Raw genomic sequence first — 72,089 nt, 5'->3', positions numbered from 1 at the left:
TTCTATGCCACAGGCAGAGCTCTGGTCTGCCACCCTTTGACTCTTTACCGCACTGCTCTCATCTTGCTTTCTTTATTTCGCCATAAATGCTTTTTTTCTCTGCCCAGTACTTTATTACTCTGGCTATTTTACTTACCTACTTTACAGTATATTATTCTCAGTAATGTGAAATTATATTGTATGTGTACTTATGTAAACACGTCTGATGATGAAGTAGCTCTGCTTGCATAAGTATCCAGATGCAGTACTGTTTTAACTCTACAACTTATGCCAAAACTCAATAAACAAGGAAAAAGTTTAATTTTTATTAGTTGAAAAGTAAAAAAAAATGCATCCATTAATTTTTAGTATATTTTTGTATACTTTTATTTGCTTACCCAAATAAATCTTGTGAAACCAAGAACAATAAACTGAGCAGAACTACCACATTTATTCTCCTACTCCAATTGGCAAAATATTATATTATTATTATTATTATTATTATGTTATAGTTCATTATCTCATTACTCCATCACTAAAATGAACTGACACTTATTTTACGTTTTGGCCAAACTTCAGAAAAGTGATAAGAAGATATTCTTTTAATAGGATGATATTTTTGACCTCCAATCCTCAGAACCTGCCACTATCAGTAGATGCCAGCATAGGGAAGCTACCCTGTTTCGACACAAATTAGACCTACCACAAAAAAAGGCCTTGCAGGATTATGGAAGCTTTTTTGAGTATGATTAAAATATAAGCCCTATTCCAAAAATAAACCCTAGTTGCGGTTCTATAAAGAAGTGTCCAAGAAGTTAAAAAAGTTATAGAATTCAGCAGGACTCTTCATCAACGAAGCCAGACACCTCGAAAAGACAGCAGACACCTACCCCCAAAAAATAAATAGCACTCACCAGACCACAAACAATTACAGTTTGCAAGTGCCGAAAGTGGATGGGCTCTCACACAGAGATCTGCATCGCTGTCAGGTCCCTCGCTGTTCCAGCTACATTGCACTGCAGCTCTCTAACAGATCAGGTACCAGTATCACTCTGCGCATGTTACATTGCTTCCAGTCACCAGGAGGAGCCAACCACCATAGAACACAGGGGGACCTGACAGTGAAGCAGATGTGTATGTAAGAGACCATTCTGTCATGGTTCATTTATGGCTCTGCTGCCTCCGAGCCGCTGCATGCATCCTCTCCCTGGAGTTTTAGGTCTCATGGGAGGGGCTTGTTCCATTCTGCCTCGTTCCGGAGGTTGTGCCGCCCTATTGGGGTGCTACCTCCGGGACGCCACCAGTAATAGTTCCTGCTCTGCAGCATGCACAACTGGTTCCTGTGAGTCTGACTCTGATCTGTCCCATCGCCCACCTACTCTTCCTGACCTGTGTTCTCTCTGTACCACTTGTCCTTTCCATCCTCCTGACCCCGGTACCATTTTGTGTCTCCTTAGTCCTGTCTGTCTGCCCCCCAAGTCCAGGCCCGTGTTTCTACCTCCTCTGTATGTACTTTGATCTCCCGGATACGGACCTTGGTTACTATCCCCGACTTCGGCTTTGTTTTGCCCTTCTGCCTCTGACGTAAGTTCCTGGCTTCCGACTCCTTGCTTCCACCTGTAAACGGCTTGTTTACTCCACGGTACTGACGAGACACCCCGGTATTATCTTTTGCTTGCTCATTATTCTTTTCTGTGCACTATTGCCCTCTTGTGGGTTTTTTGCTAACTGCTCCTTGGAGCTGCCTCTCCAACTTGCTTCAGGGTTCCCCACAAGCGGAGCGTGACACATTCACTTGCCAACTTTAATTGTTTGGGGTCTGGCAAGTGTGACTCCTTTAGGAGGTATCTGCTTTCTTTTGGGGTAATCTTAGCACTATATAGAGTACAATACATTTAAGCAGGTAATTTTAAATCTTTGTAAATATCGTATGTACCCACCACTATAGGAGTTGTTCTGCACCACGCAAATAGCAGATCAAATAAGAAAATGTGCATCTGAACCCATAATAGGATTAAATGTTGATGTTCCTGAATGTGATGACATGATTATATTTGAATAAATGTTGATTTTTTTTTGTTGTTGTTATTAAAGAATAACGGGATTGTTGTTGAAAATATCTTTCAGAGCAAAAAATAATATAACACCCTGTCTTATTTTCAGGAAAACGCGGATAAGTAGCAATCCTTGTTCTATCCCTGTCCTTTTTCCTTCCTGCATGTGCCTATATTGCTGGGCATACAAGACATGGCAGGATGAGGGCAGTAGTTCTTGCCACCAGTGCTGAACTACATGTTTGTTGATGGGGGCTGTTTCACCCTTCTATTTTCCCTGCTCCCTGTGACTTTTTGTAAAGCTGGTGGAAATGTACTGAAGGTCATGTTCTCATGTTGCGCATAGACTGTGGATTTTCCTATTGGATTTCCTGGTGAATAATCCGCAACATATTATAGTAGCAACAAAGCAGGGGAGATTTCTAGCAATCTCAAGGTTTTTGATGCAGTTTTTAGAGCCAAAGTCATAATTGGATTACAAAGAAATAAAGGAAAAGTAAAGAACTGGCCTTTACTACTCCTGCTCTATTAAAATAACAGAAATGTTTACCGTATATATTTATAAGCCAAGTTTTTCAGCTCATTTTTTTATGCTGCGAACGCCCCCTCAACTTATACTCGAGTAAGGAAAAAAAAAAACCACCACACAATTCTCACCTGTCCTCCGTTCCTGTGCTGTCCCTTACCGGCTTCTTTCTGACCGCAGGCACACAGACCCACTCCGTGATCGTTGCACGAGGCCGCCGCATCATACCAGGAAGGAGCCCATACATTCTAGCATCTATCCTGCCGTCATCGCTTTACTGCAGTTGACTCCTTTGCGGGCGCAAAGCATTCAACTGCAGCAAAGCGATGACGTCAGACGCCAACGACGGTTTTGTGCACCCGCAGCGATCACAGAGGGGGTCTGTGTTCCAACAGTCAGCAAGAACAGGTAAGGCCGGAGTCTCTCATGACATCACCCCATCATCCTTGCATGACATCACAAGGGGGCATGAAAGGATGGGACACATTGCTACAAGGGGGCAAGCAAGGATGAGGCACATTTCTACAAGGGGGCAAGCAAGGATGGGGCACATTGCTACAAGGGGGCAAGCAAGGATGGGGAACATTGCTACAAGGGGGCAAGCAAGGATGGGACACATTGCTAGAAGGGGGCAAGCAAGGATGGGGCACATTGCTGCAAGGGGGCAAGCAAGAATGGGGCACATTGCTAGAAGGGGGCAAGCAAGGATGGGGCACATTGCTACAAGGGGGCAAGCAAGGATGGGGCACATTGCTACAAGGGGGCACATTGCTACAAGGGGGCACAAGGATGGGACACATTGCTACAAGGGGGCAAGCAAGGATGGGGCACATTGCTACAATAGGGCAAGCAAGGATGGGGCACATTGCTACAAGGGGGCAAGCAACGATGGGGCACATTGCTACAAGGGGGCAAGCAAGGATGGGGCACATTGCTACAAGGGGGCAAGCAAGGATGGGGCACATTGCTACAAGGGGGCAAGCAAGGATGGGGCACATTGCTACAAGGGGGCAAGCAAGGATGGGGCACATCGCTACAAGGGGGTAAGCAAGAATGGGGAGATTACATTTTATTAGTATCTATTTTTATTTTTTAAATTTACCCATAGCTGCTGTATTTCCCACCCTAGGCTTATACTTGAGTCAATACGTTTTCCCATTTTTTTGTGGTAAAATTAGGTGCCTCGGCTTATACTTGGGTCGGCTTATACTCGAGTATATACGGTACTTTAATTTGTTTAAAACTGCATATTTATCTATTTATTTATTTTAGACAAAAAAGTCTTTGTTTCCGTTTAACAATGAGCTACTAGAATTACAAAAACGATATTAAATGAAGAAGATTGTATTCAGAATATGGGGAGGTACATATCCATGTACTGTATGTCTAACTAACCAGATGTGTATAATTTACAATTCAAAGGTTGTTACAATCTGTCCTCTGATTGTAAAGTTAAATGTTGTCATGAATCAGAACAGGAGAATATTATAGGAATTGCAATTTAGCCATAAATATATGCATTTTAGCAATAAAACCGCAACCCAAAAGGTACCCAAGTAATTTCTAACAAAAGGGAGGCGAATAAGCTTATTACATTTACAGAAAAAAAGGGACTACCTATATTAATAAAATTTCTGTTTTCCTTTAACAGTGAGGAAGAGAAGGCTGGCCGACCTGGATGGCCCAATATTTCCAAAATGCCGAAGTGGAGTGTAAAACGAAGGTGAAGAGAGCACCACACAGCAGGACCCTTTCATTGAGAGTTTGTGCCAGGGTGCAGAATGCCAATAACAGAGTGAAAGCCCAACATCTGTATTTCATACCTCAGTACTCCATAATGTCAGACTTTATGCACTCAAATAGTGCAACATGATGTCACCAAGGAGAAGAAATACACAACCCTAACTTCTGGAGATTCTTAATTGCAGACCAACCTAATATTGTTATACCTACTTTTCTGTTGGTGTTTCCTGCATATTTGGGATCAACACATTGGTTATTCACATATATACAGTTCAACACATGACATACTATGATTAAGCAATTAATAAATTCTGCTATTCATAAAGATACAGAAAATACATTGTAAGAAAGAAGAAAATACATTGTGTATCACTAACAAAACTACAATAAATTACAATAAACAGCCTATATTAAAGGAAACCTGTCATGGGATTTGTGTTGCTCGAACCACGGGCAGCATAGAGCGCGTTCAGGTATATTATTCTGTAAAAAGCTCCAGTGTTCCTGAGAAAATATAATTTAAAGATTTGACTAGTCTGGTGCCACCCTCGGCCAGCTCTTCCCAGCGCAGCAAGAGGAGTTTGATGGGTTTCTCTATATGGACACGCAAGGGAGAGAATTGACAATCGAATGCAATAGAGTTGGGAAGAGTTGGCTAGAAGTGGAGCTAGATTAATCTGTTTTTTGGCTATGGTCTTTGACCGGATCTTTAATCCCTTCACCATGGATATTTTCCGTTTTTGTTTTTTTCTACCCCTTGTTCTATAAGTTTTTTATTTTTCTGTTCACAGCCGACATTCACAGGAGGAACGTAATGAGAGACACAGGGGTTATCATTTGACCCCTGGCTGTTATAACAACCCATCGGCGCCCTTGAGATGATATAACGTCATCGGAGCAAAGAATTAACAGATCCACCCTCGGCTGTTAGAGGCACATGACGGCTGAACAGATCAGACATCATGTGCAGAAAAAGATGCGGGCTCAACTTGTGAGCCCGCATCAAAAGCAGGGAGACGACATATGACGTAAATACACGTTAAATGTCATGAAGGGGTTAAAGTATATTTTCTCTAATAAGATACCTGGCTACAATTGCTGTCTCCCGTTTGTGTAGAATGCACGGCCTGACAGGTTCCCTTTAACTTACACCAAACTACAGGAAACCACATTCTTTTGTGATTGGTAAGCCAGGGTTTTTTTTTTTTTTTTTGCTACTTGTAAAATATAATTTGTTTACACTATTTTATCTTTCTATAGTAATATCGCCCAACCCAATCTCCCTTTACCACATTCACATTTTTAGAAAAAACCCTCTAAATTGTCACTATTATACCACGTATAAAAATTATACTTGTGTGGCATTAAAGTTCTTTAGATGTATATCTAAGCACACACTCATCTGTACATTCAATCTATCACTGACAATTAAGCCTATGGTAGGTATGTTAAGATGGGTTCACACTAAACGACAGCGACAACGACGTCGCTGTTACGTCACCATTTTCGGTGACGTAACAGCGACCTTGTAAGTCGCTGTTATGATCGCTGCTTAGCTGTCAAACACAGCAGAAGCAGCGATCATAACGTCGCTGTGCTACATGTGCAGAGAGCAGGGAGCCGCGCTTAGCGCTGGCTCTTTGCTCTCCTGCAGCACACATCGGGTTAATTAACCCGATGTGTGCTGCAGCTACATGTCACAGTTCAGAGAGCAGGGAGCCGCGCTTAGCGCTGGCTCCTTGCTCTCCTGCAGCACACATCGGGTTAATTAACCCGATGTGTGCTGCAGCTACATGTCACAGTTCAGAGAGCAGGGAGCCGCGCGCACTGCTTAGCGCTGGCTCCTTGCTCTCCTTGCTACAGTATGCATCGGGTTAATTACCCGATGCATACTGCAGCCACATGTCACAGAGCAGGAGCCGGCACTGGCAGCAAGAGCGGAGGCTGGTAACCAGCGTAAACATCGGGTAACCAGGGAAAGGTCTTCCCTTGGTTACCCGATGTTTACGCTGGTTACAGCTTACCGCAGCTGCCAGTGCCGGCTCCTGCTCGCTTCATTTCGTCGCTCTCTCGCTGTCACACACAGCGATGTGTGTGTCACAGCGGGAGAGTGACGACCAAAAAATGAAGCTGGACATTCAGCAACGACCGGCGACCTCACAGCAGGGGCCAGGTCGTTGCTGGATGTCACACACAGCGACAGCGACGGGACGTCGCTGCAACGTCACAGAAAATGGTGACGTAGCAGCGACGTCGTTGTCGTTGTCGCTGTGTGTGACACCAGCTTTAGAATCACAGCTTTACCATTATCACCTAAGGCTATGTTGACATGTCCAGTAATCATCCGTTGGAATGGATCCAGCAGCAATCTGGTGGCAAAAAGGTTGTGCAGAAAAAAAACTCATGTCAGTTTTTAAAACATTGATTTCAGATGGATTCACATAATACACAGCACACGATATTTACTTTTAAGACAAAGGGAAGCTTTTAGGATTTTGCTCCTTTGTTGAATGCTTTTGCTGGCTGCCCTGTGCCTGTTATGAGAAATAATAGGGAGTAATTCATTAAAGTTGTACTGTAGGATTAAGAAAAGTGATCTGATCATGACAGCACATGAGTGTCCGTTTCCTCTCTACAGGAATTAGCATAACAATTTGTATTGTAAAATATGTGGCTCACTGTAACTTTTCGTAAGGGTACGCTCACACGAGCGTGAAAAATGGATGAGTGCAATGCGAGAAAATCTTGCATTGCACTCTGACCACTGTTAGTCAGTGAGTCAGAGCAGTTGGTCAGCTTTTCCCGCATCCAGATTCTGGATGCGATAAGAGTCGCAACGTGCTGCGATTTTCTGTGAGAGCCGTATCACTCGCACCCATTCAAGTGTGGGTGCAAGAGAAACATCGGACTGCAGTCGGATGCTATCCCAGTGCAGTACGATAGACGCACAGGCTGACAATGGAGGAGATGGAGGGATTAACCCCTCCCTCTCCTCTGCAGCACCCACCCTCAGCTTCACAGCTGTGACCCAAGATCGGATCACAGTCGCATGACACTCGGCTCACGCTTGCAGCAGAGCCTGAGTCGGGGGTCATTAGCATATTGCACCCTATACTCTCGCATCGGATGCCATACGCTAGTGTGACTCCAGCCTAAGGATGGGGGTTCCACTTTCCAATACCTATGCTTACATAAATTAGTATACAACAGCACCACAAGAGGGTGTTCCACAGACAACATGTATCTATACTATTATCAATATGGTTAGTATCAAAGTCATAAGCCAGTATTGCCAGCCAATGTGCTGTTTCCATGCATATCATATTTTTGGTTACAACTTGTTGAGGTTTTCCTTTATGGGTTGAATATGAACTAAATCAGATTTTCAAGTCAAACTGTATTTAATAATTGTTACATCCAAGAATGAAAAATATCATTGCTGAGCAATGCCTTATTACTGCTAAGTATTTTAATTTGCCATACATTTTTTGTGAAGTTTCTTCTTTTGCATACAAGTTTGATTCAACCACTGTTTGTAATGTATACTAGAATATATGAAATAGAAGAAAAATGATCACAGGGTGTAATACTAAGGGGTGCTTCACACATAGCGACAACGACGTCGCTGTTACGTCACCATTTTCTGTGACGTAACAGCGACCTGGTAAGTCGCTGTTATGATCGCTGCTTAGCTGTCAAACACAGCGACGCAGCAGCGATCATCACATCGCTACATGTCCAGAGAGCAGGGAGCCGCGCACACTGCTTAGCGCTGGCTCCTTGCTCTCCTAGCTACAGTACACATCGGGTTAATTAACCCGATGTGTACTGCAGCTACATGTGCAGAGAGCAGGGAGCCGCGCACACTGCTTAGCGCTGGCTCCTTGCTCTCCTAGCTACAGTACACATCGGGTTAATTAACCCGATGTGTACTGCAGCTACATGTGCAGAGAGCAGGGAGCCGCGCACACTGCTTAGCGCTGGCTCCTTGCTCTCCTAGCTACAGTACACATCGGGTTAATTAACCCGATGTGTACTGCAGCTACATGTGCAGAGAGCCGGAGCCGGCAGCACAGGCAGCGTGAGAGCTGCGGAGGCTGGTAACTAAGGTAAATATCGGGTAACCACCTTGGTTACCCGATGTTTACCCTGGTTACAGCTTACCGCAGCTGCCAGATGCCGGCTCCTGCTCCCTGCTCGCTTCATTCCGTCGCTCTCTCGCTGTCACACACAGCGATCTGTGTGTCAGAGCGGGAGAGCGCCTTTGAAGAAAACGAACCAGGGCTGTGTGTAACGAGCAGCGATCTCGCAGCAGGGGCCAGATCGCTGCTCAGTGTCACACACAGCGAGATCGCTAATGAGGTCACTGTTGCGTCACCAAAACCGTGCCGTAGCAGCGATTTCGGTAGCGATCTCGCTATGTGTGAAGCACCCCTAAATCTCACTCGTAACAAGATTGCTGATAAGTACTATCAATTTGTTGATGTTAAGAGCCTCAGTCTTTAAAGGGGTTGTTCGGTCTTGTGATAGTCTGCAGAAAAAGAAAGATGACAGCATGCTTGACAAAGACGAATTGGTCGAAACGTTGCTTTTCTGTGCACTGATGGAATAAAGAAAAGAGAAAGTTTTTTCACACAAAGGACGCTGTCATCCTTCTTTTTCTGCGGTATGTGCAATCAAGTGATCCCTTGATACTGCATCCAAATGCTGCTATTTTGTGCGATGTGCATGAGCGGCTACTGACTTGAGGTGCTGCAGTTGTTGCTTTTTGTACGACTTGTGAAAGTGTGCAGTCACAACATGTGATCATAAGTATGCAATTTGCATACATGCAGTGTGCCACATGTGCCAACTAAACGTTTTTAACCTCAATCAAACAAGTGAATTGAATAAGGCCAAACACGTCTAGTCAGAATGTGTCTGAAAGTATGAAAATCACATACTTGCGGTCTTGTGACTGTCAACCCCAGAGACTCCTACAAGCATGCAATGCGAATGCTGTAAAAATTCTGAGGTAGCATAAAGTGACTGCAGACTTTCACAAGACCAGACAACTCCTTTATGACTTCACCAGGCAATTATGATTATAGGAGTATTTTAATCAAAGCAATTTATCACCCATCCACTGGATAGGTGATAACTGTTAGATAAATGGGGGCTTCTTGAACCCCATCAATTGCCTGAACGGGTAACTCAAGCATCTAGTCTCAAGACCACAGCTGGGGTAGGTTGAATAGAGCATTAGGTCGCACTTACGCCCTGCTGCTCCATTTAAGTCTATGACTGAAGAAGATAGGTAGGCGCATCGCAATACTCAGCTATCTTCAGGTATAGCTGCTGCTCTACGCCACTCCTAGTCATGGTCTGGAAGGCTTTGATAAAAAAAATTGTAGTAAAAGCTTGACTTTTTTGGCACCAGTAATAATAATTCTCCTTCATGTTTTACAGTGCATGACAAATCAGAGAAACCATGCATATTTTTGCCATATGTAAAAATGAAGATGTTTTGTGCTGTGTTTGAGTATTGAACTATTTACATGTACCAAAACTTCAATATTCTTTCATTATATAATAAATCATATGTCTGTGTAGTTTGTTTCATCTTTTACTTACCTGATTAGTACACAGGGTATGTGAACATGACATCTTTTGGACTTTGGCTTACTGATCGATTTTGCCATGTAGAAATCCACTGGTGATGTTTATCCTAAAGCGTCTTTTTTTGGCATATGAAAAAACAGTGTGGAAAAAATGACATAAAAAATATAGATATAATATTATTGTCATATTGTATGATTACATGGTATATGTATCATACCATACTATACAATTACAATCAACATAATCATAGAGAAGACTACACAATCATGTGGAAGACTGCTGACTTGACAGAAGTCCAGAAGGCAGTCACTGACACACTCCACAAGGAGGGTAAGCCACAAAAGGTCATTGCTAAAAAAAACCTGGCTGTTCACAGTGCTGTATCCAAGCATATTAATGGAAAGTTGAGTGGAAGGAAAAAGTGTGGTATAAAAAGGTGCACAAGCAACCGGGATAACTGCAGCCTTGAAAGGATTGTTAAGAAATTGTCATTCAAAAATTTGGGGGAGATTCACAAGGAGCAGACTGCTGCTCAAGTCAGTGCTTCAAGAGCAACCACACACAGACGTATCCAGGACATGGGCAACAACTGTCACATTCATTGTTTCAAGCCAATCATGACAGATAGACAACAGCAGAAGTGTATTACATGGGCCAAGGAGAAAAAGAACTGGACTGTTGCTCAGTGGTCCCAGGGATTTTCAGATGAAAGTAAATTTTGCATTTCATTTGGAAATTAAGGTCTCAGAGTCTGGAGGAAGAGTGGAGAGGCCACAATCCAAGCTGCTTGAGGTCTAGGTCTAGTTTCCACAATCAGTGATGGTTTGGGGAGTCATGTCATATGTTGGTGTAGGTCCAATGTGTTTTATCAGGGGCAAAGTCAGTGCAGCCGCCTGTGAAGAAATGGGGGTCAGTGGGTGCTCTCGTCCGCTGGCCCGGCCGCCTTTAGAAAGACAGCATGGCCCAGGGCTCATCCCAACTGAACACCCGACCTCCGTAACCGTGGGCGGAACACTACTCAGACAACACACGGTGAGAGAATCACAACAGTAAGACTTTATTAAATCCCCAAACAATTAACGGCACATAGCACATAACCAGCAAAACACACAAATGTAAGAAGCAACAGAGGCTCACCCTTTCGCTGGCTCACCAGGGATTTAGAATGTCCGTGCTTCAGAGCTTCCAGAGCTACTTACTCCAATCCAGCAGCACCCCGCTTTCGGCGGGCACCCACCGAGACTGGAATAACGCCAGATTTAGGAAGCTGGCTGATGTCTGCAAAGTCTGTAGCCAGGTGACCAAATTGTCCCAACCTAGGTTTCTTCCTTAACCCCTTCACCCCCGGCCACTAAAACACCCTAATGACCGGGCCATTTTTTGCAATTCTGACCAGTGTCACTTTGACAGGTTATAACTCTGGAACGCTTCAACGGATCCTGGCGATTCTGACATTGTTTTTTCGTGACATATTGTACTTCATGTCAGTTGTAAATTTAGGCCGATACTTTTTGCGTTTATTTGTGAAAATTTAGGAAATTGTGCGAAAACTTTGAAAATTTCACAATTTTCAAACTTTGAAAATTTATGCCCATAAATCTGAGAGATATGTCACACAAAATAGTTACGAAATAACATTTCCCACTTGTTTACTTTACATCAGCGCAATTTTCGAAAGAAAATTTTTTTTCGTTAGGAAGTTAGAAGGGGTCAAAGTTCATCAGCAATTTCTAATTTTTCCAACAAAATTTACAAAATAATTTTTTTAGGGACCACATCACATTTGAAGTGACTTTGAGAGGCCTAAGTGACAGAAAATACCCAAAAGTGACCCCATTCTAAAAACTGCACCCCTCACACTGCTCAAAACCACATCCAAGAAGTTTATTAACCCTTTAGGTGCTTCACAGGAACCAAAGCAATGTGGAAGGAAAAAATGAAAATTTTACTTTTTAACACAAAAATGTTACTTTAGCCATAACATTTTCATTTCACAAAGGAGAAAAGAGAAAGTGCACCCTACAATTTATTGTGCATTTTCTCCCGAGTACGCTGATATGGGGTAAAAATCAATTGTTTGGGTGCACTGCAGAGGTCTAAAGGGAAGGAGCGCCATTTGAATTTTTGAACGCAAAATTAGCTGCACTTATTAGCGGATGCCACGTCAGGTTTGAAGACCCCCTGAGGTGCCTAAACAATGGAGCTCCCCCACAAGTGACCCCATTTTGGAAACTAGAGCCCTCAAATATTTTTTTTAGATGTTTGGTGAGCACTTTGAACACCTGGGGGCTTCACAGAAGTTTATAACGTTGAGCCGTGAAAAGAAAAAAATTTTTTTTTTACCACAAAACTGTTGCTTCAACTAGGTAGCTTTTTTTTCACAAGGGTATCGGGAAAAAATGCAACATAAAATGTATTGTCCATTTTCTCCTGAGTACGCAGATACCTCATATATGGTGGAAATCAAATATTTGGGCACACGGCAGAGCTCGAAAGGGAAGGAGCGCCATTTGAATTTTTGAACGCAAAATTAGCTGCACTCATTAGCGGATGCCATGTCAGGTTTGAAGACCCCCTGAGGTGCCTAAACAATAGAGCTCCCCCACAAGTGACCCCATTTTGGAAACTAGAGCCCTCAAATAATTTTTCTAGATGTTTGGTGAGCACTTTGAACACCTGGGGGCTTCACAGAAGTTTATAAAGTTGAGCTGTGAAAAGAATTTTTTTTTTTACCACAAAACTGTTGCTTCAACTAAGTAGCTTTTTTTTCCACAAGGGTATCAGGAAAAAATACACCATGATATTTATAGTGCATTTTTTCCTGAGTACGACGATACCTCATATGTGATGGAAAGTAATTGTTTGGGCGCATGGCGGGGCTCAGAAGAGAAGGAGCACCATTTGACAGCAAAGTTTGTTTGAATCATTAGCGGATACCATGTCACGTTTGGAGACCCCCTGAGGTGCCTAAACAGTGGAGCTCTCCACAAGTGACCCCATTTTGGAAACTAGACTATCAAGGAGTTTATCTAGATGTTTAGTGAGCCCCAAGGGGCTCCACAGAAGTTGATAATGTTGAGCCATGAATACAATTTTCTTTTGTTTTACCACAGAACTGTTACTTGAACCAGGTAGTTTTTTTTTTCACAAGGGTATCAGGAAAAAATGCACCATAAAACGTATTGTGCAATTTCTCCTGAGTACGCAGATACCTCACATGTGGTGCAAAGTAATTGTTGGGCGCATGGCGTGGCTCAGAAGAGAAGGGCACCATTTGACAGCAAAATTGGTTGGAATCATTAGCGGACGCCATGTCACGTTTTTAGACCCCCCCTATGGTGCCTAAACAGTGGAGCTCCCCCACAAATTACCCCATTTTGGAACTAGACCCCTCAAGGAATTTATCTAGATGTTTAGTGAGCCCCTTGTACCCCCCGGGGCTCCACTGAAAGTTGATAACGTTGAACAGTGAAAATTATTTATTTTTTTTTTAATTTTTTTTTTAAATTTTTGCAGCAACAAGGTAGCTTTTTTTTTTCTTTTTACAACGGTATCAGGAAAAAATGCACCATAAAACGTATTGTGCAATTTTTCCCGAGTACGCAGATACCTCATATGTGGTGGAAATCAATTGTTTGGGCGCATGGCGGGGCTCAGAAGACAAGGAACGCCATTTGACTTTTCAAACGCACAGACGCAGTGCACTGATCGGCCGCTGCAGGAGGCACGGTCGGATGAGATCCAAAAAGCGCTGGGGATACGGAAAAAAAAAAAAAGTCACGCCAAAAATTGAGCAGGGATGCTGATCCGCGCTCAGCAGGACGCACGGACAGATGCGATACTTTTTTTTCCGTATCCCCGGCGCTTTTTGTATCGCATCAGTCCGTGCGTCCCGCCGAGCGCTGATCAGGGATGCACATAACGGATCGGCATCCCTGCTCAATTTTTGGCGTGACTTTTTTTTCCGTATCCCCGATGCTTTTTGTCACGCCAAAAATTGAGCAGGGATGCTGATCCGTTATGTGTATCCCTGATCAGCGCTCGGCCGGACGCACGGACTGATGCGATACAAAAAGCATCGGGGATACGGGAAAAAAAAAAAAGTCACGCCAAAAATTGAGCAGGGATGCTGATCCGCACTCAGCAGGACGCACGGACAGATGCGATACTTTTTTTTCCGTATCCCCGGCGCTTTTTGTATCGCATCAGTCCGTGCGTCCCGCCGAGCGCTGATCAGGGATGCACATAACGGATCGGCATCCCTGCTCAATTTTTGGCGTGACTTTTTTTTCCGTATCCCCGATGCTTTTTGTCACGCCGAAAACTGACCACGGATGCAGATACGTTATCTGCATCCCTGATCAGCGCTCAGCGGGACGCACGGACGCATGAGGTGTAAAAATGGACAGGGGATAGAGGAAAAAAAAAGAAAAAAAAGTTATACTCACAGTTTTCAGAGGATTAGCAGGAGGAACAGCTTTACAGGATCAGCAGGCAGGAAGTTGGACAGCTCAGCAGAAGACCCAGGAAGAAGGACCCAGCGATGGAGGCAGATGTGATCGGGCCAGTGAAGACCTCGGAGGACCCGGTGAAGACAGGTAAGAGGACGTCGGGGGGACAGCAGAGGGGGAGGGGGAGAGCAGAGGGGGAGAGCAGAGGAGGAGGGAGATACCAGAGGAGCTGCAGAATAGAGATCATGGGGGAGGCCAGCAGATTGGGATGTCTGGGGGCAGATCAGGATGTCGGGGGGCAGATCGCAGGGGGGCACGGGCAGGGGCCATTACGGGAGCGCGCAGGAGCAATCACAGGAGCGCGCAGGGGCTGCAAGGTGAGCACAATACTCACCGCTCCTGCTCCACGTGACAGCAGCAGCGGTGGCGTGGTACCACTAGTACCAGCCAGTGCCGCACGCTGCAAACATGTTGGGGGAGGGTCCCCAGACCAGCACAGGCCTGGGGAGGGTGGCCACCAGCAAATCAAACCGCCCCACTGCACACTGATTGGAGCGATTGCGCGGCATAGCACGATCGCTCCAATCAGTGCTGCAGGGGCTGGGGGCGGCATGTTTGAGGTCCACCTATGATTTGCTGAAGCTGCTACGGCATCTCATAGCCGGATCTCACAGTATCGCACTATTGCCGGCATTATTTTTACCGAAATCAGTGCGAAAGATGTGGTTGGCGGTTCAGATTTGAACAGCCAATCACATCGATCGTCGATGGGGGGTGGCGATGCCACCCCCCCTGGGGTGAAGCAAAGGTCCCCTGCTGTAAGAAACAGCAGGGGACATAATTTGAAAGCCGTTGCTATGGCCACGGCAATCAAATGAACTTTAGGCCGTAAAATTACGTCCCTGGTGGTTAAGTCACGTTAAAATAGGACGTAATTTTACTGCCCGCGGTCGTGAAGGGGTTAAGTAGTCTCTGGTATGATGAAATGATATAATCCAGGCAGCCGGAGCCAAAATCCCTAGACTGTGGTTATGGTCTCCAATAGGATTCGAAGTCCCTAGATTGAAGCCATGTAGCCAAGTGATCCTCTAGTCGGAGCCAAAGTCCCTAGACCGAGTCCACAAGGCATCCTGGTTCTGATCCCCTAGCCAGCTCCTAAGAGCTTAGACTGGATCATGCAACATTCATCAACCACTTGGTGACTCCAGGAAGTCACCTTTCATAGCCATAACCTTCCCTTAGGATAAACTGTGCCCTTATAGGATTGGTTGTACAAGGTTGCTTCTCTTATTGGATGAATTTCAAGCTATATTCAAATATCCAGAGACAAGGGTGAGACAGGTACATTACATCACATCTAGCAATTCACTTAGTAATACAATGGGAAGTTCGCATAATTGAGTTATCTGGGTGTCTGGCCTTCAGTGGCCAAAACAATTACATGTGTCAACAAAAACTTCAATACTAAACTCCCAAGAGTCTTGTAGAATAATGAGGGCTTATCCCCCGTCTACAAACAAACTATCTTCATGTCTGGCTGAATTTTAAGAAATTTAACCCCTGCTAAACATTGACAGAGTCCAGGTCGTCACATTCTTCCCCCCTTCTTAATATTAGCCAGACAGGATGGGCTTCCGATCACCCTTCTCCTCTTGACGGCATTGTCCTTTTTAATGGTGAGGTCAATAGCAGAGGCTCGCATCTCTACACCTCCCCCTGATTACCTCCCCCAGCTTGAGCAGCCATATTGTGGACAAGCACTAAGGTGGGGTCCATGAGTTGGGCTTGCATACATTTCTTACTATCAATCTTCCCCCAGTCAATAGCCACAGTCTGGTTAGGCTTACTCACGGTTGTTGGCTCAGAAATGGATGATGGAGACTGAGAATGTGAATTATCCTTGGAAAAGATGTTAGAAAGATCCACATCAGGGTCCTGCTTGGCTTGGAGGTGGGTGATGGCTGCTACAAACTGGCTGGATAGTTCTTGTCCTAGGTCATACTCCAAAATAACTGGTGTGAGCAGGTAATCCCCAAGCCCCACTTTCACTTCCCTCTGGGTGGTATCCGAAACAACAGGCTTGGTGGGGCCATCCATGAACTTCACTTCAACTTCCTCCTGGCTAGTTCCCAAAACAACAGAAGTGGGGAGACCATCCATGAGCCCTACATCAACTTCCTCCTGGTTAATCCCCGAAACAACAGGTGTTGGGAGGCTGTCCATAAGCGCCATATGGACCTCTTCCTGGTCAGACCCCAAAATAACAGGGGTAGGGATGCTGTTCATAAGCTTCAGACAAAATTTCTCACAAAAAAAGTAATACAAGGAGAGCTCAAAACTGGTTCACAGACTAAAAACTCCTTAATATAAAAATTATCAATTTTATTAACAGAAGCAATTAAAAACACTTCCACATTATATAGAAAATATTCATTGGTGCCATACAAAAATTTCAAACATATATCCCCCTTATTTTTATAGTGCTATGTGTTACCCCAATTTAGGAGCAAGAACAAATGTCAGTAAGGCGCAATATAAAAATATATCCCTAAACAGTCCAATAGTCAAGGGTCCTACAGTCAAGATCCCTAAAGGCAGCACTTTTTACCCTAAATTAGTCGGTTCTGCACTGAGATATAATTCCATATATACTGCCACTTCCTATATTATATATATATAATTGGCAATTGATTTACCCACATGATTGCTATTAATTCATGTTATCCTAGGCTAATACCTATAATAGTACATATGTGGATATCAATGGACAATCTAAGGACAGTCGTAATTATTACGTACAAGAGGGGGAGAAAGAACGACCAAGGTCCTATTTATTGCAAACACAATTTTATTCATTGACAAGAGACAGGAGATAGACACCACAGTGTTCGATTAAAAACAATGAAAAAGAGGATTGTGATTGACCATACATATAATAACTAGTGATGAGCGAGTACTAAAAAGCTCGGGTGCTCGAAGCTCGGGCCGAGCCTCCCAAGATACTCGTGTACTCGGCCCGAGCAACGAGCCCAATGTTATCCTATGGGAGACCCGAGTATTTTTGTGAAATGACCTCCCGGCAGCATGGAGAAACCCTAAAAATGTCACAAAAGTCTCAGAAGAGTGCTCAAATGACATGGCAACAGCATGGGGAAGACCCCTTGAAGCATTTATCACTCAAAAGTCACAGCTGTGAACAATTTTGTCCGCGTTTTACGCCATTTTTACGGACTCACCAGAAAACCTTCCAAAATGACCCCAAAATGATTTTTCATGGCGGAAATGTTAAGGGCACATACCCAATAGTGAGATAGATCTGGTGTATGTTACTTTTTGAGATCAATACATGAAAGATTTTACGTGAAAACATTGTGTGGCACTCCGATGTCCCTGAGAAGAGACGTACATGAAGGCCTCTTGAGTCTAATGTGCCCATTTTGAGGAAGTGAGTCTTTGTAGTATTTTCCTTTGCCAGGGCAGTCCTAAATTGTGAGGTTCACCAATGCCCCTGCATACAGACGTGCATGAGGGCCTCAAAACATTAAGTGTCCATTGTCAGGAAGTGGGTGTATTATAGTATAGCCCTTAGGCAGGGCAGCCAAAAATTGGGAGGCTCCACATTGTCCCTGGGTAGAGACGTGCATGATGGCCTTTAAACCTGAAGTGCCCATTGTAAGGAAGTGGGTCTATTTCAGTATAGCCCTTTGCCAGGGCAGCCAAAAATTGGGAGGCTCCACATTGTCCCTGGGTAGAGACGTGCATGAGGGCCTCAAAACATTAAGTGTCCATTGTCAGGAAGTGGGTGTATTATAGTATAGCCCTTAGGCAGGGCAGCCAAAAATTGGGAGGCTCCACATTGTCCCTGGGTAGAGACGTGCATGATGGCCTTTAAACCTGAAGTGCCCATTGTAAGGAAGTGGGTCTATTTCAGTATAGCCCTTTGCCAGGGCAGCCAAAAATTGGGAGGCTCCACATTGTCCCTGGGTAGAGACGTGCATGAGGGCCTCAAAACATTAAGTGTCCATTGTCAGGAAGTGGGTGTATTATAGTATAGCCCTTAGGCAGGGCAGCCAAAAATTGGGAGGCTCCACATTGTCCCTGGGTAGAGACGTGCATGATGGCCTTTAAACCTGAAGTGCCCATTGTAAGGAAGTGGGTCTATTTCAGTATAGCCCTTTGCCAGGGCAGCCAAAAATTGGGAGGCTCCACATTGTCCCTGGGTAGAGACGTGCATGAGGGCCTCAAAACATTAAGTGTCCATTTTAAGGAAGTGGGTGTATTTCAGTATAGCCCTTAGGCAGGGCAGCCAAAAATTGGGAGGCTCCACGTTGTCCCTGGGTAGAGACGTGCATGAGGGCCTCAAAACATTGTTCCCATTGCAAAGGAGCGGGTCTCCTGTCGTTGTAATGTCCATTCTGCAAAGAATGGGCGAAAAAATTTACCACTGGGGGTATACCTGAAACAAAGACCTAACTATTGTAACGGTCATCATGATGGCGCATGAGGAGAAGGAGGAGCAGTCCAGCGATTATCCAAAGTCGAGAAGTGTACCCATGGGTGAGTGGAGGTACATGGCAAACTTTAAATTCCGCTCTCATTTGCTGGTGGTGTGGTGAAGTCTGGCCCAATCCAACCCTTGTTCATCTTTATCAGAGTCAGCCTGTCAGCATTTTCAGTTGACAGGCGGGTGCGTTTATCTGTAATGATTCCACCTGCGGCACTAAAAACACGCTCTGACAAAACGCTAGCAGCAGGGCAGGCCAGGACTTCCAAGGCGTAGAGAGCCAATTCATGCCACGTGTCCAGCTTGGATACCCAATAATTGTAAGGCACAGAGGAATGTCGGAGTACAGTTGTTCGATCTGCAAGGTACTCCTTCAGCATCTGGGCAAACTTAGGATTTCTTGTGGCACTACCCCGCACCTCAGGGGCTGTGGTACGTGAGGGGCTGAGAAAACTGTCCCACATCTTAAAGACTGTTCCCCTACCTCTGGCGGATTGGACTTGTGCCTCTCTCGGCTGTACGCCTCGGTTGTCCACTGATTCCTGACCTATGCCGCTAGCGTTTTGTGAGGGGAATGCTTTGCCTACTTCCGTGAGTATGGCCTTCCGAAACTGCTGCATTTTGGTTGACCTCTCATCCACGGGAATAAGAGACAAAAAGTTCTCCTTGTAGCGTGGGTCTAACAGTGTTACCAACCAGTAATGATTGTCGGCCAAGATGTTCTTAACGCGAGGGTCACGAGACAGGCAGCTTACCATAAAGTCAGCCATGTGCGCCAGACTCTTAACAGCCAGGACTTCAGTAGCCTGACCAACAAGATGACTGAACATGCTGTCCTCCTCCTCCTCCTCCTCCTCCTCCTCCTCATCTACCCTGTCCTCTGGCCAGCCACGCTGAATCGAGGATATGACTGGTGTGCATGTCATATCCTCAATTTGGCCGGAGAGTTGCTCCATGTCTTCATCCTCCTCCTCGTCATAGTCCTCCACTGCACGTTGTGATGAGACGAGGCTGGGCTGTGTGTTATCACCCACACCCACTACTGTTTCTTGCTGCAACTCATCGCGCTCCGCCTGCAATGCATCATGTTTGTTTTTCAAAAGGGACCGTTTTAGAAGGCAGAGTAGCGGTATGGTGACGCTAATAATGGCGTCATCACCACTCACCATCTTGGTGGAGTCCTCAAAGTTTTGGAGGATGGTACATAGGTCTGACATCCATCTCCACTCCTCAGGTGTTATGTGTGGAGTTTGACCCATTTCCCGACGGCTTAGGTGATGCAGGTACTCAACAACTGCCCTCTTCTGCTCACATATCCTGACCAACATGTGCAGAGTTGAATTCCAACGCGTGGGGACATCACACACCAGTCTGTGAGCCGGAAGATGCAAACGGCGCTGAAAGCCGGCAAGGCCGGCTGAAGCAGTAGGTGACTTTCGAAAATGTGCAGACAGGCGGCGAACTTTTACCAGCAGATCAGACAGCTCTGGGTATGACTTTATAAACCGCTGAACCACGAGGTTGAGCACATGGGCCACGCATGGAACATGTGTCAGCTGGCCTCGCCTCAAAGCCGCCACCAGGTTCCGGCCATTGTCACAAACGACCTTTCCTGGCTTTAGGTTCAGAGGTGTGAGCCAGTGATCTGCCTGCTGTTTCAGAGCTGTCCACAGCTCTTCTGCATTGTGGGGTTTGTCACCTATGCAGATTAGCTTCAGCACAGCCTGTTGCCGCTTCGCCGAGGCAGTGCTGCAGTGCTTCCAGCTTGTGACTGGTGTGGAGGGCACAGTGGATGAGGATGCGCAGGAGGAGGAGGAGGCTGAAGAGCATGACATTCCGGAGCTGTAGAGTGTGGGTGAAACACTGACTGAGGTAGGGCCTGCAAACCTTGGTGTGGGAAGGACGTGTTCCGTCCCTCGCTCAGACTGGGTCCCAGCTTCCACAATATTAACCCAGTGTGCCGTCAACGAGATGTAGCGGCCTTGCCCACAAGCACTTGTCCACGTGTCTGTGGTTAGGTGGACTTTGGGTGAAACAGCGTTGTTCAGGGCACGTGTGATGTTTTGTGACACGTGGTTATGCAACGCGGGGACGGCACACCGGGAGAAATAGTGGCGGCTGGGGACCGAGTAACGTGGGACAGCTGCCGCCATCAGGTCACGGAATGCTTCTGTCTCCACCAGCCTAAAAGGCAACATTTCCAGCGCAAGCAGTCGCGAAATGTTAGCATTTAGAACTGTGGCATGTGGGGTGTTGGCAGTGTATTTGCGCCTGCGTTCAAAGGTTTGCTGAATGGATAACTGAACGCTGCGCTGGGACAAGGACGTGCTTGATGATGGTGTTCTTTCTGCGTAGGCAACTGCAGGTGCAGGAGTGGAGGAGGCTTGTTCGCAGGCAGCATGGACAGAGGATTGGCTCGCATGCACAACCAGCGAAGACGTAGCAGTGACATCAGCAAGCACTGCTCCTCGACTCTGTTGTACTTCCCACAAAGTCGGGTGCTTGGCTGACATGTGCCTGATCATGCTGGTGGTGGTCAGGCTGCTAGTTTTGGTACCCCTGCTGATGCTGGCACGGCAGGTGTTGCAAATGGCCTTTTTTGAATCATCTGGATCCAACTTAAAAAACTGCCAGACTCGTGAAGACCTAACATTTGTACAGGCACCTTGTGTCGTCGTGTTGTTACGGGGAACGGTTGCCTGACTTCTGCCTGGGACCACCACCCTGCTTCTTACTGCCTGTTGTGATGCTACGCCTCCCTCCCCCTGTGCACTGCTGTCCTCGCTCTGCATATCCTCCTGCCAGGTTGGGTCAGTTACTGGATCATCCACCACGTCGTCTTCCTCTTCCGCACCCTGCTCCTCCTCCTGACTTGCTGACAATTGTGTCTCATCATCGTCCACCACTTGTTGAGACACGTTGCCAACTTCGTGAGAACGTGGCTGCTCAAATATTTGGCTATCTGTACAGACGATCTCCTCATGACCCACTTCAATATGAGCTGGCGAGAGGCCAGAATGTGTGAATGGAAACGTGAACAGCTCTTCCGAGTGTCCAAGTGTGGGATCATTAATGTCCGAGGAGGACGTGTACTCAGCCTGGTGGTAGGAAGGAGGATCAGGTTCAGAAATGTGCGGTGCAGTATCACGGCTACTGACACTTGACCGTGTGGAAGACAGAGTGTTTGTGGTGGTGCCAATCTGACTGGAAGCATTATCCGCTATCCAACTAACAACCTGTTGACACTGGTCTTGGTTCAAGAGCGGTGTACTGCTGCGGTCCCCAAGAATTTGGGACAGGACGTGCGAGCGACTAGATGTGGCCCTTTGTTGTGGCGAAATTAGAGCTTGCCCACGACCTCGGCCTCTGCCTGCACCACCATCACGTCCACTTCCTTGTTCCTTGCCAATGCCCTTGCGCATTTTGCAATGCTGTGCACTGCTGACGTGTATATTCACTACTTGTGCGTTATATCAAAGTTTCTGGAAATTGCACACCAGTGCACCTGTACGCTGCCACCAACAGGCACACACGTGCGGTTTTAAAAACCAAGCACGGACGCAATAATAACCTAACACAGGTTTTAGGAGCAAAAATTAAGAACTCTGACACTATCAGCCACTGCTGACTGACGTGTATTATACACTACACTTGTGCGTTATATAATAGTTTGGTAAACGCACACCAGTGCACCTGTACGCTGCCACCAACAGGCACACACGTGCGGTTTTAAAAACCAAGCACGGACGCAATAATAACCTAACACAGGTTTTAGGAGCAAAAATTAAGAACTCTGACACTATCAGCCACTGCTGACTGACGTGTATTATACACTACACTTGTGCGTTATATAATAGTTTGGTAAACGCACACCAGTGCACCTGTACGCTGCCACCAACAGGCACACACGTGCGGTTTTAAAAACCAAGCACGGACGCAATAATAACCTAACACAGGTTTTAGGAGCAAAAATTAAGAACTCTGACACTATCAGCCACTGCTGACTGACGTGTATTATACACTACACTTGTGCGTTATATAATAGTTTGGTAAACGCACACCAGTGCACCTGTACGCTGCCACCAACAGGCACACACGTGCGGTTTTAAAAACCAAGCACGGACGCAATAATAACCTAACACAGGTTTTAGGAGCAAAAATTAAGAACTCTGACACTATCAGCCACTGCTGACTGACGTGTATTATACACTACACTTGTGCGTTATATAATAGTTTGGTAAACGCACACCAGTGCACCTGTACGCTGCCACCAACAGGCACACACGTGCGGTTTTAAAAACCAAGCACGGACGCAATAATAACCTAACACAGGTTTTAGGAGCAAAAATTAAGAACTCTGACACTATCAGCCACTGCTGACTGACGTGTATTATACACTACACTTGTGCGTTATATAATAGTTTGGTAAACGCACACCAGTGCACCTGTACGCTGCCACCAACAGGCACACACGTGCGGTTTTAAAAACCAAGCACGGACGCAATAATAACCTAACACAGGTTTTAGGAGCAAAAATTAAGAACTCTGACACTATCAGCCACTGCTGACTGACGTGTATTATACACTACACTTGTGCGTTATATAATAGTTTGGTAAACGCACACCAGTGCACCTGTACGCTGCCACCAACAGGCACACACGTGCGGTTTTAAAAACCAAGCACGGACGCAATAATAACCTAACACAGGTTTTAGGAGCAAAAATTAAGAACTCTGACACTATCAGCCACTGCTGACTGACGTGTATTATACACTACACTTGTGCGTTATATAATAGTTTGGTAAACGCACACCAGTGCACCTGTACGCTGCCACCAACAGGCACACACGTGCGGTTTTAAAAACCAAGCACGGACGCAATAATAACCTAACACAGGTTTTAGGAGCAAAAATTAAGAACTCTGACACTATCAGCCACTGCTGACTGACGTGTATTATACACTACACTTGTGCGTTATATAATAGTTTGGTAAACGCACACCAGTGCACCTGTACGCTGCCACCAACAGGCACACACGTGCGGTTTTAAAAACCAAGCACGGACGCAATAATAACCTAACACAGGTTTTAGGAGCAAAAATTAAGAACTCTGACACTATCAGCCACTGCTGACTGACGTGTATTATACACTACACTTGTGCGTTATATAATAGTTTGGTAAACGCACACCAGTGCACCTGTACGCTGCCACCAACAGGCACACACGTGCGGTTTTAAAAACCAAGCACGGACGCAATAATAACCTAACACAGGTTTTAGGAGCAAAAATTAAGAACTCTGACACTATCAGCCACTGCTGACTGACGTGTATTATACACTACACTTGTGCGTTATATAATAGTTTGGTAAACGCACACCAGTGCACCTGTACGCTGCCACCAACAGGCACACACGTGCGGTTTTAAAAACCAAGCACGGACGCAATAATAACCTACTAACAGGTTTTTTTGGGGAGCGACAATTACAGTACAGACAAGTCAGACACTATCTGGACTGTTTTACACTGTGTACACCAGCCCCAGATATGAAGGCTGGTATACGGTCACCACTACCCTGCCTGCCTGCCTGCCTGTATACTGCTACAATAGTCCTGACAAGGACTCTTTTGGTCACTAGCCTGTATTCAGACCTGGCTATACCCTGCCTGTATATAGCAACAATAGTCCTGAGAAGGACTCTGCTACTGTACTCCGACCTGGCTATACCCTGCCTGCCTGTATACAACTAGAATAGTCCTGAGAAGGACTTTTGGTCACACTGTTTGCAGCCCTGCAACTGAAAAAGCTATAAAGGGCCGCAAAGCTTTCCCTGAATCAGCGACACTCTCCCTACACTCACTGTCAGAATAGCTGTGAGCAGAGCACAGCGCGCCGGCCGATATAAAGGCTCGGTGACGCTGTGCAGGCCGGCCAATCACTGCAATTCCACAACTAACAGGGCTGTGGCATTGCAGTGGTCTGCCAGCCAATCCCTGCATGAGGGCTGGCTCTCAAAAGAGCGCCAACATGCAGAAATGAAGACCACGAGTAAAGCACGAGTATCGCGAGATTACTCGGTCCCCGCCGAGCAGCCCGAGTACAGTGATACTCGTGCGAGTACCGAGTAGTGACAAGCATGCTCGCTCATCACTAATAATAACCATATAGACAGATTTCCGTCATTGGCAGGTAGTAATTATAGCCTCATTACACATCACCGGGTCATATTAGGACTGTCTGTATAACACTACCATAGCCAGTCATTTACATATACAATGATCTTAGAGGGGTGGTCCACTTCCTATATTAGTGAGGAGGCTGTTAACCTTCTACCCCTTATCGACCCGACACGTTTCCCCTTCTAATAGAAGGTTCTTCAGGGGTCATCAAAAAGTTTTCTAATTGAGTTATCTGGGTGTCTGCCCTTCAGTGGCCAAAACAATTACATGCATCAACAAAAACTTCAATACTAAACTCCCAAGAGTCTTGTAGAACAATGAGAGCTTATCCCCAGTCTATAAACAAACTATCTTCATATCTGGCTGAATTTTAAGAAATTTAACCCCTGCTAAGCATTGACAGAGTCCAGGTCCTCACACCGTCTAACAGGAAATTTTAGAGCACTTAATTCTTCCCTCTGCAGACAAGATTTTTGGTGGTGGAAATTATTTGGAGCAGGACCTGGTACTTGTCCACACTGCCAAAAGTACCAAATACCTGGTTTAAATAACCATAGTATCTTCTAATTTTCTGAGATAATGACTTTTGGATTTTCATTGGCTGTAAGCCATAATCATCAACATTAAGAGAAATAAACATTTGATATAGATCACTCTGTGTGTAATGATTCTATATAATGTATGTGTTTCCCTTTTTGTATTGAATTACTGAAATAAATTAACTTTTTAATGATATTCTAATTTATTGAGAAGCACTTGTACAAGTGCCATCGTCCAAAGCATGCAGATGTGTACTTCATTGTAACCTAGTACAAATAATGGTTAGCATGAATAGGATCTCACACTAGTTTTCGCTTTTATTCATTCAGGCATACAGTTTTTTTACATACAAAAACAAACAAACCCCAAACTGCTCATAGATTTCCTTCAAAGAGGATCTGTCATCAGATTTCACAATACAAACTGCATACATTAGTAAACAGATCTTATAATGTGTTGATGTTGATGTACTGTGTTAAAGGGGACCTGTCACCAGATACAGTCATATTAAAAAGTTTGGGCACCCCTATTAATATTAACCTTTTTTCTTTATAACAATTTGGATTTTTGCAACAGCTATTTCAGTTTCATATATCTAATAACTGATGGACTCAGTAATATTTCTGGATTGAAATGAGGTTTATTGTACTAACAGAAAATGTGCAATCTGCATTTAAACAAAATGTGACCGGTGCAAAAGTATCAATTTCTTGATTTGAACACTACTAACTACTTTTTAAGACTTACTAAAGCACTAAATTGGTTTTGTAACCTCATTGAGCTTTGAACTTCATAGGCAGGTGTATCCAATCATGAGAAAAGGTATTTAAGGTGGCCACTTGCAAGTTGAGACGGGTGGACAAACAAAAACCAACAAATTCTGGCAAAATGCAAGCTTATGCAATAATGGACAGCTATCAGTCAGGATTTGATCCAGAAGTTGATTGAGAGCATGCCAGGGAGAATTGCAGAAGTCCTGAAGAAGAAGTGTCAACACTGCAAATATTGACTTGCTGCATTAACTCATTCTGTCAATATAACCTTTTGGTACTCATAATATGATTGCAATTATATTTCTGTATGTGATGTAAACATCAGACAAACACAATTAAAAACCAGAGGGCAACAGATCATGTGAAAATATAATTTTGGTGTCATTCTCAAAACGTTTGGCCATGACTGTAGGTTAAAAACATCCGTATCTGGGCAAAATGCCACTATTTGGACTACAAACCTCCATGTATGGGCAGCTAGGCTCCTGCTACAATGGTTATGAACACAGCCAGGTCTTAGGGCAGAGTGCTCAGTCAGAAAAAGACTCACTAGAAATATCAAAAAAAATGACCCGCACATCCAACAAATGTGAACAGGTGCTAACTGAAAAAACATAGTAACTATAAATGCACACAGTTGCACACTGAAAAAAACAAAAATGTACAAGGGAAAAAAATGGCACTGCATTACTTCAAAAGAGAGATATTTAGTTTATGTATTGGCCAATGCATGTAAGCTCGGAAACCAACGGCAAGGTATATCTCTGTAATCCGGGAACGTAACTTAAATGCCACTATCTAGGTTAAATACATCCGTATCTGGGCAAAATGCCACTATTTAAACTACAAACCTCCATGTATGGGCAGCTAGGCTCCTGCTACAATGGTTATGAACACAGCCAAGTCTTAGGGCGGAGTGCTCAGTCAGAAAAAGACTCACTAGAAATATCAGAAAACTACCACACATCCAACAAATGTGAACAGGTGCTAACTGAAAAAACATAGTAACTATAAATGCATACAGTTGCACACTGAAAAAGCCAAAAATGTACAAGGGAAAAAAATGGCACTGTATTACTGCAAAAGAGAGATATTTAGTTTATGTATTGACCAATGCATGTAAGCCCGGAAACCAATGGCAAGGTATATCTCTGTAATCCGGGAACCTAACTTAAATGCCACTATCTAGGTTAAAAACATCCGTATCTGGGCAAAATGCCACTATTTGGACTACATTGGCTGTGTGCAGTGCTTGGTGCTGTACTGCTATTGACACTGATGTTATAGATGTGGATAATTATGTAACTGAAACAGAATCGAAGAAGCAGCGCTGAACCTGGAGAAGGGAGAAAACTAGAACTGGAAAATATTTTTTTTTAAAAATTACATACTGAACAAAAATATAAATGCAACAATTTTGGTGTTGCTCCCTTTATTCTTTAGCTGAACTCAAACATCTAAAGACTTTTACATGTACACAAAGGGCCTTTTCTCTCAAATTATGTTCACAAATTTGTCTAAATCTGTGTTAGTGATCACTTCTCCTTTGCTGAAATAATCCATCTACCTCACCGGTGTGGCATATCAAGATGCTGATTAGACAGCATGATTATTGCACAGGTGTGCCTTAGGCTGGCCACAATAAAAGGCCACCCTAAAATGTGCAGTTTCATCACACGGCACAATGCCACAGCTGTCAAAAGTTTTGAGGGAGCGTGAGATTGGCATGCTGACTTCAGGAATGTCCACCAGAGTTGTTGACCATGTATTGAATGTTCATTACCATAAGACGTCTCCAAAGGCATTTCAGAAAATTTGGCAGTACATCCAACTGGCCTCACAACCGCAAACCATGTCTACCAACATCAGCCCAGCACCTCAACATCCAGCATCTTCACCTCCAAGATCGTCTAAGACCAGCCACTCAGACAGCTGCTGCAACAATCAGTTTGCATAAATCAAAGAACTTCTGCACAAGCTGCCAAAAAACATCTCAGGGAAGCTCATCTTATGCTTGTCGTCCTCATCAGGGTCTCCACCTGACTGCAGTTCTTCATCGTAACCAACTTGAGTGGGCTAATGCTGACATTCGATGGCATCGAGAACGTTGAGAGGTGTTCTCTTCATGGATGAAGCATGGTTTTCACTGTACAGAGCAGATGGCAGACTGGCAAATTGTGGTCACACCAGATACTGACTGATTTTCTGACACCTCACCCTGCCACAATACTGTAAAACTGCACATTTATTGTGGCCAGCCTACAGCACACCTGTGCAATAATCATGCTGCCTAATCAGCATCTTGTATGGCACACCTGTGAGGTGGATGGATTCTGTCCGCAAAGGAGAAGTGATCACTAACACAGATTTAGACAAATTTGTGAACAATATTTGAAAGAAAAAGGCTTTTTGTGTACATAGAAAAAAAATGTAGCTCTTTGAGTTCAGCTCAAGAAAAATCGGGAGCAAAAAAAAGTGTTTTGTTTATATTTTTCTTCAAATATCCTGCACCTGGGCTGTTCAGCCACTTAGAGCCCTATATTCTCTGCCAGTTCTAAGACATTATATAAAAATAAGACATCATTTTAATGGGAGCACCTGAGAGCATCCAAAAGCAGCGCTCAGCTATCTCCGAGACTCTAATAAGAATGAATGGAATTGCAATGTGCAAAATCGACCACTGCTCCAGTCACACCGGCTCTTCAAAGGTTCAGCTCTCAGGATCAAACTCTCAGCAACTGGAAGTTATCTCCTATGCCAATCTAAATTTGAGAAAATCATGATTACCTACTGGTAATTTAATTTTCCAGACCCATGACAGCACCCAGGAGAGAGAGGATCCACCCCAAAGGACAGGAAACCTACAGTTTTAAAAGGTGGAGCCTCTCTATCTGCTTTGGTGGTTTACAGAGCATGAGTGGAACTCCGATTAGTTAGTATGACACATATTATTATATTACATATTATTATACACATTTAAGCAATGTGTACATCACTTTCATTATATGCACACCTGACATATGTCACCAATCCCCCTTTTTTTTTTCGCCACCTTGTGAAAAAGAAAAAACTCCAAACTAGTGAAAAAAGATATCACTGAGTGCCAAACAAGAACTGAAAAGATGGACGTGTAAATAGAGGGTGCTGTTGTGGGTCTGGAAAATCCAATAACCAGTAATCATGATTTGTCCCTTCCCCAGGACAGCACCCAGGAGAGATTTAAAAGGAATCTCTAGGAAGGGACCACCGCTTGTAAAACTTTCCTACCAATGGAAAAGTCATTAGCACCCAAATCCAACCTATAGTATCTGAAGAAGGCGGAAGGTGAGGATCATGTGGCAGCTCTACAGATCTGTTCAAGAGAGGCATCAGCCCTTTCTGACCAAGATGCGGATATGGCACTGTTGGAGTGTGCCCTCAAGCCCAAAGGAGGATCCTGATCCCCCGACTTGTGTGTCAGAGAGATCCCTGATGACCCATCTGGCCAGATACCACCTTGATGCCGCTTGGCCTCTACCGGGACCCTGTAAGAGAATAAAAAGGAGATAGATTTCCTAAAATTTTTAGTGGAGTCTAGGTATTGCAAAAGGCATCTTCTAACAACCTGTGTGTGAAACTCCTTTTTGCTGCATTCTTGGGGTTCTCACAGAAGGAATGAAGTATAATCTCCTTCGACCTGTGGACATAGAAACTACCTTCAGCAATACAGCTGAGTCGGGCCTAAGAAAAACCCTATCTGAGAGAATTTCTGTAAAGGGCTAACTTAGTGAAAGTGCTTGCATCTCTCCTATCCTCCTAGCTGATGTTAGAGCTACTAACAGTGAGATTTTGAAGGTCAATGTCCTAATTGTGCATTCAGATAGGGGTATAAACAGAGATATAGGTCATGCTTTTAACACTAGGTTCACATTCTAGCGCTAAAACCGCACAGAAACGCAGCGTCTTTAAAAACGCATGCAAAAAACGCATGCGTTTGTACTGCGTTTTGGTGCGTTTTTGGCTGAGTTTTGCTGCATTTTTTTTGCCCCAAACAAAAAAAATGACGTGGGCTTCGCCATATTTTTGTATGCTAGCCAGGTACAGCAGGCAGGTACGGGCTGCCCCCAACCCCCAGCTGCCTATTTGTACCTGGCTGGGAACCAAAAATATAGGGAAGCCCCTTTTTTTTTTAATTATTTCATGAATTTCATGAAATAATTTAAAAAAAAAATTACGTGAGCTTCGCCTAATTTTTGTGTCCAGACGGGTACAACTAGGCAGCTGGGGATTGGAATCCACAGTGCAGGGTGCCCATGCTTTCTGGGCACCCCCGCTGCGAATTGCAGTCCGCAGCCACCCCAGAAAATGGCGCTTTCATAGAAGCGCCATCTTCTGGCACTGTATCCAACTCTTCCAGCTGCCCTGGTGACGGTGGCTCGCTGGGTAATAATGGGGTTAGGGCTAGCTTTATATTATCAGCTGGCCCTAAGCGCGAAATTCATGGTGTCACGCCAATATTAGACATTGCCACCATGAATTTCTAGTAAAGATAAAAAAAACCACAACACACAGAAAAATATTTTTATTAGAAATAAAACACAACACAATTAGTGACTCCATCTTTATTGAAATAAAGAACCCCCCTCCGCAGTAATCCTGGGTCAAGGGTCCCGCGCCGTCCAATCCGGATCCAATATCATGTGATCGGTTTGCTGGAAGGCAAAGTGATCAGATGATGTGTCAGGATCAAGGATGTGAATCACATGAGACAGCAGCTGATTGTATAAAAGCCGTTTATACAATCAGCTGAAGCATCAGTGCAAAAAAAAAAAAACAAAAAAAAAACCAACTCACTTATGTGCTGATTACCGGCAGCTCCTGGAGCGAGTCTGATCCTGTCTGATCGCTGCAGGAGCTGCCGGTAATCAGGGATGAAGTCTCCTAACGGCATCAGCTGATAGGTGAAGCCGGCCGGGCGCCAGTGTCACCCCGAGACTTACGATCAGCTGACACGTCAGGTGACTGCATCAGGTGATCCATCGCCAGGTCCTGCAGGCATACGTACCCGGGGAGACTGCACACAGCCGGAGCGGCAATACCGGGACAGGAGCTGGGAGCGGGCATGGCACCGGGAGTCTGCAGACAGGTGAGTATGACATTTTTTTTTTCTACTGTTCACTTTTGATTTCGCAGCTGCCTCAACCTCCCGCCCAGACATGGCGCCGCATGGGAGCAGACAAGCATAGGACTGGAGGTGGATGCAGCGGTGACAGTACCGGGAGGATTCACGCTTCTGTATTTACTGACAGAAGGAAGCCTCTTCCTGTACATGTCACTTTACTACCCACCTCCTGCGTTTATAGCTGCGTTTTTGGTCTTAGAAACGCAACAAAACGCACCACAACGCAACTATAATAACAATTTGCGTTTCTCATTGCGTCTTTCAACATCCCATTGCACTCAATGGATGAAAAACGCGATGAAAAACGCGGGAATAATTGACATGCTGCGTTTTTGTGGTCACCACAAAAACATAGCTGGAAAAAAACGCTGTGTGCAGACAGCAAAAATGAAAACTCAGACTTTTCTGTGGGAAGCAAAGTCATGCAGTTTTCTGGGCAAAAACGCACCCGAAAACCGTGCAAAAACGCCGCGAAAAACGCACTGTGTGAACTTACCCTAATGCTTAAACTTAACCCGATCTCCCAACCCTGCTGTAGGAATTCTGAGGCGGCTGTCCAGGGTACCGACTCAATCCCCGGAGGATTGTTTCCTGAAAATGTAAAATATTTTCTCCACAATCTACCATACATGTTAGTAGTCAACTTTTTTCTACTTCCCATCAATGTGGCTACCAAGTTTTCTGAAAACCCCTTGGCCCTTAAGAGCTGCCGGTCATATGCCATGCTATCAGATGCAAGTTCTTCAGATTGGGATGCCAGAAAGGACCCTGGGATAAGAAATCCGGGATTTCTAGAATGACCCATGATTTCTAACGTCATCAGGCGGAGGCAAGTGAACCATGTTCTTCTCAGCCAGAAGGGTGCATGAACCGTCCGAATCTTCCTGAGAACTATTGGGATTAGCGTAATGGGCGGGAAGGCATAGCCTAACCCTTTTCAAAACAGATGGAGACTTCCAAAAGTAACCTCTTGCTATAAATAGTGTTCAATTTTGTTTTGCGTAGCAAACACTCCTTATGGTTAGACTTGGACTGAGCCTTCCAAGGCTTGTCCTAGAAAATACAAAAAGCAGAAACACAGAATTCTATACTAGTGTATCAGGGAACCCCCTGGACTCACCAAACCGAGGAACCAGAATACCAAGGCCAAGGGTGCCATTTCCGCCACGATCTCTGGAGGCTGACCTTCATCCATCATGTTGAAAAACAGCACAAGCCCTCTACAGGGTTTGAATTTGTGCTGTTTCCCGCCCTGTGACGTCACCGGTAACCCGGAAGTATCTCCTTTTGGTCTGGGTCACAGGGGCACTTGCAGATAGCGCCAGGATGCTGCCCACCCAGCACAATTACATCCCAGGCGTGCTTCTTTCTGTCCGCTGGCCCAATTCACTAGGAGGCAATGATGCCGAACCAGGCCATGCTCCTCTTTCCGGTTGCCGCTAGGGTCTGCTCTGGGAACGCACTGATGCCGAATCAGGCCGTGCTCCCATCCCTCCCCAGAGATGGCCGCTTAGGTGAACTACAAACTGTCAATCCTCTCCAGGCAGCGCCGAGCTCTGTAGGTCTCCCTTCAAAGGACAGGATACCACTGAGGCGTATAGAGAGGCTCCCCCTTTAAAGCTGTAGGTTCCTATCCTTTCGGGTGGATCCTCTCGCTCTGCTGGGTGCTTTTATGGGGAAGGTAAAGTTAACAGAGCAGTATAGATATGTGTGTATTACTTCTAGAACTGCACTATTCAGATGTAGCAGAGCTGATATAAAATGTGAGCTGTAGAACAGACGACTTTCCATATGTAGCAGAACTCTACTGATCAGGGCAGCAGAACTGAGATTGTCATTGCAGAAGAGGTGAATTTGACAAATTCAACTCTGCTTCAACTGTATTGTCTATGGGGCTAGTTCTGTTGGTGGTGTCAGTGGCAACAGGTCAGCTACCTCCCCCTGTCCCCTTATCCTATAAACACTGATTATATCTCTTTCCTCAGCTCTTCAGGTGTGGATTTTCTCCCTCTCCTCTATCTCTTCTTGCTGTGCAGTAGCTGCAGGAGATCCAGGGCAGTAGTATGGTGGAGGGGCAGTGAGTCAGGGCAGATACTGGAGCTACCAGAGGACAAAGCAGGGCAGGGTTTGATGAGAGGAATGTGCAGGTCATCCTAAGTGACAGACAGCGCCCAGAGTAAATCATGCCTGCCTCATTCCCTTCACCCTCAAGTGTCAGTGAGCGATTCACTCCTGGGTAACGTCATGTCAACATCCAGTACACGGAACAAGTCTGGAGTTGACGTGACGTCACAAGAAGGTGGATTATTTCAGCTTCAATATCAGCTGACCGGGAGATTTTTTACTAATTAAAAGGTAATTATGAAAGTGCTCATCTCAGGCAGATATATAGCATGGAATCACAGGTTAGGTAGAGCACAACCCCTTTAAAACACAGACAGCACATAGATGCCTTACATGTGCTGTCCGTGCTGCTGGAAAAACATGGACATGTGAGCAGCCCCATAGGTTACAATGGGTGGTATCAATGAAAAAAAAAAAATGGATGTCAGGGTACCGGAAACAGACATGTAAAGGAGGCCTAAATGACAGAATCGTATATTCTTTAATGGTCATATAGGAAACATTATATTATATCCACAGTCAGCTACAACCTGAGCTTAATTGTTTTCATTATATTTAATCAGATAATAGAAAAGAGCTCCGATTACAGAAAAGGTACTATCAAAAGGACGTTGGTAGTGACATTTCTGTCTGTATTAAAGACATGCATATTCCAGATACAGTCCTTTTACCGTCTCGGCTATTTGCTGGTGAAATTAAATGGCCATGTTTCAAGCTGTCATCAGTGCCACTCATACAACTTTCCTTTTCTGCTGGATCTCATGGAATCCAACAAAGAATTGCAGCAATGACCTCCTTTTTTGGGAAGATGGAAAGAAAAATCACATTATACACATTATATGCTTTCCTGAGTATAGAGGCACCAACCAGATCCAGATCCATTACAGGAGATTGACTGAGGCCGATTCTCTAATGTCTGGAGGTAATGCACGATTTTCATAATGTAATAAATCGGATTCTCGGATTATGGCTTTTTAGACATTGTTTTTTGTTGTTATATCCTAAAAATTTAGAAAATTGTGCAAACTTGTAAAAGCACTTATGTTCATTCTTAACTCCCCCAAGAGCATAAAATCAACAAATCATATATTTTTTTTGTTCATATTAAGAGTTCAAAAAAGTTTTGTGACTATGTATGCAATGGAGAACCACTTAATGCCACAGTAAAAGAATAACGAGGCTCTGCATATTGCCCTTAAATCCGAGTAATCAAAGTTAACCAGTTAGACCGTTTTGATTGGAATTTTAGGTCTCATGTCTGTACATTCACATTCTTCTTTAAACTGCTGTTGGCATAAATCAGTCTGCGTTGTGAGACCCTTCTCTTGACAGGTAGCACAGCATGCTGTAAGGCCTTCCTTAAGACACGTCAGACACGTCAGGACCAGCTGGCAGCACCGAGGAGTGGAACATAACTTGTACTTGTCCCATGCAATGCCACAGTAACGACAAGCTAAGCAAACAAAAAGGACAAAGAAGGTTCAAAGTTAATCAAAGAGTGAATATAAATTAAATTTAGCTTTATTTTGAAGAATATGCCATAAACAACTGACAGATGAGAGACCCACTTGCTTGCATTTGGAGAATACACAAATTATAGTACAAACCAATACCACAGCAATCTATAAAGACAAGAGCTTTATGCATAAATTGAATAAAACCTGGTGGCCCATGATGCCCACTGAACTCTTAGCTAGGCCATCAACAACTGATAAAAAAAAAAACAAGTCACACAAACAATTAGCAAACATTCATCCAGCTTTACAATCAAAGGAGCAGTTCTTTTTTACAAAGTCTAAGGCGGGCTTTGCACACTACGATATCGCAGGTGCGATGTCGGTGGGGTCAAATCGAAAGAGACGCACATCCGGCGTTGCTGTCGACATTGTAGTATGTAAAGCCTTTTACATACGATTAACGAGCGCAAAAGCGTCGTTATCGTATGATCGGTGTAGGGTCCGACATTTCCATAATGCCGCTGCTGTAACGGTACGATGTTGTTCTCATTCCAGCAGGCAGCACACATCGCTGTGTGTGAAGCCGCTGGAGCGAGGAACATCTCCTACCTGCGTCCCGGCCGGCTATGCAGAAGGAAGGAGGTGGGCGGGATGTTTACGTCCCACTCATCTCCGCCCCTCCGCTTCTATTGGCTGCCTGCCGTGTGACGTCGCTATGACGCCGCACGACCCGCCCCCTTAGTAAGGAGGCGGTTTGCCGGCCAGAGCGACGTCGCAGGGCAGGTGAGTGAATGTGAAGCTGCCGTAGCGATAATGTTCGCTACAGCAGCTATCACAAGATATCGCACCTGCGACGGGGGCGGGGACTATTTCTGCAGCGTCGGTAACACATTGTTACCGATGTCGCAACGTGCAAAGTCCGCCTTAGTCCCTGGGTGTTGTTTGTTATACAGATTCACGGCTACTGCCCCAGCATTGGCTGCAGCACTGATGTCCCGTCCACAGCGCTGTAGCCAATCAGTCAGCTCACCAAAAGAAAATACATCAGCTCACCAAGTTCGGGAATGCCATAAAGAAAAAAAGTGATGCACGGAACACCAGTCCTGGATAGAAATGACCACATAAAAAGAAGGATACATAGTCCAGCAACCGCAAAGAGAAAGGATCCAAAATGTAAAACATAATTTTTTATTGGAAATGTTTAAAATAGAAAAAAAAAACAGATGCAGAGCCGATCAATGCGTTTTGGGCTCTATAAGTGCTATATCATGACCAATAAAAAAAAATTGGCGAATGATTCCCCCTATATTGTGATACCCAGCACAGATAAAGCATACGGCTACAGGCTACAGCCATATACTTATATTGGCTGAGTATCAAATTAAGAGGAACCCTATGTGGCTTTTTAAATAAATAAATTAAAAAAAAAATTAAATAAATAATTTAGAAAACCGTCATGCGGTCCCCCCAATTTTGATGCCCAGCCAAGATAAAGCAAACAGCTGGGGGCTGGTATTTACAGGCTGGGGACGCCCATGGTTATTGCCCCCCCAGCCTAAAAATAGCATCCTGCATCCACCCAGAATTGTTACATCCATTAAATGCAACAATCCCGGCACATCCCGATTTCCCTGGTGCGATAGCAATTGGGGTAATATAAGGGGTTAATGAAAGTGACAGGTCCAAGCTGCCACTAAGCCTTAGATTAGCCATGGGTAGGGGGTCTATGAGACACCCCCCCTATTACTAATCCCGTGAGTGGAAAATAAACACAATACCGAAATATCCTTTATTTGAAATAAAATACACAAAAAACACACCCTTTTTTTTCCAAATTTATTAACCCACCAAACACCCTGGTCCAGATGAGGTCCCATGATGATCCCAGCTCTGCTACATCCTGAAGTTGCAGCATTTGGGCACATTACAGAACATGACCGCCTGCTGAGCCACAGCTGTGACGTCACTGAGTTTACCTGCAGTCACAGGTTGGGTAGCGTGGGAAAGTTTAGCTTCATACCCAGGGCAGATAAAGCATATGGCTACAGGCTGCTTATCTTTGCTGTGTATTAAAACAAGCGAATTTTTATCTTAACTTATTTAAATATATAATTTAAAAAACTGTGTGTGATTACCTTCCCCCCCTACTTTTGATACCCAGCCATGATAAAGCTGACAGCTGGTGGCTGGTACTCTCAGGATGGGGAGATCCATGATTACTGGGCCCCAGCCTTTTAAATAGCAGTGTGCAGCCGCCCAGGACTGTTGCTTCCATTCCGGGGGAGGGTGGTCGGGGTTCTTCAAATTTTTTATTTTTTTTGGTTTGTGTTAGTACACTGCATCTGATCACACTGATTTTACCCCAAGTGCCATCCGTTCAAACACTGCAAGTGGTTCGCACAGGACTGAGCATCACTCATATTCAAGCACAGCACTGCTCACTTGAGTGGTTTGCACTCGTAACTCACTCTAACTTTGAACCCGAATTTGTTTTTTGGTAGTCAGTTTCCAAACCCGAACTCTGAACCGCAGGTTCGCTCATCTCTAATCCCGACTGCCCTGGTGCGGTGGCAATTGGGGTAATAAGAGGCTAATAAGGTCTATGAGACGCCCCCCCACCACCACCATTACTAACTTGTAAGTGAAAAGAAATCAACACAAAAACCAAAAAAATCCTTTACTTGAAAGAAAATACAAAAAACCCTCTTTCTCCAATCTATTAACCCCCAAAACACCCAGTTCTGATGCAATCCACATGAGGCCCCACAAAGACTCCAGTTCTGCACAGAACATGTCCGGAACACTGTGGGCTTCAAGCAGGGAATGACTGAGCCACAGCGATTAGCAGTGATGTCACTTAGTTTATTTGCAGTCACAGCTGGAGGTTCCCATGGTACCCCAGTTTTGACCACAGGTAACTCGACCTCAGGTGACCTCATTAAACTCAGTGACCTCACCTCAGGTGAGCTAACAGAGTTCACAGACCTGCGACCTGCATCCCCTAGCAGAAAAACATGGTGTTTTTGCAAAGGAATACAGATTTGGTACTAAAATAAATAATAAATGGGTGAAAGAGTGGGGGTGTTTGTATTTTATTTAAAAAAAAATATTTTCTGTGTTTTGTAGTTATTTTTTTTCACTTACAGATTAGTAATAGAGGGTTTGTGGTATCTGTGAGCTGTCATTAACCCCTTATTAACCAGATTGCCACTGCACCAGGACAATTGGGATAAGCAGGGTAAAGATCCAGAATTTTCGCATCTAAAGGATGCAACAATTCTGGGTGGCCGCAGGCTGCTATTTTTAGGCTCGGGAACACTCCAGCCTGGTAATACCAGCCCCCAACTGTCGGCTTTATCGAGGCTGGATATCAAAATTAAGGGGGACCACACACTTCGTTTTTTTTTATTATTTATTTAAATAATTTAAAAAAAAAAATGTGCATGGGGTCCATCTTATTTTGTTACACCAAGATAAGCTCACGGGTTGGGGCTGCGTCCTGAAGCCGTATGCTTAATCTGTGCTGGGTATCATAATGTGGGGGGACCCTACGGCAATTTTTTTATTTGCTTATTTATTTTCACACCATGATAGGGACACACATAACGCTTGCGATTGCAAGCAGTCAGACAAGCTGTCTCACAGAGGGCGTGGTCTGGCTTCAACCAATCAGACACCAGGACTGATGGTGGGCGGGTAAGCAGTGCATATGCATGAAGGATAATGAGCAGTCCCGGAAGTAGTATGGGCTCAGAAGTAGTGTTACAGCTGTGCGGGAGATTGCCAAGTACTGTATAATGCGTCTGCTTTACCCCATTTTCTTTCTTTTTCCTTTCTTTTTGTTAATTATCCAAGTTTTTGCATAATTAGCTGGAGTTACCTTAGAAGCCTGGGGTCAGCGTATGAGTACTTGTGAACCCAGGCGGGTCTGGACTTTTACAGTCCGGGTCCACCCATCACTACTCATGGCAAATAATTCTCTGAGGAAATGAAAAAAAAAAAAAGAATTGTGGCTGTACATAAACATGGCCAAGGCTATAGAAAGATTGCCAACACCCTGAAACTGAGCTGCAGCACGGTGGCCAAGACCATACAGCAGTTTAACAAGACAGGTTCCATTTAGAACAGGCCTTGCCATGGTCAACCAAAGCACTTGATCAGCATCATATTCATAGGATGGCTTTTCAAAATAGACATATAAATGCTGCCATCATTGCTGCAAAGATTAAAGAAGTGGGGGGTCAGCCTGTCAGTGCTAAGACCATATGCTGCACACTGCATCAAATTGGTCTGCATGACCGCTGTCTCAGAAGGAAGTCTCTTCTAAAGATGAAGCACAAGAAAGCCAGCACACAGTTTGCTTAAGACAAGCAGACTAAGGACAAGGATTACTGGAACCATGTCCTGTGGTCTGATGAGAACAAGATAAACTTATTTGGTTCAGATGTTGTCAAGTATGTATGTCAACAACCAGGTTGAGGAGTATAAAGACAAGTTTGTCTTGCCTACAGTCAAGCATGGTGGTGGGAGTGTCATGACTTGGGGTTCCATGAGTGCTGCATGCTGTGGGAAACTACAGTTAATTAAGGGAATCATGAATGCCAACATGTACTGTGACATGGTGAAGCAGAGCATGATCCCCTCCCTTCGTATTCTGACATCATGACAACCCCAAACACAACTTCAAGATGAACACTGCCTTGCTAAAGAAATTGAGGGTAAAGGTCCTGGACTGGCCAAGCATGTCTCCAGAGCTAAACCTATTGAGCATCTGTGGGGCTTCCTCAAATGGAAGGTGGAGGAGCACAATATCTCTAACATTCCATCAGCTATCTGATGTTGTCATGGAAGAGGATTCCTGTGTTAATCTGTGAAGCTCTAGTGAACGCCAAAAGAGTTAATGCAGTGCTTGAAAATAATGGTGTCCATACAAAAATTGACACTTTGGGCACTTTCACTTAGGGATGTTCTTACCTTTGTTGCGAGCAGTTTAAACATTAATTGCTGTGGGTTGAGATATTTAGAGGGCACACCAAATTTACACCATTATATAAGCTGTACACTGACTACTTTACATTATATCAAAGTGTCAAATCTTCAGCGTTGTCCCATGAAAAGATAGAATAAATTATTTACAAAACTGTGAGGGGTGTAATCACTTTTGTGATATTCCCCACTGCTTTCTGAAATAAGCAAGATACACTATGTACATGTGAATGAGCTGTGTTTTCCCATTACAAAGCCAAAGCTGTAAAGATGTCAGCTGGAAATAGGATATAAATGTGTATGATCAAAAATGTTCTTTTATATTGAGTTGTGTCTCAGTGCCATAAACCCTATATATACTGCTCTTTGATCAAAGACTACAAGAGGTTAATACTTACTAGATATGATATCATCATTACTTGATATTGTGAAGCGTCCATCAAACACAAACAGTTTTCCCCGGAAATAGCCATCTGGGAATTGTTCAAGATATTTATGGATGCCTCCCTTGAGTTGGTATATTTCTTTGCACAAAGTCTATGATAAAAATAAAATACATATGCTTAAAAGTAGCCTGTTGTAAATGAATACCGCCATTAAAAAAAATAAATAAAAAAACAATAATGGGATACAAAATTAAAAGTTGCTGTCAGTTTGGTGCCACTAAATTCCAGAATGGCATTATAAGGAATTTTATCATGTAAAGTGTGTACCATAATCACTGTCTTGACTAGAAGGTGCATGCTTTCAGCTACTTCCATTCATGGCAATACAAGTGTAATCTGGATTGTGTGAACGGGGTTCAGCCAAGTGCTAGTGAGGTGTCCCTCAACACATGGGAAATTTCTATCACCTCTTTTGCTAAACCTTATTTGCCTTTTTAGAAAAATGATGGGATGGTGCACAAGGGCAAAAAGTTGCTATACTTTTGTGCAAATGTCCCTTGCATCTAGTTTTACAACTGACAACTTAAAAGGGGTATTCACATCTCCAAGATCCTATCCCAATCTGTAGTAGGTGTAATAATAATGATATTAGCAAATACCTCCAATTAGAAATGTAGCATAGTTCTCCAGATATAGCTATGTCTCTTACCTCATGTGTAGGGCATTACAGCTTAGATGTCCATGGTTAAGATCACACATATAGTTACAGATAGTCAGTTGCTAATGGTCGTAACCATGGATACCTAAAGCTACTGTAATGCACAGCACGAGGTAAGTGACATATCTAATCAGGAGAACTATACCACATTTCTAATATGAGGCATTTGTTTTTATTTATTTATAAAACTGTTACACAACAATAATACATGAATTCCAAAAGACTTCTTCAGAAGTAGGAAACAAAAGTATAACAATATGCATTGTACTTCAAAAAATATATATGTAATGGAGCTGCTCAAGTACAACGTATCATTACATAGTTTGAATATTAGAAACAAAAAACAGAACAGGCGCTGCAGACCAATACGGGTTGGGAGGATGATTAAACTTGATTGTGTGTTCTAGAAACGTGATCAACTGACACCCAGCCTACACACCGAGTAGAGGAATTGACGTCGCTGGGAACAGGCTGTTCGGAGATCCATTCTACGTCCCAACAGACATCTGATCCAACAGACCCAGTGTACTCTACATCTGCGCTGTTACCGGGCTGTGCGGGGGTGCACAACCATCACAGTGGAGTGTATTCATCGAGCAACTGCTCTGGTCTTTTCTTAGTAGACTCACGCAAGAGAGCTCCTTCCTCTCTCTTTTCTTGCATAGTTTGAGATTAGCAAGTCAACTAAATCCCACACTGTGTTGAAACATAGAAACAACATACATGTCCCAGTAAACAGCTAGTGTTTGCCGTTTCCGCTAAGTCACTCTCCGAATTTGGTAGCGGAGAATGTCCCTGTGTCCAGAAAATAGCACCTGTTCACTTTATGAGGGATGGGCCTATTGCAAACTCATTCACTCATGGCTTCCACCAGTTATAGGTCTCAGAGAGTCCCACTTTAGGTACATAAAGCAGTATCACTAGCCCCTGTCTGATTACTGTGCAGAGGACTCATGTTTCAGGGGTTAGAAAGATAGTGGCAAAAGTTGTAGCAACCTGATGGCACTATTATCCAGCGGCAGCCTTTCAACCCAGCAGGTCTTAACCAGAGTTAATGGAGATCTGGACGTCTGCAGCACTTTATCATGAGGCCGTTTCCAGAGCACGCGGGTATAATCAGCTGGTAAAAAGCAGCGTGGAGAAGCCTCACCAGTAATTCCCTCTGCAACACACATGCATTATTTCCCCTCAGCTCCGAGACGAGACACTAAGATAACCACCTCTTCCTCTCCCACATGGGCCCAAACTTCTTGGGTGTCAAGTAGGTCGGTGCCTGAAAATTGATGACCTGCAATCACCCAGCTGTGTCCACCTTTTTTAAGGAGCATTTTAGTCCACAGAAGTCAGGAAAAGGATAAAACCCTGAGGATGGCATTCAGGATAGAAGGAGCTCCACTCTAACATGTTTGCGCAGTGAATGAGCATAACCACGCCTCATTTGCTAATTTTATTATTAAACCTACTACATATTGAGATATGATATTGGAGATGGGAATACCCCTTTAAAGAAGAACTGAAAAACACGTTTTAGCAGCTAAACCTTGTGTAAATGTTTGTCTAATGTAGAGTAAACGTGCTAATACACTCACTGATCGCCATATTCCTTAATTTCCTGCGTCACTCAGGTCCTCTTCTTACTCATCTGATTACAATTCTTTGGATTACTCTGGGGTTTATGTGTGAGCCGGAAGTTGTATTTGCAATATAAGTCTATAGAGCCTCGTTCTGACGCTGCATAGGCTTACATTGTAAAAGCAACTTCCAGATCACACATAGAACCCAGCGAGAGACAGAATTTCAGTTATGTGAGTGAGAAGTCAACTGAAGTAACGCTGAAAACCAGGGAAGATGGTGACTGTTTTAACACACTTAAACTACAGTACATATACATTAGCACAGATTTAGCTAATAATAAAATGATGTGAGTGATAGAGTCAGAAGTGATGAAAAAAACCTGGATAAAAACTCTATATTGAAAGAATTTGAAAATAAATAAATAATTAAATAAAATTCACCTTTGACCTGAGATAAGCAGAACCACGTTCACAGCGAATTCCCCCGGTACAATACATTAACACAGTTTTATCTTTAAAAAAGTCCAGATTTTGATCAACATAATTTGGGAAGTAGCTGAATTTCCTGATGTCTGGAGCCAGGCAGTTCTGGAACTGTCCCTGAAAAAGAAAAAGCCATAAACGTCACACACACGAATGAATGATAAAAGGTATACCACATAGTATAACACCCCCGTCTCCCAGTCGCCACATCAAGGAATAATAGCAGCCCGCAATACAAGGCTCAGCGAATTTTGCTTTGTTTTGTTATACTCTACACCGCTCTCTTAGTTTTTCTAAGATTCATTTTTATTGCCAATAAAGTTGGACATAAAGAAAATAACAAAACACACTAATACTGACCCCGCCATAGTTGACGACACGACTAAATTACATGTGACCACAGCTCCCAATCAATAGGATCAGCGTTCATGAGCAAGTAAGGTGCCCATACACAATAGATAGATCTTTATGCAACAGCTATCTCTATCAGCTCTGCCTTAGGCTGGGGTCACACGTAGCGACGCACCAACAATCCCACCAGCGATCCGACCTTGCAGGGATTGTTGGTGCGTTGCTACATGGTCGCTGGTGAGCTGTCAATCAGGCAGATCTCACCAGCGACCAGCGATCAGCCATCAGCCACTAGCGACTCGTGTAACGATGCTGCGCTTGGTAACCAGGGTAAATATCGGGTAACTAAGCAAAGCGCTTTGCTTGGTTACCCGATATTTCCCCTGTTGCAAGCGTACACCGCTTACAGGCTGCCAGCGCTGGCTCCCTGTATACGTAGCTAGGATACACATCGGGTTACTAAGCAAAGCGCTTTGCTTAGTTACCCGATATATACCCTGGTTACCAGCGTACGCTGCTTACACAGAGTCGGTGCTCGTTGGTCTCCCGCAGTCAAACATGCCAATGTGTGCTGCACAGCGGGAGACCAACGAGCAAAAAATGAACAGTGTGTAACAATCAGCGATTTCACAGCAGGGGCCAGGTCGCTGCTTAGTGTCATACACAGCGAGATCGCTGATGAGGTCACTGGTACGTCACAAAACCTGTGACTCAGCAGCAATCTCGCTATGTGAGAAGCACCCCTAATAGCTGGCATGCCCACTGATCTGTTGTCTGCAGCGCTGACAGAGGCCAGAGTACACATTGTACAGAGTGTAACACCACTACTCCGTCACACGGTATAGTGACCACTGCTTGGTACTGAAGATCCTATTAGTCATTTTTAGTGTTTACATCTGGGCTCTGCAGATACTAATCAGTGGGGTTCAGAAATATTGGAATCACATTGATTGATACTGATGACTTATCCTTGAGAGAGGTCATCAATATAAGAAGTAGTGAAAAATCCCTTTAACCCTTGTTTAGCTATACATATGGAATATGAGGAGAGTCACATTTATCAAGCTGCACTTCCCTGCACACTATCTAAACAGAGAACAGCAGATAATGTCTGATTAGTGGACAGGATCATTTTTTGCGCATTTGGTACACAAGATTGTGCATTCCACTTGTAATACTTGTGTCCATGTTGTAGAAAGTCATGAATGGTTTAGAATTATTCACATTATATAATAACGTTGATGTACTGAGAAATCCCACTGTATTTGCTATAAATACATACTATTTTGCTTTCATAAAAATTACGGCAGTCCAATAAAATTGTGTCCTTTTCTTCTTGTGAGGAGGATAAATACTTTTCCACTCTTTTATGAAACTCCTCTGGAGTAAGATGTATGGCTAAAGTAAAGAAAGAATAATTGTGAGCAAGACTGAAGGCAGTGGTGGTAAAAAAAAAATAAATAATAATAATAATGATAATAAAAAAAAATAAATACCGTATATAAATTGAAATGTCATGATTATTTAACTCATTATTTATTATATAGGTTTACACCACACAATCCATTGTAACTGCTATAATCTGCTAATTTGTATTTTACATGTGTCCTCATTTATTTATGCCAATATATTATTTTCTATGTACCGCTATTAGAAATGTGGGGGGAAAAAATAGAAAAAAGAAAGACAAAATGACCAAATATTAATAGCTAGCATCATTATCTTGTTACAGCAAGTAAAAATTAAACTAGATTTCAGGGATCAACTAGATCTGCTGATTTGGTACACAAGCCCAAAATATTTAATCTTCCGAGGCAGGAGTGGGCAAAGTGCAGCCCTAGGGTCACATTCGCCCCTCTGGCTGTTCCAGTCTAGCCCGCGGACCAAGACAGCCGAAGGGCTAAAATCAGTGGCCCAAGGGCCGCACACCCTCCCCACTGCCCATCTGATGCCGCTTGTCTTCTGATGTCACTGCTAGCTGCATCCTCAGGGTGCAGACAGGAGTGAACACATTGGTGGAGAAGGGGCCATTGACTTCATCTTTGACCAATCAGCGAGACGCACAGGAAAAGCGATGACGTCACATCATATAGTGTGCTGTGTGGAGTGAAGTGCACTGGAGTCCTGAGCAGAACAGTAGGGGAATGTGAGCGAGGTGAGTGTGTGGTGTTTTTTTTTTTCCTTTCCCAGGAGTATGGGATATTTGCATGTATGTAGGAGGCTGCCTAGGGGTTCATAAAGACTATAGGAGGCTATTTGGGGGTTCATAATGTATATATGAGGCTATGTGGGGCTCAAAATGTATGTAGGAGACTATGTGGGGCTCATAATGCACATACGACGCTATGTGGGGGCTCATAGTGTATGAGGCTAAATGGGGCTCATAATATATAAAAGAGGCTATGTGTGGGATCATACTGTATTTAGGAGACTGGGGGCTCAGAAATGTATATAGGAGGCTATGTGGGGGCTCATACTGTATATGTGAGGCTAAGTGAAGCTCATAATGTATATAGAAGGTTATGTGGGGTCATAATGTATATAAGATCCTATGTAGGGTTCATAATGTATATAGGAGGCTATGTGGGGCCTCATGTTATATTTAGGAGGCTATTTGGGGATCATACTATATTTAGGAGGTTATGTGGGGCTCAAAAATGTATATAGGAAGCAATGTAGGGCTCTTAATGTATATAGGAAGCTATGTAGGGTTCATGCTGCATTTAGGAGACTGTGGGGGCTCACACTTCATATAGAGGGCTATGTGAGGGCTAACCGTGAATATAGAGCAGCTATGCTGGGGCTCATACTGTATATAGAAGATCTATGTGAGGGCTCACACTGTATATAGGGAGGTTATGGAAGGGCTCATACTGTATATAAAAGGGTAATGTGAGGCTCACAGTGAATATAAAGGGGCTATGCGGGACTCACATTGTATATAGAGGGGCTATGTGGTGGCTCATATTGTATTTCGGAGACTACTGTATGTGGGGCTCATACTGTATATAGGGGGCTGTGTGTGGACTCACAATCTATATAGAAGGTTATGTAGAGGCTCATGCTGTAAGGGCAGTGTGTAGGCTCATGCTGTATATAGGGGGGCTGTGTTTGTGCACATACTGTATATAGGGAGATGTCAGCATATTTAATTTGCTCAATAATAAGTGATACGATTAATATTAGTATAAAATAATAATTTTAATTAATATTATGCATAATTAATTTTAGCCTATTGGTTCGGCCCTCCACACCAGCATGGTCTCTTATATGGCCCCTCAAGAAAATTAATTGCCCACCCCTGTTCCAAAGCGATACCAACATACCAGATAATAGACTTCTTCACATACCTGTTTCTTTATAACTAACTTTTTGTGGCTCAACACCCATTGGCACAATTTCATGGAATACACCAACACGAAGATCAGGAAAACAGTGAGCTCCTCCATCACTTCTCTGAAAAATTCACATCAGAGGATTGATAAATAGCAGAACCAAAAGACTATTAACCAGCTGTCTGGGCTGAAATGAAAAGTCACTGTACACTGTATGTAATAGAGATTACCTTGGCGTGGTTTTGGGGCTCTTTTGCATTGATTAATACAATGGCTAAACATCTCTTATATTCCTATTATTCATAGCAGTTATGCATATTCCATTTTTCATGTTTTTTCACTTTTGAGATAGTTCATTGTATTTTTCAGTCGAGTATTCCCATAGCAGTTTTGCTTTTCATTATTCCCATATACATTGTGACTTGTGTGCAACTCTTTATCCTATTGTATAGTTATGTTTTTTGAGTCTTGCACCATGTTCACACCATTGGTGTTCCAGACATACATTCTTTAGTTTGTACACTGTATGTGACTGCCGACTGATGGATCTTGATGGTTTGAGATACAGACACTGTCCCAATTCCCTTGTATTTCCTGTGCACGTCGATAGTCATTAAATCACAAGTGATTTACATACTTGCGGTCTCTTAATTCCCATGCCCATTCCCTGTGTTAAATGCCGCTGTCAATGATGGCATGGGGGGGGGGGGGCGCGCATCTTCCCATGTGGCCATTTAAAAGTTTTTAAAAATGTGAAAAAAACACCATAAAGGTTCAAATCAACCCCTTTTTGCCACATTAACAATAAAACAAACAAAAAAATGCACGTATTTGGTATTACTGCGAACGTAAAAGTCCGATCTGTCAAAATATCAAATAAATTATTATTATTCTCGCATCGGAAGGGGTACGTGAGTGGAAAAGAACCCTTAAGACGATTATGCTGATATCAAACTTGCATAGACATGAAGGAAAAATGTGGTTCCTTTCCGGTCACCATTTTCAGAGATTCAAAAGTAATTGAGTTGTGGAAGGGCCTGTTTTTTTGCATTGAACTAATGGTTTTAATACCACTTTGGAGTATGATACCTCTTAGTATGTATGCATGTATGTATGTATGATTTTATGATCACTTTGTTTGCATTTTTTTTTTTAGGCAACTGTCATGACGGAAAAAAATGCAATTATGGCATTTCGATTTTTTTTCCTCTTTATGACATTTACCATATGGATTAATTAATTTTCTATTTTAATACAGCAAACTTTTACAGATGCTACAAACCAAATATGTTTATTTTTATTTTCAACTGCGGAAAAGTAGCCTCATGGCTCCATGGCCCCAAGCTGCCATGGTAACCCCATTTGTTCCCTGCGATCATGTTGCTGGTATGAGCACTCAGCTCTGGACACTGCTGTCTGATCCATGACGGATATATTATTAAGGGTTAAACATAAAAATGAAATGGTGATTAAACCTGTCCTCTATTAGAGATTTTATGCTTTGTTACCTAGTAAAAAGTATATACAGATTTCTGCTTTAGGCTGGACTTAGACGAACGTATGGCATCCGATGCGACATGGTAATGACTCCCGTCTCAGGCTCTGCGGCTCTGCTGCGAGCCTGAGCCGAGTGTCATGCAACTGTGACACGATCCTGCAATCAGGTCACAGCTGTGAAGTGGAGGATGGGTGCTGTGGAGAAGAGGGAGGGGTTAATCCTCTTATCTCCTGCATTGTCAGCCTGTGCATATATCGCACTGCACTGGGATAACATCCGAGTGCAGTCCGATGTATCTCTCGCACCCATTCACTTGAATGGGTGCGAGGGATACAGCTCTAGTAGAAAAATCGGAGCATGTTGCCGTTTTTCTCGCATCCATAATCTGGATGCGAGAAAAGTATAGCAAAAAGAGAAAAGGGGTAGTGTGCAATAAGAGGGATACACCTAAGTCAAAGTACAAAAATAGGTCTTTATTAGATTTAAGACACAAGAACACACATTTAAAAGCATTTAAAAAAGGCCAATAGCCATAATGAACATAATTTTGTCCTTATAGGAAACAAAATATATCCTCCTTCCCAAAAAGGCAATATTACATTACATTTGTTACATAGTTTATCAGCTAGTGATTTTTGTGTACATTTATGCCCTGGGAGTCTGCTCTCTTTAACAGCTATTTAATATTGCCTTTTTGGGAAAGAGGATATATTTTGTTTCCTATAGGGACAAAATTATGTTCATTATGGCTATTGGCCTTTTTTAAATGCTTTTAAATGTGTGTTCTTGTGTCTTAAATTTAATAAAGTTCAGACTTAGAATGGTGTTCCAAACGTTATTCCTTATTTGTTAGTTGTTTTTTCTTTTGTGAACCCTCCCCAACCACACCTATTGCCAATCCATATCATACGCATATATAGCCTGGGTCTCAGCTTCCCATACACGGTAAGTTTTTTAACTGCATGAGAGGACACACACAAGCTAGGGACCCCAACGTAGAGAAATACTTTGGCGTAGTGTTGGGGCTCTATTGCATTGATCAATTCAGTAGCTAAATTTCTCTTGATTCATATGTTCATGGCAGTAATGCAGATTCCATTTTTCACATTTTCACTTTACATATAGCTATTGGATTTTTCAAGTCAGTATTCACACAGCAGTTTCTGCTATTCCATGTATTCCCCTTACATAGTCACTGGTGTGCATACCTTATCTCCCCATAGTGATGTTTTTTTAGGTTTTTGCACCCAGTTCAGACTTAGAATGGTGTTCCAAACGTTATTCCTTATTTGTTAGTTGTTTTTTCGTTTGTGAACCCTCCCCAACCACACCTATTGCCAATCCATATCATACGCATATATAGCCTGGGTCTCAGCTTCCCATACACGGTAAGTTTTTTAACTGCATGAGAGGACACACACAAGCTAGGGACCCCAACGTAGAGAAATACTTTGGCGTAGTGTTGGGGCTCTATTGCATTGATCAATTCAGTAGCTAAATTTCTCTTGATTCATATGTTCATGGCAGTAATGCAGATTCCATTTTTCACATTTTCACTTTACATATAGCTATTGGATTTTTCAAGTCAGTATTCACACAGCAGTTTCTGCTATTCCATGTATTCCCCTTACATAGTCACTGGTGTGCATACCTTATCTCCTCATAGTGATGTTTTTTTAGGTTTTTGCACCCAGTTCAGACTTAGAATGGTGTTCCAAATGTTATTCCTTATTTGTTAGTTGTTTTTTCTTTTGTGAACCCTCCCCATACACACCTATTGCCAATCCATATCATACGCATATATAGCCTGGGTCTCAGCTTCCCATACACGGTAAGTTTTTTTTTTTTTTATGGTGTTTGTATGTTTTTTATTTCAAATCTGTTTTATTATTAAGTTTATAAATCAATCATACATCTTGAACATTTATAAAGATTATAAAACATAAACAGTGATCTCTCAGTTTCGGAATGACAAAAATAACATCACATTGTATATTTCATTGGAACTCTATAAGCTATCCTTATGCTAACACTCCATGACAATCCATACACTAGAAATCAGAGTTCCAGCTAAACATGTCTTCCTGATAATTGACAAGACCACTCTCAGCATAAAACAATCCCCTTTTAAGTTATTGAATAAACATTTAAGAAAAAGTAGAAAACTAGAAAAAAAAAAAAAGAACAGATATAAGCTTAGAAAAGAAGGAATCAAATAGAGTGAAGAAAGTAGGGTAAAGAGGGTGTGGGGGAAAAAAGTGTGTGGGGAGAGGGGAAGACAAGGTATGTCACCATTTCTCATCCCAAATAACCTGCCAGACTCACCGTGAACTCAGGAGACTCCATGAACGTAATCCACGGTTCCCACACTGTGATAAATTTTTCCGTGAGCCCATTAAGTTCAGCTGTGAGTTCCTCCATTCTCTGGAGGTTTGCCATCTCCTCTACCCAGTCAGCTAACGTGGGGCATCTAGTCTGTTTCCAGTATCTGGGAATAATTATACAAGCTGCCGCTAAACAAAATCGCAGCAGGTCCCTCTTTTGTGACTTGAATGAACCAGGGAGGATAGAGAGGAGGGCCACCTGGGGAGATCTCTCCACCTCACCCCCACTCATCTTTTTATACAGAGAAAACACTGAGTCCCAGAATGGTTGCAATTTAGCACAGCTCCACCATATATGTAACATAGACCCTTTTTCTGTACCACATCTCCAGCACATGTCGGACACTGAGGGAAAGATAGCATGCAATTTGGTCGGGTATTGGTACCACCTTGTGAGAATTTTATAGTTTTTCTCTTGGGCGGCACAAGCCAGAGAAAGTTTGTGGGTCCACAGAAACGCCCTGCTCCATCTGTCCTCCGAAATGTCCTCTCCCAGTTCCTCTCCCCATCTATAGACAAATTTGGGTTTGTCCGACATGTCTCTCTGGTTCAGCATTTTATAAATAAGAGAGATGACATGCCCAGGTGACGAACCCTGCAAGAACAATTTCTCAAATGGAGTAGGGGGGGTCCTCAACTTCCTCTCCCTGTCCTGGTTGGATAGAAACGATTTCAGCTGCATATATTCTATCCAGGAAACCTCTCTCCCTGTGGCCCGTAGAGATGCATAAGGGGGCAGGGTATTTCCCTGGAGCACATGGAAAAAACGAGTTTCCTCCACCCGAGCATATCCCAGAAATTTATTGGAATGAAGCCCCGGAGGGAACTCCTGGTTGCCAAAGAGGGGGGTAAGTGGACCCCTCCCCTGTGAGAGAGAACCCCTCTTAACCTCACCGTCCCACGTCCCCATCACTGTCCAAATAAACTCCATTCCCATCTCTATCTGTGACCTACTCTCCTTTCCCATCCATGAGAGGAAGTGCAAAGGGACTCCCAATCCGTCCTGTTCGATCGCGACCCATTGTTTCGAGTTCCTATGGAAGTGCCAATCCATTATCCTCGTTAGAATAGTTGCCCTGTAGTATAACTGGAAATTTGGGAGCCCTGCCCCTCCATTATTTTTGTGTCTGGTAAGAGTTTTTATGCTTGTCCGAGGTCTCCTATTCCCCCAAACGAACCTTGACAAAGCCGTCCGAATTTTGGAAAAGTAACTCCCCGGCAGCTGAATAGGTACCGTTTGGAACAAGAAAAGAAACCTAGGAAGAACATCCATTTTAATAGCGTTGATACGCCCAAACCACGATAGTCTTTTTTTGTCGTACTTCTTTAAATCCCTAATTGTCCTCTCTAACAGGGGTAGAAAATTATGATGCATAATTTTTGTTGGATCCCGAGGTACAACTACCCCCAGATATTTTATAGCTGACGGTTGCCACTTAAAGGGAAAATTTTGGGTTGTACGGGCTAGATCTTCCGCCGACAGGGTCACATTCATAGCCTCTGATTTAGAGAAGTTCACTTTAAAATTACTTAAGTTACCAAACTCCTCGAACTCTTTGAGCAAAGACGGGAAGGATATGTGTGGCTGGGAAATAAACATGAGAAGGTCGTCAGCAAATAAAGCTAACTTGCGATTCCCTCCCCCGGCCTCTATCCCATGGATACTAGCATTATTTCTTATGGCGACCGCGAGATGCTCCATGACAATGACGTAGAGCAGAGGTGACAATGGACATCCTTGCCTTGTTCCATTGTGGACCTGAAACGATGACGACAGAAACCCATCCGTCCTAACTTTTGCTGAGGGTCTCGAATAAAGGGACGCAATCCTATCTAAAAAATTTTTGCCCAAACCCACCTGCTTTAGAGCGGCCATCATGAAATTCCAACTGACCCGGTCAAAGGCCTTCTCCGCATCCACTGAGAGTAAACACATGGGAAGAGAATGAGCACTCGACCGGGTCATCAGGAGGAACAGTTTGTTGGTATTGTCACGCGCCTCCCGACCTTGTACGAACCCCACTTGATCTGTGTGTATTATCCCGGGCAAGGAAGGAGCAAGTCTGTTGGCTAAGGCTTTGGAAAAAAGTTTTAGATCTAGATTGATCAGTGAAATGGGTCTGTAATTTGTAACTAACATGTGATCCTTCCCCGGTTTGGGGATAACACATATATGGGCTTCGAGAGATTGCGCCACCCATTGGGAATTTTCTGAGATGGAATTAAATACTTTAGTCAAGAACGGGGATAGCTGAGTTTGGAATATTTTATAAAATTTAGGGGTGAACCCATCTGGACCCGGACTTTTGCCTGAGGGAGATTCTTTAATGATAGATGCCACTTCTGCTTCTGTAAAGTCCGTCTCTAAATTTTCAACCTCAGCGCTGGGTATAACCGGTAGGGCCGTTCTGGATACGTAGTCGTTTATTTTATTTTCTAATGCGTCATGTGGCATGTCTCCAAATTTGCCCTTTATGTTATATAGGTCTCTATAATACTTTTGGAACTGTTCCGCGATGAGAGTTGGGTTCTGAGTCGAAGAGCCGTCTGCTTGTTTAATCATGGGAATGTGGCTGGGGTCTCCCCTAGGGTGTAGAATCCTAGCTAGTGGTCTACCACATTTATCTGCATACTCATAGAGGAATCTTTTTATTCTAGTCCTATGTCGCTCATACTGTCGGTCGAGAATCGATTTAAGCTCCTCTCTATTTTTGACTAGCTCCGCCAGTGTCAAAGGTGATAATGTCTTCTTATGGGCCCTTTCCAGATCTGAAATATTCTGAAGTAGGGACAAAATGGTTTGGGCTCTCTCTCTCTTAAGCCTAGCCCCATGTTTGATCAAAACCCCTCTCAACACACATTTAAGTGCCTCCCACTGCACGGGAAGGGCTGTGGGGTCTTCTGAGTGTATTTCTAAAAATTCATCAATCGTGTTCTGTAGATCCTTCATGCACCCCTGATCCCCAAGCAGACTATCGTTCAGCCGCCAAGACCACGGCCTCCCTGCCCCATCTGGGATAGTAAGGCTCAGGAATATAGGAGCGTGGTCAGACCAGGATATACTGCCTATAGAGGCCTGTATCTGCCAAGTCAGAGCCTTTTGGCTCACAAGAAACAGGTCTATGCGGCTGTACGAGGAGTGAGCCGGGGAGAAGTATGTGTAGTCACGCTCCACTGGGTGTAACGTTCTCCACACATCTACCAATCGAAGCTCTTGTATTGAGCGTTTAACTTTTGTTAGCTTTCTGAGAGAGAGAAAATTGTGTCCCGAAGTTGTATCTACCTTAGGGTCCAAAGTGAAGTTTAAATCGCCACCCACGATCACGGTCCCTTCTGCGAATTCATCCAATGATGACAGGAGAGAGGCACGGTAAGTTTTTTAACTGCATGAGAGGACACACACAAGCTAGGGACCCCAACGTAGAGAAATACTTTGGCGTAGTGTTGGGGCTCTATTGCATTGATCAATTCAGTAGCTAAATTTCTCTTGATTCATATGTTCATGGCAGTAATGCAGATTCCATTTTTCACATTTTCACTTTACATATAGCTATTGGATTTTTCAAGTCAGTATTCACACAGCAGTTTCTGCTATTCCATGTATTCCCCTTACATAGTCACTGGTGTGCATACCTTATCTCCCCATAGTGATGTTTTTTTAGGTTTTTGCACCCAGTTCAGACTTAGAATGGTGTTCCAAACGTTATTCCTTATTTGTTAGTTGTTTTTTCGTTTGTGAACCCTCCCCAACCACACCTATTGCCAATCCATATCATACGCATATATAGCCTGGGTCTCAGCTTCCCATATACGGTAAGTTTTTTAACTGCATGAGAGGACACACACAAGCTAGGGACCCCAACGTAGAGAAATACTTTGGCGTAGTGTTGGCGCTCTATTGCATTGATCAATTCAGTAGCTAAATTTCTCTTGATTCATATGTTCATGGCAGTAATGCAGATTCCATTTTTCACATTTTCACTTTACATATAGCTATTGGATTTTTCAAGTCAGTATTCACACAGCAGTTTCTGCTATTCCATGTATTCCCCTTACATAGTCACTGGTGTGCATACCTTATCTCCCCATAGTTAAATTTAATAAAGACCTATTTTTGTACTTTGACATAGGTGTATCTCTCTTATTGCACACTACTCCTTTTCTCTTTTTGCTATACTTATGTTTGGGTGTGCTGAGGTGATCCCTTTTCTCGATTAATGGGTTAACTAGTTCCCATAGGTGGTGCCCTCCTACAGGTTTTTTCTACTGGATGCGAGAAAAGCTTACTAACTGCTCTCCCTCATTGACTAACATAGTTCTGAGTGCAATGCGAGATTTACTCACATTGCACTCATCCGATTTTCCCGCTTGTGTGAGCGTACCCTTATATAGACAATCTAAAACATACATCTTACCTTAAAATCCTCATGGTTCATTTGATTAAACAATGGGTGTGAGAGCATTGTGTTGATATAAAGCTTGGTGGAAACTTTGCTTCCCCCCACTGTTCCATTGATACCTTCTGACGCTGTGCGAATCTAAAAAAAGAAAAACAAATTGAACATAGTAAAAAAAAACACAAAAAACCCCAAAAACTAAAAAAGGAGGATTATCTTCTGCCATATGCATCAACAGAGCATCATTTATGTTTTCATATCACTGAGCAAGCCGGCAACAAACACAATTCAGATGTGAACTGCCTAATTATTAAAAGCTCAGTGATGGAGGAGTGCAGAATAGTTGAGCTCTGCTAGAAACCAGTTAACAATGATTTAAAAATACACAGGCAGCTATACTAATACAGATGGCAGAAGATAAAATAGATCAGGCAGGGTACGATACAGAAGCAGAGATGGTACAGAGGCATAGGGTGTATTCTAAAAGGTAGAATACACTCTGTGTCAGAGGTGGAGATAGAGCACAGCTATGCTGTCAGAGACTACACTGAATACTCACTGACCAGGAGTAGTGGAATGTCAGTATGATAATTCCACTGACAACTGAAGGGTAAACGCAGTCTAGAGGTCAATGGCCGGTCTACCAGACAGAACAACCAATCAATCAACCAGGGAAAGGTGCTGTTAGTTTGACAATACAACACCTATGCACTTCCAGACTGAACTTCAAAGTGCTAGAGCAGCACTTTGTGGCTTGTCTTATTATATGTATTATCTTATCTTACCATATGTAGCTAATGGGCTACCCAGTTGTATTAATGGTTTGGATAGGAGGTTTCTGATAAGTTTCCTTTAAATAGTCATGTGGCCTAGGCTGTAGTCACGCCCACATTTGTTTTATTGACGTAGCAAGAATGGCTTCAGATCATAAAAATATGAGGGGGCTAATGATAAGTTTTACCCAGAAAGAAATGAGATACGATGATGAAACTTTACATTTATTCCACAAACTCTCCACTGATGTCAAAACACTTCTTACATCCCTATTCCAAGTTCTGTAAGCCTAGCAAAAAGAAGGATTTAGGTTGTGCTTCAAACCAGGCATCCGTAGCAGCCAAGGCATCAGAAATGGTGTGAAATTTGGTACCCTTGAGGTGTTTCTTCAGGTTTGGAAACAGGTGATAGTCGGAGGGAGCTAGGTCTGGTTGATAAAGTGGGTGGTCAACCAGCTAGAAGCCCAGCTCTGACAGTTTTATCATGGTTGCCTGTGTTGTGTGAGCGGAGGCGTTGTCTTGCAGGAATGAGATTTGTTTGGACAGTTTGCCACATCTTTTGGCCTTCAGAGCTGTCTTCAATTGGTCCAAAAGTTCAATGTAATACCTTGCATTCATGGTGGAACTCTTTTGAAGGTAGTCCACTAGCAACACGCCCTCCTTATCCCAGACCACAGACGCCATTACCTTAGTGGCTAAGTTTTGCACCCTGAACTTATTTGGATGAGGAGAACCACTGTGCTCCTTGTTTTCAGGGTCATACAAATAAATCCAGGTCTCATCCATAATGACCAGTTGATCCAGGAAGTTCTTATCAGTCCGGAAACTCTGACAAATGGACTGGGAAGTTTTCATGGTTCTCTGATCTGTTGTTAAACATTTGGGAACCAACTTTACAGATTGCTTCATCATGTCCAAATTTTCATGGATAATGACACAAACACGTTCACGGGAAATCCCCATGATGTCTGCTATATGTATGCTGAAATTGGTCGATTCTCCAGTATGAGGTTGTGTACAGCATCGACGATCTCTGGAACAACAACCACTCTCATTCATCCAGGACATTCCTCATTGGTGTTGAAGTGGCCCGTTTTAAATTTGGCAACCCAATTCTTAACTGTGGAATATGAAGGGCATTGATCCCCCAATGTCTGCAACATATCACCATGAATATCCTTCACGAACTTTTAGAAACAAGCATTTAATAACTCCTCTGCTCTCAGTTGCTGTGAATATCGCTTTAGACTCCGCCATTTTGCTTTCCCGTGTGCGAAGATCACTGTTGCCATAAGCCAAAACACAACATTTTGAAAACATATATTAGATACATAAGGCTTTCATGTGATGTAACATTAGTTACCATAGAAGCAAAAAAAGATCACAAAGCCAAAAACTTATCAGCAGCCCCTTGTATCTTTTGAATGTCTGATTCAGAGGCATAAGCAGTGCAGTCAGTTGTACTTGGCTAAGCTCATCCGCATACTGCACATGCGCCTGCAGACAGTGCTTTGGCTTTCTGCACTTTCACAGTGCGCAAGGGCTCTCCTGATGGTATTGTGACCTCCCTTTGGATGCCAGTCATGCCACAATTGGCATGATTATTACAGCCTGGACAGCATAATGGTTTAATCGAACAGCCACTCAGATATGAAGTTATGTTGATTATAATAAAACACCTGCAATATGAAAAGTCAGATTTTTTACATTGTGAGATTTCAGAACGTTTGGTGATTGAGGTTTAGTGTGGCAAATCTACATTTCAGATCCCATTTAAAAGGGAACTGTCAGCAGATTTTTGCTATGTAATCTGAAAATAGCATGATGTAGGGATTAAAACAGAGATTCCAGCAATGTGTTTACTTGAAATGATTGTGTTAGCACCAGGCGCTTATGATTGCTCTGTCTACATCAGCTACAGCAGTGTGAGCCCAAGTCTGACCACACCACCTTCTGTGATAAGCAGCTCACTGTCTATAGACATTGTACACAGATAGCTGAGCCTGCTCACACCAGGCCTCAGCTCTCCTGCATTGTTAAATCTAAATTCTGTGATTGTGTCAGAACCACTGCATCCAGTAAATTAAGTGATACATCATTGGATTCTGGGTGTCTTTGCCTAGATCATGCTGACCTAAAATAAGGTAGCACAAACCTGCTGACGGATTCACTTTAACCCCTTCATGACCTATGACGTACCCAGTACATCATGGTCATATAGGAGTTCCCGACATTTGACGTACAGGGTATGTCATGGCGATCGCGGGAGTAAATGAGTTCTGAAAACGCGATCACAGATGGGGACTTGGCTTTTCTGACAGCCAAACCCCGGCTGTCACAGCTAAGAAAGTCCCCATTCAGTCCCTGGCTGTTTAACCCCTAAGTGTTGAGCTCAATATCGAACGCAGCATTTAAGGGGCTAGGAGAGGGATCGCGCTCCCTCTCACCACTGACTGGTGCCCCTATGATGTGATCGCAAGAGCCCAGTTATTGCCATGGTGACCTGACCTTGTCTTGACCATTTCCGGATCACCCATCTACGGAAAACCTCTGATATCATGCCAGGAGCAAGATCCCAGAGGTTTTAAATGCTGCACTGACAGATCTAATGTACGGTATTGCAATACAATACATTAGATCAGCAATCAGGGCAATAAAAGGTAAAGTCCCATATAGCGATTAAGTTAAAAAAAGTAAAAATATTTTGTTAAATAATGAAAAAAATATTTTTCCACTAAATATTTATATTTATGGAGGAAAAAAATAAACAAAAAAGTACACATATTTGGTATCACCGTGTCCATACCAACCCGATCTATAATAAAACTGTAAAACTAGTGAACACGGTAAAAAAATTAAATTATAAAAATAAAGCAAAAACTGTGTCTTTTCATCATACAGCTGACAAAAAAGGTGGAATAGAACACGATCAAAAAGTCATATGTAAAGTAAATAAATATGGTCTCACTGAAAAAGTCATGTCATGCAAAAAAAAAAATATAACAAAGTCACCATAAAGCTCTGTTGGTGGAAAAATAAAAATGTTATGTCAGAAAACAGCAATGCAAAACTTTTTTTTTTCTATAAAATTGTTTTTATGGTGTATAAGTGGCAAAACATAAAAAATATTAATGTGGTATCGCTGTAATCATACTGACAAGAAGAATAAAGTTGTTTTATCACTTTTACAACACTATGAACAGAGTAGAAAACAAAACAAAGAAAAAAACAACAATTCTGCCTCACAAAAAGCGGAATGGAAAGCGATCAAAAAATATTATGTGGTCCAAAGATAGTACTAATAAAACCTCCAACTCATCCCGCAAAAAAACAATTCCTCACATTACTGTCTGCAGAAAAATAACAAATTTAGTGAAGCAAAAAACATTTTGTAAAAAAAACCAGCATTTTTTAGTATTCAGTAACCAAACCTAAAAAACAATATACATCTGAAATTGCTGTAATTTTACTGATCGGAGGAATAAAGCCACCTAAGCACTTATACAGCATAAAAATACTAATAAAGCCAATTCTTCAACTGGTATTGATTTCTTCATTCTGCATCCCAAAGATCGCAGTACGGAGTGGCTCACATTTATTCTGCGCTCTATGCTGAGCGCTTACACCTGGGATTACGTATAAGTCTCTCAAAAACGTGATTCAGACAAATATTTCAAACAGAAATTCACTGTAATGAGGCAGAGGAAGTCACTTTGAACGCCCATCTGGCCTGTGGTCCGGCGGTGTCCATCTCTTCAATTGTCTTTTTAGGCGTTCACAAAAGTGTAGTCAGCAACACGTTTGTTTAGCGGTGTTCGTCTTTTCAAAGGTGCACAGAGACTAAATGCAGTAGGGAGTAACTCTGCTGCCTCGTTACAGTGAATGAATCCATTGAAGGTTTTACATGAATCACATATTTCAGAGATGTAGATGGAACCTCGATGAAAGTGCTCAGCATAGAGCACAGGATAAGAGTGAACTGATTCAAAATGTTCTGTCCCAAAATCCCAACCAAATAGTATTCAACTCAACTCAAATTATTACTCAAGTCCTTCATCAGTTAAAAAAACATAGGGGGCCTCCACGTTACTGTAGCACAAAGTCTCTGGAAAACCCTATTTTCCCCCATGGCTCAAAGTTATAAAATTCTGAGAAGCCTCTGGGGGGGTTCAACGTGCTCTCCAAACATTTACATAAATTTCTTGAGGGATCTAGTTTCCAAAATGGCGTCACTTGTGGGGGGTTGTTCCACTGTTTAGGCACATCAAGGGCTCTGCAAACACAACATAGGGTCCGTTAACGATTCCAGCCAATTTAGCTTTATATTGGGTATTATCGTACTCAGAAGAAATTACACAACAAATTGTATGCTGCATTTTTTCCTGTTACTCTTGTGAAAATGAAAGATATTAGGTTAAAGTGACAATTTTGTGGTAAAAATTTATTATTTCATTTTCATAGCTTAAGGTTATAAAATTCTGTGAAGCAGATGGGGGTGTAAAGTGCTCACCAAACATCTAGATAAATTCTTTGAGGGGTCTAGTTTCGAAAATGGAGTCACTTGTGGGGGGTTCCACTGCTTAGTCACATCAGGGGCTCTGAAAACGTGACATGGCATCCGCAATCGATTCCAAGCAATCCAAAATTCAAATAGTGCTCCTTCCCTTTCAAGCCCTGCTGAGTGCCTAAACAGTAGATTTCCATCACATATGGGGTATCGGCATACTCAGGAGACATTGCACAACAAATTGTATGGTGTAATTTCTTTTGTTACCCTTGTGAAAATGCAAAACTTGGGGATAAAGTAACATTTTTGTGGGAGAAATTTACATTTTTAGTTTTTCCTTCCACATTGCTTTAGTTCCTGTGAAGCATCTAAAGGATTAATAAACTTCTAGAATGTGGTTATGAGCAGTTTGAGGGGTGCAGTTTTTATAATGGTGTCACTTTTAGGTATCGTTCACATAGGCCTCTTAAAGTCAGCTCTAATTAGTGATAAACTTTTAATCCCTCTACCCTTCTAATATAAAAAAATAATGTTTAAAAAATTATGCTGAGGTAAAGTAGACATGTGGGAAATGTTATTTATTAACTATTTTGTGTGGTATATCTCTCCAGATAAAGGACATAAAAATTCTAAGCAAATCTTTATTTCACAAATAAATGCATAAAATATAGTCCTAAATTTACCACTAACATGAAGTACAATGTGCCATGAAATAAACAAATCTCACAATCGCTGGGATCATCTCAAGTCTTTCAGAGTTATAAAAGGGAACCTGTCAGGTCCCCTGTGCCCCCCAACCCAGCAGAAGTATTCATACCTGTATGCCAAAATTCCCTCCCTAACCGGCTCTGTATAATGTTATTCATTATTATGAATGTTTAAAAAACTAATTAGAAACCTCGCTATCCCTATGCTAATTAGGGCCTTGACTAGTCCATGGGGTGTTGTTTCCCCAGACTAGTCAGCCTTCTTCTCATGTTATCACACCCCTTTGAACGTGATAACGTGATTTCCATGAACCGCAGTCGCAGCTAATGGAAACGTCGCGTAGGCGCGCGGCTTATTTCGGCCACATCTGTGCGCCTCAGAAGTAGGGTGGACGCTTCCCATCATCATTAGTCGTACTGCGCATGACTGGAAGATCAGAAGACAGCTCATATACAGGTTTTCTGAATGTCTGGTCATATGCAATGGGCCTAATAAAGGCAGGAAGCGTATACCCAGGTTCAAAGGTGCAGTGACGCGGCTGAAATGAGCCACACGCATGCGCAAGATTTTCAGCAGCTGGCGCGTGGAATTCATGTTATCACGCACACAGGGAGCAGGATAACATGGAAAGAGGGACAACTAGTGTTTAGCGGACCTGGATTGTAAACGTCCGGATCCGCGCGGTTTCAGCACTATCCCCGGGCCGGACCCGGGCGCGGGATTCCGGGTGCACGTTAAATATATGAGCGTTTCATACTTACCGAGACTCTGTGTCATGGCGGCATACTGCTTCCGGGTCGCGCTTTCACTTCCTGTGCTGTGCACGCAATCACACAGCTTTCCGTGTTTTCCCCGCCCACCGGCCGTCATCTCAGCTGTGATTGGTTGCAGGCTGATGCGTTTTTTTTTCTATGCTGCAGTCACACTTGTGAGGAACTCCCGCGAGTCTGACATCGCAGAACAGCTGCACACTTCTGACATGAGCGTGCATGTGTTTCTAGGTACATGTACGCTCATGTTCAGACAGCAGCAGGCTGTGCCGGGTGATGTCAGACCTGCACGAGTCTGACAGTGCATCACCGCCACTGCTGCACACTTCTGACAGGAGTAAAAAAAAATAATTCTGCCAGCAGGTGGAAATTTGGTGCTGAAAGCTGGTGCAGACGATTTCAGCACCAAATGTGCACCTCCTGGCAAGAAACCGCGGCAAAAATCCCGGAAAAATAACCGCGGCAAAAAAATTGCGTCAAAACACCGCGTTTTTTTGCCAGGAGGTGTAGATTGGATGCAGGAATATGGTGTAAAAATCTCAGCATCAAATTTGCATCCCTTGGCCCCCAAAAATGAAAACAAAAAAAAAATCTGCCAGCAGGGGCGAAATTTGATACTTAAAGCTGGTGCAGACGATTTCAGCACCAAATGTGCACCTCCTGGCAAAAACCGCGGCAAAAAAATTCTGCCAAAACACCGTGAGGTCAGGTTACCTGCGATCACAGATGAAGGACCATGGGAACTTTCAGCAGTGACCGCAAATGACCTGAGTGACGTCACCGCTCAATGCGCAGCTCATTCATTCTCTGGAGCTCACAGAGAGCAGTCGGTCGTGCCGCTCTCTGTGATATTCAGATGTAGCAGAGCTGAAGCGGCGTGGGACGTCGTGTGGATTACGTTGGAGCTGCAGGGTGTTGGGGGGTTAATAAAGAGGTGAAGCAGGGTGTGTTTTGTATTTTATTCCAAATAAAGGATTGTTCTCTGTGTCTTGTTTATTTACTGTCACTTACAGGTTTGTGTGATGCAGGTATCTGATAGATGCCTGTGCCATCACACAAAGCTAGGGTTTAGTAGCAGCTGTGTGCCGCTATTAACCCCTGCTATTACCCCGACTGGCACCGCATCATGCCTGCGGGAAGAGCCAGTAGCGCACACCGGTATGGTCACATCTAACAGATGCAGCAGTACCGGGCAGCTGCGGGCTGAGGATATACCAGCCCCCAGCCTGGCGTTATCTTGGCTGGGGATGAAAATAGGGGGAACCACACGTCGTCTTTTTTACTTTCACCGGAATCACACATGCGAGGGGCTCACGCGAGTCTGCCTTGGCAGCACCCGGCAGCCTTGCACGTGTGACTCTGGGCACTGGATACACAGCACAGATACAGCGCGACAGCTGGGGCTGCAGCCGCGTGCTATAACTGTGCTGCCGAGTGTTTACCACCGTGAACTGACCGACAGTGCACTGCTTTTCCCACCCACCGGCCGTCCTGGCGCCTGTGATTGGTTGCAGTTAGCTGACACGCTGCCACTCAGGGTGGGGGCGTGTCTAGCTGCAACCAACACGAGCTGGTGGGCGGGGAAAACAATGAATATTGAATGGTCGGCTCCAGAAGGTAACAGCGTGACCCGGAAGGAGTGTGCCGCCATGACAGCGCCTCGTGAGTATGCCGCGCTCGCTCCTAGCCCCCTAGCCACTCCACAAACGTTTTTAACCTCCGGATTCGAGTTCCCATTGACTTTTATGAGCACCGGATTCCGCAGCGGATCGGACTCCTTTTTAAATCTGGCAGTGATCCGCCGGTACCGGATTATTTGCCGTACGATCAGCTCTAGGGACAACTAATCTGGGGAAACCATGCTCCTGCGACTAGTCAAGGCTCAAATTAGCGTAGGGAATGCAAGGTTTATAGGTCTTTCTTTAAACATTCATATTAGTGAATAGCATTATACAGGGCTGGTTAGGGACAGAATTTGGGCATACAGATATGAATACTGCTGCTGGGCTGGAGGGCATGGGGGGACCTGACAGGTTCCCTTTAACTCTTAAACGGACACTGCTCAGAACTGAAAAATGGCCTGGTCATGAAACTGCAAACAGGGTCGGGGGTGAAGGGGCTAAAGTACAAATCACTTACTTTTCCTGTGAGATGCAGCAGATTACACAAAGCCCTTTGCCAGTCACAGATCCACTGTGGAGCACTTATATCACAATAGCAGTAATAAAGAAGAACTTCTCCTGGCTCACTGTAAAACATAACAAAAAATAAGAAGCATTATAGGACACCATCTTGAAATAAGTAATATATGAGTCTCCAGCTCGAGAAGAACATCCAGCATATCCAATTCAGCAGTGAATATTTTGTAACAATTACAGGAGTTATATTCTTTTTCTTTTTAGGTAATGGCTTTCTATGGATTGGACTATTTATGGAGTGTTGCGTACAATAGGTTTCAGTTTTTAATTGGTTGTCTTAAGTATTATTGGAAAAATGACTCTATCCAATGACACGCACATCTTATTTTCTGTCATTTTATGAAATTTTTTAATGGCCAACTACATCAAACACATATGCTCCCTTTTTTTCAGAGAAAACATATGTGCACAATATTACTTATGGTGATTTTCACATGTCCGTGTGAACCATGCGGAGACATGTCAGTTTTTTTCCGGCAATAAGGATGACAATTTCCAATTCATGTCTATGGGTCCGTGAAAAACATGAACAGCCCATGGTTGGCATCAGTGTACCATCCGTGTGCTGCGCGTGTTTAACACTGCAAAGTGTAGGAGAAGCTTTGTAATTTCTTTCTTTTTTTATTCATACCAGAAAAAAAATGGATGACATATTGATGGCAAACACTGATGACATACTGATAGAAAATGCCGATGACAAGATGTACGTGTTTTATACGCACATGTGAAGAGGACCTTATATTGAGCAATAAGATGGGAAACTTCTAACACCCCCTTATTTCTCAGAGATATAGGGAAATAGACAGATCTATCAGCTATCCCTCTGCTTAAGGCCGGTTTCACAAGTCAGTGAAAAACACAGACGTTTTTCACTGACGTGTTAAAAATGCATATGTCCCTCTGTGTGCTGTGATGCCTGTGATGCACGGCACACGTGGGTTGTCCACGTGCAATCCGTGAGACGTTATCAGTTATTGCACATGGAGATAAAACTTACCTGTCCCCACTCTTGCTGTCCGTGGTGCTGAAGAGTCCCGCGATGCAGCATCCGGCCGCTGTGTCTCTCACCTCTGCAGCTACTTTCGGGTCGGCTGTGCCTGCATAAATGAATATGCATGACAGTAATTGGCCGAGCAGGAAGCTGCGGAGAGCAGAGGCTGGACACAGCATCGCTGGAGAAGGGGAGTATAAAAAACTTTTTATTTTCAATGCCCGTGTTTTGCTGGTACGTGTTTCACAGATCATACCATAGTGTGGTCTGTGGGGCATCATTGATGACAGAAATAAATGGACATGTCTCCGTGCGGCAATCACGGACACGCGTATACGCCGCACGGAGACACGATTAGTGAAAAATCATTGATGTGTGAGCAGACCCAAATGATTATAATGGGTCTGCGTATGTCAGTGATTCTGGTACGTATAAAAACTAGCACATACGTACCAGAATCACTGACGTGTAATAGGCCTAAAAGGGTTTTTCCTTTTTAGCAATTTGCACACCGTCAACATGCCTGTGTTAAATATAATAGAAACAGCCAGTACTCACCCTCCCTAGGTCCACCATCTCCACCACTACTTGGGTCAGTGTTTACAGGCTCTGTGCTGCAGAAATCAAATGGCTTTGTGGCTTCTGCTGCCTAGATATAGAGAGCGTTGATTGCCTGCAGGGGTGATGTCAGCTGTAGTAAAGGGCTGCACCCTATGAACAATCACCAAAGCAGCAGAATTGCAGGTGGGGAAGGTGAGCACCAGCTCAGTTTGTTATTTTCTATTTCTGCTAGTCTATGGAAAACCCCTTTAAGGCCTCCGTCATACGTCCGTGCTTCCGGTATATGTGACGTCTGTTTTCACACATACCGGAGACACTGACACATGTAGACACATTATATCAACGGGTCTGCAAACACATGCGTGTTTTCAGATGGACCGTGTGGAGCAAGCGTGTGTCAGTGTGCTCCACACGTAGACATGTCAGTTTTTCTTCGGGAGCACGGATGTCACACAGCCCGCACACTGATATGATCCGTGTGACATCAGTGTGCCACGTATCAGAGAAAACACGTCTTTGAAATAAAATTATTTTCTACACTCATCTGTCTCCAGCCCTGCTGTCTTCAGTGCTGCTGTCACTTGCTTCTGGGCTGGCTCATTATGCTCATGCATATTCACTGCACCGTGAACCCAAAGGAGCAGTGCCAAAGACAACAGGGCCAGGGACAGGTGAGTATAGAAGTACATGCAGTTTGTGTGCTATGCGGATGTCCCACATATAGCACACTGACAACACACGCTGAACACACACACAGACATGCACACATACATACGCACCTACGCCACGGTCGGTGCAAAGAGCGTGTTTCGTGCAAAATGTGTGTGTTTTGCACTGACGTGTGAAAGAGGCCTAATACAAATAAAGTGATATACACTTGAGAACCTGTTGAGGTGTCTCCTTTAAACATTTCCTTAGCTTTGTTTTACCTCGTTAGATCTTCCGTCCTGTAACATTTCATATCTGGTAGCCAGTCAGAAACCTTATGATTGCTCCAGGACAATTCAGTTGAGGCATCAGTGTTATTATCTGAGTAGTCAGTGCAAGGTAAACTGTTAGCAGAGGCTGTTGTAATCTCTTCTAGAATGTTGCCCGCTTCTTGTAAAACATCAGTTGCATGTTGTGCAGCTACATGCTTGTGAACAGTTCTCAGGTCTCCAAACTCTTGTCCACAGCACTTCCAAGTCATAAAACCATCGTGACCAGTCTGAGGTGAAGCATTTATTGATTGTAGGTCTTTAACAAAAAGAGCAAATGCCTGTAGATGATATGCAGGTTTAATCATTTGTTAGATATACTTTGAAAAACTTGAATGTATTACATGTATATTTCCTTCTCAATAAGAGATAGTCCATCACTTGATCACAACTGGTGGAACCCAATGATAATGCACAGCAGGGCTTCTGGCCCCATGAAAGGGAACCTGTCAAGTGCAATATGCACCCAGAACCACGAGCAGTTCTGGGTGCATATTGCTAATCCCTGCCTAACCGTCCCTGTATACACTAGCATAGATAAAGAGATCTTTTGAAAAAGTGTTTCTAAAGATCATTTACATTATATGCTAATGAGCCCAGGGACTAGTCGCAAGGGCGTTACTTTCCTTGGCTAGTGGGCCCATATAGCATGTTAGCATGCCCCTGTGGGTGTGTACTAACATGCTAATGAATGCACAGCGACGCCACACATACCTCAGTCTTGATTGCGGCTGATGGATGCGCAGTGCACATGATCCGGTCATGAGCACTATACCTCACTGAAGGTGGGAAGCTTACACCCGGCATCAATTTAGTGCACATGATGGGAAGTCCAGGGGACTCTAGATCATGTGCAGTGCACATCCATCCTCCGTCGGCCGCCAGGAAAGGTGAGGCAAGTGCGGCAAAGTTGAGTCTTCATAAGCTTGTTAGTATGCCCACACGGGCATGCTAACATGCTATGTGGGCATGCTAGCCAAGGGAACAAACACCCTAGCGACTAGTCGTGGGCCTCATTAGCATATAAGAAACGATTATTAGACATACTTTTTCTAAAGATCCCTTTATCTATACTAGTGTATACAGGGATGTTCAGGCAGGGATTAGCAATAAGCATCCAGAACTGCTCGTGGCCATGGTGCCTATTGCACCTGACAGGTTCCCTTTAACTTGAATGAAGCCCAGCTGCAGCAGAATGTTAGGAAAGTCCAAATGCGGAGGACGACGCAGAACAGTGGACTTCTACAATCTCTGGATTAGTAGGGCTTCAGATGTGAAAACTCCAGCAATCCCTAATTGATGACATATCGTAGCAACATCAGATTTCAAACTATCATCAGATTGCAAATATTGTATTATAGTCTGTTTTTGTGAAGTCCCATCTGTACTTCTAAGGTGTACTAACATGGCCTTCAGAAGGCCAACTGCCATAGCAACCCGTGCTGTATGGAATAGAGTCCACTCCTGCGCCCACCCCACGCAATCGCCTTACATGTGCATCAGACATCACCAAAGAGCTAGAGACAAGATGGTACATAAATTTAGCTCAAATTTTACAAAACTGGTGTATTTTAAGACTGTCTAGTCTGAAGTTGACAGCTTTAGTAAATCAGCTCCAGAGTCTTGTCAATAATAAAGAGAACACTTTACATTAGGCAGTTTCCCAAAGATATATTTCCTATTTAGAGATCTCTTCCCACCTATAACATTTCTCAGCTTCAAGAATCCAAGGGATCATGACAGCAGTAAGAAGGATTGTATGGAGCAGTGGCCAAGAACAGAGGTCGGCCACTGCAGATACTAGAGTAGAGGTACGGAGGACCCCATTTGATAGGTAGATGATGAGGATCCCAGCAATCAAACTGATCCAAGAATTATCACCTATTGTGAGGGAACATCAGGAGGTGCCCCACTAAAGTATAACATAATGCAGCAGAATGGAGAGTAAACACACAAATGTTTGATGCAGTATTGGAAAAATCCCAAAGTCAATGGGGACTACATATAACAGAAGGGCTACCATTCAGTCTCATGTATGCACAATACAATCACGTACCTTCTTTTTTGCATACACATACTTCTTTCTTGCCTTCACATGTAGTCCTGCTTTTAAGGTGCTCTCAGCTGTGGGTGCAATAGATCCATTCAAGTCTACATCAGGGAAGCCCAGGTCACAGTAGTGCAGCTGATGACAGGAGAGGTCTGCTCCATTGCAGCAGGAAGACAGGGACATGTTCTCATACAAGATTTGGGGAATACAAAAGGCTCTTCTTAAGGCACAGACCCCTCAGAGATCAGAATTGTTACATTAAAAACAGAACCTACAAATAGAAAAGATGTGGTTAGGTGTGGATGGGTCCCACTATGCCAGGCTACAAGTTTGGAGCAGTTTCCTCTGTGCTGGTAAAGTTAGCAGCGATGGCCCGGGCACTACAGACACAAGGCTGGCTGTCAGAGAGTGTGTGCCAGCCGCATGCCTACTCTGCCTGCACAAAACTGTGAATGAAGCAGCTGCTGATGAAAGCATGACTCTGCCCTCCCCCCAGGAAGTCCAGCACTTAGGGATCGGCTGCAATGTACATTATCTACACTTCACATTGTCTCTACTGATCTGAATACACACATCGCATACAGGTCTGTCCTGATCCCGGCAACCTGAATGAGAAAAAAGACTGGATTATTTAACCCTTTGAAGACCAGGCCTCTTTGTTTCATATAGCTCACACCATTCTGGCAATAATGACATTATTAAAGGGGTTTGTCAGCTCTCCGAATAAAATTATACAGTCACCCTATGTGACTGCAGAGTGCTAGTAACATGACCGTCCACTCACATTGGGAAATCATGACAGCGTGTGTCGCGGGCGGAGGAGGGGACGCCGCGCTCTCCCACTGCTCGGGTCCGGCTGCCGCGGCCTGCTGCTGCTGCTCGGTGGCTCGAGCGATGGGCCGGATCCCGGGGACTCGAGCGGCGCTCCTCGCCCGTGAGTGAAAGGGGATTGGTTTTTGGGATAGTTTATTGTCCGTGACGCCACCCACGGTTGTGATTATGTGGACACCACCGCTGCTCTGTATGGGGATCCCAGAAGCGATGACAAGGAGCAGCAAAGTTGTTGGTTCTCCCCTCCGTGGGTAGGGGGTGGTTGTCCCAGGGCCCAGTGATGAGGTGGGTGATGAGGGATGGCGGGGCCGGTGCAGGGCTTGGTGGGGTGCAGGGACGCGGGGGCAGCGCTGTGCCTCACGGCACTGTGGTACTCACTCAGCCTGAAACGGTGACACAGTTCTCGGTAAAACACACGGCTGGAAAGACGGTTCCCACGGACGGCTGCACTTGCTTTTCCCCAGTAGTTGATGGTGACGGTGCCTTTTCCTGCACCTGAGATGATGATGGTAGCGATGGGTTCCCACCGGTAACCCGCTCCCCGACTTGGTTATGGGCCGGAGGAGCCCTACTTTGCCCGCAGGCGCTGGCCTGAGAAACTGGTGACCTGGCGGTGGCGGTGTCTCTCTCTAACGGTCGGACTGTTGCCTTCAATCGGGACTTGGTTGTTGGGAGACCCAGAGGTCCCCTTCACTGACGGATTTGGCAAATTCACGGCGACTCCTAACCTTGCCGGGATCCGAAAGGCCCCTGCCAATGGTGCTGACTGCTCTTCGTATACCGCTCCGGTACCGCCGGGCCACCACCCATCCACGGTCCTTTCGGCAACCTCCAAGCAGCCTCTCCTGCAGACAGTCACCGCCGTCTGCTGACCTTGCTGTTCTCAGTCCGGGGCACACACCCAGACCAACTTCAGGCTGTCTTAACTGTCACCTTTTCTGTCACTAATCTCACTTAGTCTTCCACTTTAACTCCTCTCTCCAGCTCCTCTACCACTTCCCTTCCTTCTACTTCCTCCTCCCTAGCTTGACTGCCTGGTTTTTCCGCCTCCAGGGCTGTGATCTCCTCGGTGGGAGGAGCCAACCGCCTGGCCCACCCCCTGGTGTGGACATCAGCCCCTGGAGGAAAGCAACAAGGATTTTTGTGTAGCTTTGGTGTTCCTATCTGGGGTGTAAGGTGTGGTGGTGTTATGACCTGTGACCCCTGGCTTGCCCAGGGCGTCACATTCCCCCTTAGCAAAATGCAGACCGTCCGCGGGCTGCCCGTCCAACACCGGTTTTATTTTCTGAAAAGATATAAAAAGAATAACACATATACAAATAGAAAAACATCATCCCACATCGGGAGGTTCGGTACTTAAACGTTGCAACGTGGTGGCTGGGCCCCAGCCTGCTCCACTGCGGGCCCTCCCTCCGACCTGCCTCTCCAGAGGCGGTAACGGTTAGCTGCAACAACAGATTTTTATTTACAACCCACTAACGTCTGTGGTTGCCCTGCAAGTTCACGGGCTTGTCCATAGAGAGTTCCCTATGCAGCTAGATGGTCCCCACGGGGACAACGGTGCCGGCAACGGCCGGTTCCCAATCACGGTAGACAATCAGGTTACTTTCACGGTAATTATTTTCTCATTTGTCATCATTTCAAAAACTTTTTAAAACTTTCAACTTGTAAACACACAGACTGGTGGTCCCTACGGGGACGGTGCAACGGTGCTCCGCTGCCATCATTCAGAGTCCTCGACATCACTTTGCACTCCTGGGCATACTCCTGTTCTCCGTCGGGTCACTTCTCGACCCTCACTGGCCATGAGGAGGGGGCTGTCGCCTCCGGAGGGTGGATATAGTGCAGGTTCTCTCTCTGTCCGTGTTTTCTGCTCTGAGACGCATTTCAGGTTGTGGTATTGCTGGGAGTTGTTACCCTCAGCAGTGTAAGCTGATCTATGAGAGGGATATTTAAACCCACCATCTCCACTGAGTCAAGGCTGATAATTTTCAGTTGTGCTTGGGTAGTCAGATTAGTAGGTTGGGTTTCTTCTCATTTGTTCTCTGCTCTGGTCTTTTGGATCTTGGCTTTGTCCCTAGCCTTACCTAATACCTGTTTAGTTTTGTACTACATTTCTTGCTTGTATTGGTGCATTTGATCTGACTGTGGCCTGTGTGCCCTGCTACCAGCCACCCCACTATTGTCACTTTGGAAGGGCTCTGCCAAAGTCCCCTCCTCCAGGACTAGAAGGCGAGTTAAAAGTGCCTCGGCCCTTTAAGGTGTACATTTGCGTGATGGCTAGTGGAGATTTTGGTACAACTGATGCAACGGATCCCTGTAAAAAACGGATCCGTTGTACCAGCTTTGGAGCCTTGCAATGTGATTGTGTACATACTGGGCATGCTCAGTAGAAAATGACGGAATCCAGCACTGGATTCCATCGTGTGATGGATTACGGCGGAATTCTGCACCATAGACGACCATTATACCTCTTAATGGATTGCGACGGAATCCTGCGCAGTGCGTCGTTTCGACGCTT

The 72,089-nt window shown here is 44.0% G+C and overlaps 2 protein-coding genes across 5 annotated transcripts in view; one reads left to right on the top strand and one right to left on the bottom strand.

The window, feature by feature from the left end:
- Positions 1-5,898, top strand: part of TMOD1 (tropomodulin 1) — a 150,559-nt gene extending 144,661 nt beyond the window's left edge. For 2 of the 3 annotated variants that reach the window (XM_075316111.1, XM_075316105.1), the window contains exon 11: positions 4,211-5,898. In XM_075316111.1, the coding sequence (XP_075172226.1) occupies positions 4,211-4,213 (3 nt within the window). In that variant the 3' untranslated portion in view covers positions 4,214-5,898. The remainder of the gene's footprint in view (positions 1-4,210) is intronic. The other variant, XM_075316109.1, reaches the window with a different exon arrangement.
- Positions 5,899-34,095: 28,197 nt separating this feature from the next.
- On the bottom strand, positions 34,096-70,565 carry TSTD2 (thiosulfate sulfurtransferase like domain containing 2). Of its 2 annotated transcripts, XM_075338853.1 has the most exons (10): positions 69,947-70,565; positions 68,744-69,008; positions 66,640-66,968; positions 64,100-64,208; positions 55,221-55,343; positions 46,939-47,044; positions 44,871-44,986; positions 43,196-43,354; positions 40,475-40,613; positions 34,096-35,086 (listed from the first exon to the last, which is right to left on the bottom strand). In XM_075338853.1, exons 2-10 carry the CDS (start codon positions 68,918-68,920, stop codon positions 34,857-34,859), a joined length of 1,488 nt encoding a protein of 495 aa, XP_075194968.1. In that variant the 5' UTR covers positions 68,921-69,008; positions 69,947-70,565; the 3' UTR covers positions 34,096-34,856. The 2 variants fall into 2 exon arrangements, with proteins under 2 accessions (XP_075194968.1, XP_075194963.1); XM_075338848.1 differs by lacking the exon at positions 69,947-70,565 and having other exon boundaries at positions 68,744-69,194.
- Positions 70,566-72,089: the final 1,524 nt, after the last annotated feature.

This window comes from Anomaloglossus baeobatrachus, chromosome 1 (assembly GCF_048569485.1).
Source record: "Anomaloglossus baeobatrachus isolate aAnoBae1 chromosome 1, aAnoBae1.hap1, whole genome shotgun sequence".
NCBI lineage: Eukaryota > Metazoa > Chordata > Amphibia > Anura > Aromobatidae > Anomaloglossus > Anomaloglossus baeobatrachus.
Note: the sequence above shows the minus strand (reverse complement) of the source record. Positions and strands in the feature narration are given on the sequence as shown.

What these genes read in the sequence shown, in the direction of transcription:
- TSTD2 (XM_075338853.1), bottom strand. Translation starts at nt 68,920, where the DNA reads ATGTCCCTGTCTTCCTGCTGCAATGGAGCAGACCTCTCCTGTCATCAG. An exon ending in ATGTGTATGCAAAAAAGAAG is followed by an intron (nt 66,969 to 68,743) that starts GTACGTGATTGT and finishes TATCATCTACAG; the next exon opens with GCATTTGCTCTTTTTGTTAA. An exon ending in AGGACGGAAGATCTAACGAG is followed by an intron (nt 64,209 to 66,639) that starts GTAAAACAAAGC and finishes TATGTTTTACAG; the next exon opens with TGAGCCAGGAGAAGTTCTTC.